We start from the raw sequence: 71763 nt of genomic DNA on the forward strand, positions 1-71763 counted from the left end.
AGGGTTTTCAAGTGTTTTCTAGGGTTATCTAAGATTTTCTAGGGTTTTCTAGAATTTTCTAGGGTAATCTAGGATTTTTTAGGATCTTTTAGGATTTTCTAGGGCTTTCTAAGGTTATCTAATGTTTTCTAGGGTTATATTGGGTTATCTAGGATTTTCTAGGGTTATCTAGGATTTTCTAGGGTTATCTAGGATTTTCTAGGGCTATCTAGGGTTATCTAGGATTTTCTAGGATTTTCTAGGGTTATCTAGGGTTTTCTAAGGTTTTCTAGGATTATCTAGAGTTATCTAGGGTTTTCTAGGGTTATCTAGGGTTTTCTCGGGTTTTTTAGATTTTCTAGGGATTTCTAGGGTTATTTAGGATTTTATAGGGTTATCTAGGGTTTTCTAGGGTTATCTAGGGTTTTTAGGGTTATCTAAGATTTTAAAGGGTTTTTATGGTTTTCAAGGATTTTCTAGGGTTATCTAGGTTTTTCTAGGGTTATCTAGGATTTTCTAGGGTTATCTAGGGTTTTTTAGGATTTTTTAGGGTTTTGTAGGGCTTTCGAGTGTTATCTTGGGTTTTCTAGGGTTATATAGGGTTATCTAGGGTTTTCTAGGGTTATCTAGGGTTATCTAGGGTTTTCTAAAATTTTTAGGTTTTCTAGGGCTTTCTAGGGTTATTTAGGGTTTTCTAGGGTTATCTAGGATTTTCTAGGGTTATCTAGGGTTTTCTTGGGTTATCTAGGGTTTTCTTGGGTTTTCAAGGGTTTTCTAGGTTTTCTAAGATTTTCTAGACTTATCTTAGGTTTTCTAGAATTTTCTAGGGCTTTCTAGAGTTATCTAGGGTTATCTAGGATTTTCTAGGGTTATCTAGGGTTTTCTAGGATTTTCAAGGATTTTTTAGGTTTTCTAGGGTTTTTTAGGGTTATCTAGGGTTTTCTACAATTTTCTAGGACTCTCTAGAGTTATCTAGGGTTATCTAGGGTTTTCTAGTGTTATCTAGAGTTTTCTAGGTTTATCTAAGGTTTTATAGGATTTTTAGGGTTTTCTAGGGTTATCTAGTATTTTCTAGGATTTTCTAGGGTTCTCTAGAGTTTTCTAGGGTTATCTAGGGTTATCTAGGGTTATCTAGGGTTTTCTAGGGTTATCTAGGGTTATCTAGGGTTTTCTAGGTTTTCTAGGGTTATCCAGGGTTTTCTAGATTTTTTAAGAATTTCTAGGGTTTTCTAGGGTTTTATAGGGTTATCTAGGGTTATCTAGGGTTTTCTAGGGTTATCTAGAATTTTCTAGGGTTATCTAGGGATTTCTACGATTTTCAAGGGTTTTCTAGGATTTTTAGGATTTTTTAGGGTTATCTAGGGTTTTCTAGGTCTTTGTAGGATTTTCTAGGGTTTTCTAGGATTATCTAGTGTTTTCAAGGGTTATCTAGGGTTAACTAGGGTTTTCTAGGATTTTCTAGGGTTAACTAGGGTTTTCTAGGGTTTTCTAGGGTTATCTAGGGTTTTCTAGGGTTATCTAGGGTTATCTAGAGTTATCTAGGGTTATCTATGATTTTCTAGGGTTATCTAGGATTTTCTAGGGTTTTTTAGGTTTTCTAGGGCTTTCTAGGGTTATTTATGATTTTTTAGTGTTATTTAGGGTTTTCTAGGTTTATCTAGGGTTTTCTAGGGTTATCTAAGATTTTTTAGGGTTTTCAAGGGTTTTCTAGGTTTTCTAGGGTTTTCTAGGGTTATCTAGGGTTTTCTAGGATTTTTTAAGGCTTTCTAGGGTTATATTGGGTTTTCTAGGTGTTTCTAGGTTTATCTAGGGTTTTCTAGGGTTTTCTAAAGTTATGTAGGATTTTCTAGGTTTTCTAGTGTTTCTAGCAGTATCTAGTGTTCTTTAGGGTTTTCTAGGATTTTTAGGAATTTCTAGGGCTTTCTATGGTTATCTAGGATTTTCTAGGGTTTTCTAGGGTTATCTAGGATTTTCTAGGGTTATCTAGGGTTTTCTTTGTTTTTCTATGACTTTCTAGGGTTTTCTAGATTTTCTAGGGTTTTAAAGGGTTTTCTAGGTTTTCTAGGATTATCTAGGGTTTTCTAGGGTTTTCTAGGGTTTTTAGGAATTTATAGGGTTTTCTAGTGTTATCTAGGATTTTCTACAGTTATGTAGAGTTTTCTAGGGTTATCTAGGGTTTTCTAGGATTATCTAGGGTTATCTAGGATTTTCTAGGGTTATCTATAGTTTTTTAGGGTTTACTAGGGTTAACTAGGGATTTCTAGAGGTATCTAGGGTTTTCTAGGGTTATCTAGGACTTTCTAGGGTTATCTAAGGTTTTCTAGAGTTATATAGGGTTTTCTAGGGTTATGTAAGGTTTTATAGGATTTTTAGTGTTTTCTAGGGTTATCTAGGGTTTTCTAGGATTTTCTAGGGTTATCTATGGTTATCTAAGGTTATCTAGGGTTTTCTAGGTTTTTTAGGATTTTCTAGGGTTAACTTGGGTTCTTTAGAATTTTCTAGGATTTTCTAGGGTTTTCTTGGGTTTTCTAGAATTTTCTAGGATTTTCTAGGGTTTTTTAGGGTTCTCTAAAATTTTTAGGAATTTCTTCGGCTTTCTAGGGTTATTTAGGATTTTCTAGGGTAATCTACGGTTTTCTAGTGTTATCTAAGATTTTCTAGGGTTATCTAGGGTTTTCTAGTGTTTTCATGTATTTTCTAGGCTTTTTAGGGATTTCTAGGGTTATCTAGGGTTTTCTAGGGCTTTCTAGGGTTTTCTAGGGTTTCCTAGGATTTTCAAGGATTTTCTAGGTTTTCTAGAATTTTCTAGAGTATTCTAGGATTATCTGGGGTTTTCTAGGATTTTCTAGTGTTATTATGGTTTTTTAGGGTTATCTAAGATTTTCTAGGGTTATCTAGGTTTTTCTAGGGTTATCTAGGGTTTTTTATGGTTATCTAAGGTTTTAAAGGGTTTTTTAGGGTTTTCAAGAGTTTTCGAGGGTTATATAGGGTTTTCTAGGGTTATCTAGGGTTTTCTAGGGTTATCTAAGGTTTTATAGGATTTTTAGGGTTTTCTAGGGTTATCTAGGATATTTTAGGATTTACTAGGGTTATCTATGGTTTTCTAGGGTTATCTATGTTTATCTAGGATTTTCTAGGTTTTCTAGGATTTTTTAGGATTATCTAGGGTTCTTTAGGGTTTTCTAAGGTTAATTAGGATTTTCTAGGGTTATCTAGGGTTTTCTATGGTTATCTAGGATTTTCTAGGGTTATCTAGGATTTTCTAGGGTTTTCAAGGTTTTCTAGGGTTTTCGAGGGTTATCTAGGGTTTTTGACATTTTTCTAGGGTTATCTAGGGTTTTCTCGGGTTTTTTAGGTTTTCTAGGGCTTTCTAGGGTTATTTATGATTTTCTAGGGTTATCTAGTATTTTCTAGGGTTATCTAGGGTTTTCTAGGATTTTCAAGGTTTTTTTAGGTTTTCTAGGGTTTTCTAGGGTTATCTAGGGTTTTCTAGGATTTTCTAGGGCTCTCTAGGGTTATCTAGGATTTTCTAGGGGTTTCTAGGGTTATTTAGGGTTATCTAGGTTTTCTAGGGTTATCTAGGGTTTTTTAGGGTTATCTGAGGTTTTAAAGGGTTTTTTAGGGTTTTCAAGGGTTTTCTAGGGTTTTGTAGGGTTATCTAGGATTTTCTAGGGTTATATAGGGTTATCTAGGGTTTTCTAGGGTTATCTAGGTTTTTCTTGGGTTGTCTAGGATTTTCTAGGGTTATGTAGGGTTATCTAGTATTTTTTAGGGTTTTCTAGTGTTATTTAGGGTTTTCTAAAGTTTTTTAGGTTTTTTAGGGCTTTCTAGGATTATTTAGGATTTTTTAGGGTAATCTAGGTAATCTAGGATTATCTAGGGAGTTGTAGGGTTATCTAGGATTTTCTAGGGTTATCTAAGGTTTTATAGGATTTTTAGGGTTTTCTAGAGTTTTTTAGGATTATCTAGAATTTTCTAGGGTTATCTAGGTTTTTCTAGGGTTTTTTAGGGTTATCTAGGATTTTCTATGGTTATCTAGGGGTTTCTAGGGTTATCTAGGGTTTTCTAGGGTTATCTTGGATTTTCTAGGTTTTCTAGGGTTTTCTAGCGGTATCTAATATTCTTTAGGGTTTTCTAGGGTTTTTAGGAATTTCTAGGGGTTTCTAGGGTTATCTACGATTTTCTAGGGTTATCTAGAGTTTTCTAGGGTTATCTAGGATTTTCTAGGGTTATCTAGAGTTTTCTAGGATTTTCTAGGATTTTCTAGGTTTTCTAGGGTTATCTAGGGTCCTATAGGGTTTTCTAGGGTTTTCTAGGGTTTTTAGAAATTTCTAGCGCTTTCTAAGGTTATCTAGAATTTTCAAGGGTTATCTAGAGTTTTCTATGGTAATCTCGGATTTTCTAGGGTTATCTAGAGTTTTCTAAGGTTTTCAAGGGTTTTCTAGGTTTTCTAGGATTTCCTAGGGTTATCTTGGGTTCTCTATGGTTTTCTAGGGCTTTACAGGATTTTCTAGGGTTTTCTAGGTTTTCTAGGGTTTTCTAGTGTTATTTAGGATTTTCTAGGGTTATGTAAGGTTTTTTAGAATTATCTAGGATTTTCTAGGGTTATCTAAGGTTTTATAGGATTTTTAAGGATTTTCTAGGGTTTTCTAGGGTTAACTAGGGTTTTCTAGGGTTATCTAGGATTTTCTAGAGTTTTTTAGGTTTTCTAGGGGTTTTTAGGGTTATCTTGGGTTCTTTAGGGTTTTCTAGGGTTTTCTAGGGTATATAGGAATTTCTAGGGTTTTCTAGGATTATCTAGAATTTTCTAGGATTATCTAGGGTTTTCTAGGGTTATCCAGGACTTTTTAGGGTTATCTAAGGTATTCTAGAGTTTTCCAGGGTTATCTAGGGTTATTATAGGATTATTAGTGTTTTCTAGGATTTTTCAGGGTTATCTAGGGTTTTATAGGATTTTTTGGGGTTATCTAGGGTTATCTTGGGTTCTTTAAGATTTTCTAGGATTTTCCTGGGTTTTTAGGAATTTCTAGGGCTTTCTAGGGTTATTTAGGATTTTCTAGGGTTATCTAGGGTTTTCTAGGGTTATCTAGGATTTTCTAGGGTTATCTAGGATTTTCAAGGGTTTTTTAGGCTTTCTAGAGTTTTCTTGGGTTATCTGGGGTTTTCTAGGATTTTCTAGGGTTATTTGGGTTTTCTAGGGTTTTCAAGGGTTATCTAGGATTTTCTAGGGTTATCTAGGTTTTTCTAGAATTTTTTAGGGTTATCTAAGGTTTTAAAGTGTTTTTTAAGGTTTTCAAGGGTTTTCTAGGGTTTTCTAGGATTTTTTAGTATTTTTTATAGGACTTTCTAGGGTTATCTAGGTTTATATAGGGTTATCTAGGGTTTTCTAGGGTTTTCTAGGGTTTTCTAGGGATTTCTAGGGTTTTCTAGGATTTAACTAGGGTTTTCAAGGATTTTCTAGCTTTTCTAGAGTTTTCTAGGGTTATTAGGACTATGGTTATTTGGATTTTCTAGGGGGTTATCTAAGGTTTTCAAGGATTTTCTAGGGTTATTAGGACTATGGTTATTTGGATTTTCTAGGGTTTTCTAGAGTTATCTAGGGTTTTCTAGTGTTATCTAGAGTTTTCTAGGGTTATCTAGGGTTTTTTTTAGGATTTTTTAGGGTTTTCTAGGGCTTTCTAGGGTAATCTAGGGCTTTCTAGGGTTATATAGGGTTATCTAAGTTTTTCTAGGGTTATCTAGGGTTATCTAGGGTTATCTAGGATTTTCTAGGGTTATCTGGGGTTATCTAGGGTTTTCTAGGATTTTTTAGGGTTATTTAGGGTTTTCTAGGGTTTTTTAGGTTTTCTAGGGCTTTCTAGGGTTATTTATGATTTTCTAGGGTTATCTAGGGTTTTCTAGGGTTATCTAGGATTTTCTAGGGTTTTCATGGGTTTTCTAAGGTTATCTAGGGTTTTCTAGGGTTATTTAGGTTTATCTAGGGTTATCTATGGTTATCTAGAGTTTTCTAGGGTTATCTAGGGTTATCTAGGGTTTTCTAGGTATTCTAGGGTTTTCTAGGATTCTTTAGGATTTTCTTCGGTTTTTAGGAATTTCTAGGGCTTTCTAGGGTTATTTAGGATTTTCTTGGGTTATTTAGGGTTTTCTAGGATTTTCTAGGGTTTTCTAGGGTTTTTAGGGTTTTCTAGGGTTATTTAGGGTTTTCTATGTTTTTTAGGGTTTCTAGGGTTTTCTAGGATTTTCTAGGGCTTTCTAGGCTTTTCTAGGATTTTCTAGGGTTTTCAAGGTTTTTTAGGTTTTCTAGGGTTTTCTAGGGTTATCTAGGGTTTTCTAGGGTTTTCTAGGGTTATTAGGGTTTTCTATCGTTTTCTAGGGTTATCTAGGATTTTTTAGGGTTTTCAAGGGTTTTCTAGGGTTATCTAGGTTTTTCTAGGGTTATCTAGGGTTTTCTAGGGTTATCTAGGGTTTTTTAGGATTTTTTAAGGTTTTGTAGGGCTTTCGAGTGTTACCTAGGATTTTCTAGGGTTATATAGGGTTATCTAGGATTTTCTAGAGTTATCTAGGGTTCTCTAGGATTATCTAGGGTTATCTAGGGTTATCTAGGGTTTTCTAGGGTTATCTAGGGTTATCTAGGGTTTTCTAGGATTTTTAGGTTTTCTAGGGCTTTCTAGGGTTATTTAGGATTTTCAAGGGTTATCTAAGATTTTCTAGGGTTATCTAGGGTTTTCTTGGGTAATCTAGGGTTTTCTAGGGTTTTCAAGTGTTTTCTAGGTTTTCTAGGATTTTCTAGGGTTATCTAAGGTTTTCTAGGATTTTCTAGGGCTTTCTAGAGTTATCTAGGGTTATCTAGGATTTTCTAGGATTTTCAAGGATTTTCTAGGTTTTCTAGGATTTTCTAGGGTTATCTAGGGTTTTCTAGGATTTTCTAGGGCTTTCTAGAGTTATCTAGGGTTATGTAGTGTTTTATAGGGTTATCTAGGGTTTTCTAGGTTTATCTAAGGTTTTATAGGATTTTTAGGGTTTTCTAGGGTTATCTAGGGTTTTCTAGGGTTATCTAGGGTTTTCTACGATTTTCAAGGGTTTTCTAGGGTTTTTAGGGTTTTCTAGGGTTATCTAGGGTTTTCTAGGGCTTTCTAGGATTTTCTAGGGTTTTCTAGGATTTACAAGGGTTTTCTAGGTTTCTAGTGTTATCTAGGATTTTTTAGGGTTTTCTAGGGTTATTAGGGTTTTCTAGGGTTTTCTAGGATTTTCTAGGTTTATCTAGGTTTTTCTCGGGTTAGCTAGGGTTATCTAGGGTTTTCTAGGGTTTTCTAGGGTTTTCAAAGGTTATCTAGGATTTTCTAGGGTTATGTAGGGTTTTCTAGGGTTATCTAGTGTTTTCAAGGGTTATCTAGGGTTAACTAGGGTTTTCTAGGATTTTCTAGGGTTAACTAGGGTTTTCTAGGGTTTTCTAGGGTTATCTAGGGTTTTCTAAGGTTATCTAGGGTTATCTAGAGTTATCTAGGGTTATCTAGGATTTTCTAGGGTTATCTAGGGTTTTCTAGGATTTTCTAGGGCTTTCTAGGATTTTCTAGGGTTTTCAAGGGTTTTCTAGGTTTTCTAGAATTTCCTAGGGTTTTCTAGGATTTTCTAGGGTTATTAGGTTTTTCTAGGGTTATTAAGATTTTCTAGGGTTTTCTTGGGCTATCTAGGGTTTTCTAGGATTATCTAGGGTTTTCTAGGATTTTCTAGGGTGATTAGGTTTTTCTAGGGTTTTTTAGATTTTCTAGGGTTTTCTAGGGTTATTTAGGATTTTCTAGGGTTATCTAGGGTTTTCTAGGGTTTTCTAGGGTTTTCTAGGTTTTCTAGGGTTTTCTAGGATTTTCAAGGGTTATCTAGGGTTTTCTAGGGTTATCTAGGATTTTCTAGGTTTTCTAGCATTTTCTAGCGGTATCTAGGGTTCCTTAGGGTTTTCTAGGGTTTTTAGGAATTTCTAGGGTTATCTAGGATTTTCTAGGGTTATCTAGGGTTTTCTAGGGTTATCTTGAGTTTTCTAGGATTTTCAAGGATTTTCTAGGATTTTCTAGGGTTTTCTAGGGTTATCTAGGGTTTTCTAGGACTCTCTAGGATTTTCTAGGGTTATCTAGGGTTTTCTTTGGTTTTCTAAGGCTTTCTAGGTTTTTCTAGATTTTCTTGGATTTTCAAGGGTTTTCTAGGGTTATCTAGGATTTTTTTGGGGTATCTAGGAATTTCTAGGGTTATCTAGGATTTTCTAGGGTTATCTAGGGTTTTCTAGGGGTATCTAGGGTTATCTAGGGTTTTCTAGGATTTTCTAGGGTTATCTAGGATTTTCTAAGGTTTTCTAGGATTATCTAGGGTTATCTAGGATTTTCTTGGGTTATCTAAGGTTTTCTAGAGTTTTTTAGGTTTTCTAGGGATTTCTAGGGTTATTTAGGATTTTATAGGGTTATCTAGGGTTTTCTAGGGTTATCTAGGATTTTCTAGGGTTTTTAAGGGTTTTCTAAGGTTATCTAGGGTTTTCTAGGTTTATTTAGGTTTATCTAGGGTTATCTATGGTTATCTAGGGTTTTCCAGTGTTATCTAGGGTTATCTAGAATTTTCTAGGTATTCTACGGTTTTCTAGGGTTCTTTAGGGTTTTCTTGTGTATTTAGGAATTTCTAGGGCTTTCTAGGGTTATTTAGGATTTTCTTGGGTTATTTATAGTTTTCTAGAATTTTCTAGGGTTATCTAGGATTTTCTAAGGTTTTCAAGGGTTTTCTATGTTTTTTATGGTTTCTAGGGTTTTCTAAAGTTTTCTAGGGCTTTCTAGGCTTTTCTAGGATTTTCTAGGGTTTTCAAGGTTTTTTAGGTTTTCTAGGGTTTTCTAGGGTTATCTAGGGTTTTCTAGGGTTTTCTAGGGTTATTAGGGTTTTCTCTCGTTTTCTAGGGTTATCTAGGATTTTCTAGGGTTATCTAGGTTTTTCTAGGGTTTTTAGGGTTATCTAAGGTTTTAAAGGGTTTTTTAGGGTTTTCAAGGGTTTTCTAGGGTTATCTAGGTTTTTCTAGGGTTATTTAGGATTTTTTAGGATTTTTTAGGGTTTTGTAGGGCTTTCAAGTGTTATCTAGGGTTTTCTAGGGTTATATAGGGTTATCTAGGGTTTTCTAGGGTTATCTAGGGTTATCTAGGGTTTTCTAGGGTTATCTAGGATTATCTAGGGTTTTCTAGGATTTTTAGATTTTTTAGGGCTTTCTAGGGTTATTTAGGATTTTCAAGGGTTATCTAAGATTTTCTAGGGTTATTTAAGGTTTTATTGGGTTATCTAGGGTTTTCTAGGGTTATCTAGGTTTTTCTAGGGTTATCTAGGGTTTTCTAAGGTTTTCAAGGATTTTCTAGGTTTTCTAGGATTTTCTAGGGTTATCTAGGATTTTCTAGGATTTTCTAGGGCTTTCTAGAGTTATCTAGGATTATCTAGGGTTTTCTAGGGTTTTCAAGGATTTTCTAGGTTTTCTAGGGTTTTCTAGGGTTATCTAGGGTTTTCTAGGATTTTCTAGGGCTTTCTAGAGTTATCTAGGGTTATGTAGTGTTTTATAGGGTTATCTAGGATTTTCTAGGTTTATCTAAGGTTTTATAGGATTTTTAGGGTTTTCTAGGGTTATCTAGGGTTTTCTAGGGTTATCTAGGGTTTTCTACGATTTTCAAGGGTTTTCTAGGGTTTTTAGGGTTTTCTAGGGTTATCTAGAGTTTTCTAGGGCTTTCTAGGATTTTCTAGGATTTTCTAGGATTTTCAAGGGTTTTCTAGGTTTCTAGTGTTATCTAGGGTTTTTTAGGGTTTTCTAGGGTTATTAGGGTTTTCTAGGGTTTTCTAGGATTTTCTCGGTTTATCTAGGTTTTTCTCAGGTTAGCTAGGGTTATCTAGGGTTTTCTAAGGTTATCTAGGGTTTTCTAGGGTTTTCAAGGGTTATCTAGGATTTTCTAGGGTTATGTAGGGTTTTTAAGGGTTATCTAGTGTTTTCAAGGGTTATCTAGGGTTAACTAGGGTTTTCTAGGATTTTCTAGGGTTAACTAGGGTTTTCTAGGGTTTTCTAGGATTATCTAGGGTTTTCTAGGGTTATCTAGAGTTATCTAGGGTTATCTAGGGTTTTCTAGGGTTATCTAGGGTTTTCTAGGGCTTTCTAGGATTTTCTAGGGTTTTCAAGGGTTTTCTAGGTTTTCTAGAGTTTTCTAGGGTTTTCTAGGATTTTCTAGGGTTATTAGGTTTTTCTAGGGTTATTAAGATTTTCTAGGGTTTTCTAGGGTTATCTAGGGTTTTCTAGGATTTTCTAGGGTGATTAGGTTTTTCTAGGGTTTTTTAGGTTTTCTAGGGTTTTCTAGGGTTATTTAGGATTTTCTAGGGTTATCTAGGGTTTTCTAGGGTTTTCTAGGGTTATCTAGGATTTTCTAGGTTTTCTAGCATTTTCTAGCGGTATCTAGGGTTCTTTAGGATTTTCTAGGGTTTTTAGGAATTTCTAGGGCTTTTTAGGGTTATCTAGGATTTTCTAGGGTTATCTTTAGTTTTCTAGGATTTTCAAGGGTTTTCTAGGATTTTCTAGGGTTTTCTAGGGTTATCTAGGGTTTTCTAGGACTCTCTAGGATTTTCTAGGGTTATCTAGGGTTTTCTTTGGTTTTCTAAGGCTTTCTAGGTTTTTATAGGTTTTCTAGGGTTTTCAAGGGTTTTCTAGGATTTTCTAGGGTTATCTAGGGTTTTTTTGGGGTACCTAGGAATTTCTAGGGTTATCTAGGATTTTCTAGGGTTATCTAGGGGTATCTAGGGTTATCTAGGGTTTTCTAGGATTTTCTAGGGTTATCTAGGATTTTCTAAGGTTTTCTAGGATTATCTAGGGTTATCTAGGATTTTCTAGGGTTATCTAGGGTTTTCTAGGGATTTCTAGGGTTATTTAGGATTTTATAGGGTTATCTAGGGTTTTCTAGGGTTATCTAGGATTTTCTAGGGTTTTCAAGGGTTTTCTAAGGTTATCTAGGGTTTTCTAGGGTTATTTAGTTTTACCTAGGGTTATCTATGGTTATCCAGGGTTTTCTAGGGTTATCTAGGGTTCTTTAGGGTTTTCTAGGTTTTTAGGAATTTCTAGGGCTTTCTAGGGTTATTTAGGATTTTCTTGGGTTATTTAGGGTTTTCTAGGATTTTCTAGGGTTATCTAGGGTTTTCTAAGGTTTTCAAGGGTTTTCTATATTTTTTTTGGATTTTCTAGGGTTTTCTAGGGCTTTCTAGGCTTTTCTAAGATCTTCTAGGGTTTTCAAAGTTTTTTAGGTTTTCTAGGGTTTTCTAGTGTTATTAGGGTTTTCTATCGTTTTCTAGGGTTATATAGGGTTTTCTATGGTTTTCAAGGGTTTTCTATGTTTTTTAGGGTTTCTAGGGTTTTCTAGGGCTTTCTAGACTTTTCTAGGATTTTCTAGGGTTTTCAAGGTTTTTTAGGTTTTCTAGGGTTTTTTAGGGTTATCTAGGGTTTTCTAGGGTTATTAGGGTTTTTTATCGTTTTCTAGGGTTATCTAGGATTTTCTAGGGTTATCTAGGTTTTTCTAGGGTTTTTAGGGTTATCTAAGGTTTTAAATGGTTTTTTAGAGTTTTCAAGGGTTTTCTAGGGTTATCTAGGGTTTTCTAGGGTTATCTAGGGTTTTTTAGGATTTTTTAAGGTTTTGTAGGGCTTTCGAGTGTTACCTAGGGTTTTCTAGGGTTATATAGGCTTATCTAGGGTTTTCTAGGGTTATCTAGGGTTCTCTAGGGTTATCTTGGGTTATTTAGGGTTATCTAGGGTTTTCTAGGGTTATCTAGGGTTATCTAGGGTTTTCTAGGATTTTTAGGTTTTCTAGGGCTTTCTAGGGTTATTTAGGATTTTCAAGGGTTATCTAAGATTTTCTAGGGTTATCTAGGGTTTTCTTGGGTTATCTAGGGTTTTCTAGTGTTTTCAAAGGTTTTCTAGGTTTTCTAGGATTTTCTAGGGTTATCTAGGATTTTCTAGGATTTTCTAGGGCTTTCTATAGTTATCTAGGGTTATCTAGGGTTTTTTAGGGTTTTCAAGGATTTTCTAGGTTTTCTAGGGTTTTCTAGGGTTATCTAGGGTTTTCTAGGATTTTCTAGGGCTTTCTAGAGTTATCTAGGGTTATGTAGTGTTTTATAGGGTTATCTAGGATTTTCTAGGTTTATATAAGGTTTTATAGGATTTTTAGGGTTTTCTAGGGTTATCTAGGGTTTTCTAGGGTTATCTAGGGTTTTCTAGGGCTTTCTAGGATTTTCTAGGGTTTTCTAGGATTTTCAAGGGTTTTCTAGGTTTCTAGTGTTATCTAGGGTTTTTTAGGGTTTTCTAGGGTTATTAGGGTTTTCTAGGGTTTTCTAGGATTTTCTAGGTTTATCTAGGTTTTTCTCGGGTTAGCTAGGGTTATCTAGGGTTTTCTAAGGTTATCTAGGGTTTTCTAGGGTTTTCAAGGGTTATCTAGGATTTTCTAGGGTTATGTAGTGTTTTTTAGGGTTATCTAGTGTTTTCAAGGGTTATCTAGGGTTAACTAGGGTTTTCTAGGGTTTTCTAGGGTTATCTAGGGTTTTCTAGGGTTATCTAGAGTTATTTAGGGTTATCTAGGGTTTTCTAGGGTTATCTAGGGTTTTCTAGGGTTTTCTAGGGCTTTCTAGGATTTTCTAGGGTTTTCAAGGATTTTCTAGGTTTTCTAAAGTTTTCTAAGGTTTTCTAGGATTTTCTAGGATTATTAGGTTTTTCTAGGGTTATTAAGATTTTCTAGGGTTTTCTAGGGTGATTAGGTTTTTCTAGGGTTTTTAGGTTTTCTAGGGCTTTCTAGGGTTATTTAGGATTTTCTAGGGTTATCTAGGGTTTTCTAGGGTTTTCTAGGGTATTCTAGGGCTTCCTAGGGTTATCTAGGGTTTTCTAGGATTTTCAAGGGTTATCTAGGGTTTTTTAGGTTTTTCTAGGGTTATCTAGGATTTTCTAGGTTTTCTAGCATTTTCTAGCGGTATCTAGGGTTCTTTAGGGTTTTCTAGGGTTTTTAGAAATTTCTAGGGCTTTCTAGGGTTATCTAGGATTTTCTAGGGTTATCTAGGGTTTTTTAGGGTTATCTAGGATTTTCTAGGGTTATCTTGAGTTTTCTAGGATTCTCAAGGGTTTTCTAGGATTTTATAGGGTTTTCTAGCGTTATCTAGGGTTTTCTAGGACTCTCTAGGATTTTCTAGGGTTATCTAGGGTTTTCTTTGGTTTTCTAAGGCTTTCTAGGTTTTTCTAGGTTTTCTAGGGTTTTCAAGGATTTTCTAGGGTTTTCTAGGGTTATCTAGGGTTTTTTGGGGTATCTAGGAATTTCTAGGGTTATCTAGGATTTTCTAGGGGTATCTAGGGTTATCTAGGGTTTTCTAGGATTTTCTAGGGTTATCTAGGATTTTCTAAGGTTTTCTAGATTTAGCTAGGGTTATCTAGGATTTTCTAGGGTTATCTAGGGTTTTCTAGGGTTTTTTAGGTTTTCTAGGGATTTCTAGGGTTATTTAGGATTTTATAGGGTTATCTAGGGTTTTCTAGGGTTATTTAGTTTTATCTAAGGTTATCTATGGTTATCTAGGGTTTTCTAGGGTTATCTAGGGTTATTTAGGGTTTTCTAGGGTTTTTAGGAATTTCTAGGGCTTTCTAGGGTTATTTAGGATTTTTTTTGGTTATTTAGGGTTTTCTAGGATTTTCTAGGGTTATCTAGGGTTTTCTAAGGTTTTCAAGGGTTTTCTAAGGTTTTCAAGGGTTTTCTAGGGTTTTCTAGGGTTTTCTAGGGCTTTCTAGGCTTTTCTAGGATTTTCAAGGTTTTTTAGGTTTTCTAGGATTTTCTAGGGTTTTCTAGGGTTATTAGGGTTTTCTATCATTTTCTAGGGTTATCTAGGATTTTCTAGGGTTATCTAGGTTTTTCTAGGGTTATCTAGGGTTTTCTAAGGTTTTCAAGGATTTTCTAAGTTTTCTAGGATTTTTTAGGGTTATCTTGGGTTTTCTAGGACTTTCTAGGACTTTCTAGAGTTATCTAGGGTTATCTAGGGTTTTCTAGGGTTACCTGATGAGGAGTTTAGCTCCTCCCACGCTCATGCTCTCCAACCACCTATTTCTATTTCTAAAATCCAATCCAAGTATCATCTTATACAACAAAATCAACCAACCCACCAGTAAAATTTTAGAGTGGTCGCTAAAATTGATATTATCCACCAAAATCGTTTTTCATATTCAAATTTCACCAATTACATTCTTGAGATTAGCAAAAGTATACCACATTAATTTTAGATTTATTTTCTATTAACAACGTGTTGACATGACTTGATAGTGCACAATATAGTTTGGCCATGTTAACATAGTCGACTGCGCCACATGTCACTATTACTTTTTCACATGTTAATAATAACTTATAATATGTTCATAAAATACTAAATTTGGATTTTTTTTTAATTCCTTCTATTCTTAGTTTGTGACAATCAAATATAAAGTTGACGATGTTATCTCATTAATATGTATGCATATTAATAAAGTGATAATTACTTGAAAATTGAAAAACTATTTGATAATAATAATAATAATAATAATAATAATAATAATAATAATAATAATAATAATAATAATAATAATAATAATAATAATAATAATAATGAGAAACATTAAGGAGCCAATGAATAATAGCTCAAATGGTATAGATTCTCCATACTCAATTAAGAGATTGCGAGTTCGAGTTTCCTAAAAAAAAAAAAATCCTAACGGTCACCCAAGTCATATTGGCCAAGCAACACCCTAATTTAAATTTAAAATTTAAATATCACAAAGTCACAAACATACTAATGTGAGTATTAAATAGGAGCACATAAGCATACTAACAAAGGAGAATCCAACTCAACTCTAATCCATAATCTTTTCTTTCACAAAAACCTATGGGTGAGAATATAAATTTTTTGTAGGCAACTATTGTAGATAACAAAATACATGAGCAACTCTATTTCATTTCACGCTATACATTAACGGAATGACATATGTCCACCGTTTGCTATTTAAAAAACTTAATTAGTACTTTTTTTTTCAAAAGCTAATTGGTCAAAAATTAAAATTCTCAAAGATTTATTTATCATTGTATTATAATTTTTTTTACAACAATTTAATACTGATAACTTTTGTAATATATTTGTATGTTTTTAATAAAAAAAATTGTATGAATAATTAAAATATACATTTTTTATTTTCGTCAAAAAAGTGTTTCATAAAAAAAACTTAAGAATTGAAATACATGTTTTGTTTATTATTTTTTTATTTCTATTAATATATGTTTTTTGGACTAAAATAAAAAATATATTTTGTAATTAATCATATAATTCTTTTATTAAATAACATAATCATACATTACAAAATTTATCAAAATATTAAATTATTGAAAAATATATTACATGATTTAAACTAAACTTCAAAATATTTATAAAAGTATTTTTATTTAAACAAAACGTAAAAAAGTAAAAAGAGAAATTAATGCATTTAAAAGATATTAAAAATTTTTAATTTATAAAAAAATGTGAAAAAAACTAGTCGGACTAATTTTATCCACTTACAATGATTAAATGGCAAATGACGCGTAAACAAATAATGTAACACGTGGCACATGCTAACAAGTAGACAAATAGTATTGTTACACGTGACATAATTATCTACACCAATATACCATGTGTCGCCGCTCGATCTATTATCATATTATTACACACGGTCAAATTATATTGCGAAAAAATTCACTAACGATCTACACTATCAAATCACATTAGCACGCTATTAATAAAAAATGGATCAGGAAATTTATTGCAGTTTTGCCGTTATAAGAGATTTAATTAGTAAAATTTACAATTTTGGTGTACGAAGGAATCTCATACACCATTTTGGAACTTTAATCACCAAACCACATACAAAACCACGAGATAAATCACCTATACTTGGTCTTCTATAATGAGAGCTGAATGAATAATGCAAGTACCTAAGCCATTTTTCCATTATGCATTTGTAGCTTCCTTTCTTCTGGGGGTACCTTTTTTGCTTTTGGGTATTACAAGAGTAATGTTACTCAGGGAACCATGTGTATGAACCACACTGAATCCAAGCCTTTAGTAACAACTCATTATACACTGCCGTTCTTTCTTGTTTATGGTCCGGAGACATTTACTTTCCAAACATGCCAACAAAATACCAGTTAAGGCTTGCTCAAAATGGCTACTGTCGGGTGACAAAATTTAGCTTACAAATATAAGAATCATGTTGACCAAAAATAAATAAACAATGAAGATAAAGGACATCATGACATGGCGGGTCATGTTACATGTATAACACTAAAATCTACAAAATTGTCATCCCTGGATTTTGGGATATATGCACATGTTTGATATTTAATGACATACTAATCAGCAATCCTTTGAAACTTCATCTTTCCTTCATCTAAGACGGCCATTTGTTTCCTTTTCTTAGATAACTTAGTGGCATTTTGAAATCCACTTTGTTCATCACTGAATTGAACAGCTGTTCGAGCACGTAGTTCTTCCAAACTCTCACCTTCTTTTGCTCGCTCTATTACCTGAAAGTAAAATGGCAATTAGCTCTCAAATATTTGATGTTTAACAGCCGACTTTCTAGTCTCTGTTCCCTTTTTCTTTCCCGCAAATCCATAATTTAGTTTCACTTACTAGATGCCTTCCATAAAGATGGGTGCTTGAAAGTGCCTTAAGTGCATTCTGTGCTTCTTGCTGAGTAACAAACTCCACAAAAGCAAATCCTCTATGATTTCCGAACTTCATTGGCAACCTTAACCTTTTAACCTGCACAGTTATCATTCATCAAACAGCAGGTAAAGCAAAACACATCTTATTTACAGAAATGAACCAACATTGTACAGAAGCAGATGGAAACCGCCCAAAAAAAGAGGTATATCAGTTAGAATATGCATAAATAATCAGAACTATATGACTTCAGAATTCAGATTTAACAAAAACAAGTTAAAATGTTACTAATGAATTAGCCCAAGAATTTGATCACTCAACAAATACTCAAAACTAATTGACGGATTATCTTGTTTTTATAGATGGTCCATGGAATAGCAGGCCCATTACTTCAAGATGTAACAGGTCAAGATTTCATCATTCATACAGATCCCACATGTAAGAAGTAATTTAAATCATTTGGATTTTTCCATGAGGCAAATGTTCAAATCACGTGAATCACTGTGCTGCTTCTGTTAAATAGAAGCATCAAACAAAAATTTGGAGCACAAAAGAGTATTTACCAGCATATGGCACCAACTACCAAGTATAATTTTTATAGTAATTACCTGTCCAAATGGACTGAACAACTGTCTCAAATCCTTCTCTGTTGCCTCAAAAGCAACATTTTTAACAAGCAATTTTGTTGAACTCTTGTCCTTCTCAACTGTCTTTTGTAATTGGCCACCATTCTTGGCATGACAAGGTTGTAAAATAAGAGCATGCCCATCCAATACTGTCCCCTAAAAACAATAAATTAAAATAAATAAATTAAAATTAAAACAAGAACTAGAATCAAGATCTCAAAATGCATATAACATGCATAATTTATACAGTAATGTATACCTGTAAATCCTTGCAGATATTTGTAGCAGTCTCCAGAGAGTCAAACTCGATAAATCCAAAACCCATAGAAACATTTTTCCCATTTTTCAAATGCTTCTTCACCTATTGGTTAATGACAGAACAAAAGTTTGAAAGAGCTAACATAACTAGGAATAAAGCAGCACTTAAACCCATAACTGGTTACCTTAACACTCAAAATTTTTCCCTCTTTCATGTGTTCATTGAAATGTTTCTTCAAACTCTCATTTGTTGTTTTGAAATTGAGATTCTTGACAAACAAGGACCGACCCTGCAACATTGTAGATTAATCAACAATAGATGAACAGGCATTATTAAACGATCTTAATCATTCTAAAGAATATTCTCTGCAGTGCATCATCATGTAAAAGACAGCACCAGAACAATTTCAAGAGGCTGCGCCACTTTCATCTTAGAGAACTTAGAGGCCTCAGGACTCAAACTAGCTAAAAATCTATAGTAACATTCACTTTCTGCTTTCTATAGTTTCTGACTCAAAGCATGCTAGCATTTTCCAAGAGGATTTATCTTCAGACACAATTTAATATCGGGTTGACTTCTTAGTGTTTTAGTGCTGCAGATGGTCTTTCCCAAAACTATTTATCAGGTACTATCTACTTGTGGAGATCAGTATGACTTGTCTCAATTTTATAGTACCAAAATAGTTTCATTTTGTTCTTGTGAGGAAACCCTGTCCTCACTCAACATATTCTCTCTTTCGAATGTGTGCATTTCTTTAATGTTGTATTAAACTGAAAAAAAAATACTAGAATATATCTCACGTTTTACTGCATGCTCATCTTTCAAAGTTGATAACCAATATCAACACTAGGTAGAAGTACTTCACTTCATCAAGTAATGAACCCACACAAAAAAAGAAATTAATTCATAAACATAAGATATTATCCCCCATATCCACAACTTAGGCTGCTAAATGTCTGAGCTTATATATTTATGCTTTTGACCTTATTTCCCTTTTCCTTTTACTATGTTCTACGTTGCAAATTTTTTTTCCCGAAAGACAAAAGGGAATCGAGGGGAATAATTTCAAAGGTCAAACCTCCACTCTGTCTGGATCAATATCCTCATCTGATATTCTTTGCACATGTTGCTCCAACATTACCCGCTTGGCATCATTTTCCCCAACTGCTGTATTCAGTTCATTATTTCTAGATGTTGTACTTTGGCTAAGAATGTCGAATGGAGCCCACTCCAAGTATAATGGAGCATCCCTGCATTGAATCGAATATGAAATTAGATAATTATCCTTCAATGAATCCAAATACTAGCATGAGAATGTGGAGGTAACATATATCGATGGAAGAGGGGAAACACTCCTTGAACCAAGATTATTCATAATATAAAAAAATGGGAAGACCAATCAAGATGCATATCCTAGAGAAGTGGAAACAGATTCATTCATTGCTGGAGAATAGCCTATAGATTTATTTTCAATTCATAGCAATAAAATCAAATATATTCTGGTGACTGGGAGTTACAGCCAATAGAAAAATAAAATCTTACTTGTAACGCTTGTAAGCTAAACCTCTAAAAGCAGATCGAGCTTCTGCTGCTTCAAGGAAAACAACCTGAAATACCATTCTAAAATTAGTTATAAAATGGCCAGCCATAGACATCACCTTTTTTTCCCGATAACTAGCCATAGACATCACTGAATCATGAGACTAAAGGTAAGAAACAATACTGCAATGAAAAAATTCAGAAAGAAAAAGGTTACATTAAGAATCCCTTTGGCATGCTGTATAAAGCCTATAGGATAATGTTATGGGGAAAAAAAGAAAAAAAAAAAACAATGACATGAGAAGAATTAAAATAGTAGATCACGATGCAAAATTAGGTTTGACTAGCTTATAATGTATATGGTCTCTCAATCTCTTTTTTCAACTAATCTATATTTTACTTGAAAAAAAAAATAATTGTTTTCAAAATTCAGAATATTAAATGAATATTATTTAATTTAATAATAAAATAATCCTATACAACAATAACTAAACCTTTCCTTGCTGGGGGTCATAACATGAATAAAAGCCATATATTCTATCTTTATTATAAATCATACTTATACTTAAACCATTAATGTCTAAACTTTTTTCTTTTTTTTTTTAGTTTTATCTATAACTTTTCTAGGTCTCGCAAAATTGCACTCTCACTATGCCTTAAGCTATTCGACTAGCTTCTATCTGATCCACTTGGTTTACATAGATGAAAGGTCTCCTCTACCTACCTAAGGTGAGATTGTACCATCTTTGTACAATAAGCACAACCCCAACATTCTCCATAATCACTTATTCCTAATCCTATATTTTCTAATTTCCCCAAACATCCAGTATTGTAATCCTCGTCTGTATAACATATTAACATTTAACTTTATTGTTGACTTTTTTATCACCCAAGATTTAGTCGCATGTAATATTACCAATCTATGTTTATTAATTTCATTTATAATAAAATATTTAAAATAGCTATAGTTAAAAATTATAAATAATTGAAAAGATAATTATATTTAAATAAAATGTAGAAAACACGAAATTTTGGATTAATAGGGCCGTGTTTGGATATTTTAGATGTAGAAAACAAGTCATTTTGCTTTCCAAACACAGCCTTATTAATAGAAAACATGTCACCTCTCACTTTCTATCTTTACAAAGATTCTCTCTTTAAAGGATTAAAAAAGATTCTTTGAATTTTCGTTTGGATATTTTAAGCCTTTTTTTTCTTTTTCTCTTTTTATTTTTCCAATTAATATAGTTAATTCCCTGAATGAACAAAAATGGAAATCAATTTACCAAAAAAAAAAAGAATGAAATAATTCAATAACAATAAGATAGATTACGCTATCAAACACCCAAAATGATATTGCAGACGTACAACTTAAAATTTGAGGAGAAGAAAGTACCAGAGCCAGTGTCTTCGTTGGAGGGAGAATTATTTTATCCAAACTACCAAATTTCCCAAACATCTTTGCAAGTTCATTTTCCGTCGAACCATATGGCAGGTTCTTCGCTAAAAGTACATGATTGCTTCTTTTTAAGCCATCAACTTTTCCGTTGGCAAGTGCCTCCAAAGACTCCACATTCACTCCAGCATTTGCAAAAGCCTTTTTTGTATCTGAAATCACTTGAGTTTCTCCCAGAGCAATACGTACAGCAAGATCATCAGCTTCTCGGTCTAATAAATCACTTTTACTGACACCATATTTCAAAGCAATGTTTTCCACGACCTATCAACATTTAAAATCAACACATCATAATTATTATTTGCAGAGACATGCAACAACTGACCATAAACCATAACTCAGATTTGCACAAAGCAAAACAACACAGTGATGTAAATCCAACAAAAAGAAAATAGAATACTCCCTGTACCCACCAAGGCAAAACTGAAAAAGGTATAAGGGAGGCATGATCACAATTTATATCTATTACATTAATAAAACATATAAGTTAGGGGTGAATGAGGAAAAAGTTTGCAGTATCTCCATATACCAATACCCCTAAAATAAGATGATAGATAACCCTTACTAATATATATATATATATATATAATAAATTTAGAAAGAAGAGAGAGAATAAGCAAATAGAAGTATGATAATGAATTTTCATAGCATGGTACAACAGGTGATGAAAAGTATTTTAAAATAAAATCAGCACATACATCTAATCTATATTCCTGTCGAATAGCACCACCATTGAAATAACATCTAGCTTAACATCACAGAAGGACACTAAAAAAAGAATCTTCAAACTAAAGAGGAAGAGATTCAATTCTTATTGACAGCATCTGTCCCTAACGGTCTAACCAACACAAACTAATTGCTAAGACTGCGCATTTACCATAATGTTTATGCCTCTTTCTGAAATCCTATAAAAATAGCCAGCGGACACTGTTCCAAAGAAGGAAAAAGCCAAGGCATAACAAAGAGTCAAAGACCCAAAACTTGTTCCATGAGGCAGTCATAACTAAACATGGAGGGCGCGAACTTTTGTTTCTGAACTAGAGCAATGTACAAATGAAAATGAATATAATAGTGGCACATAAACTGAAACAAGAACAAGTTATTTTTGTTTATTTCTTAAACAAAATGATAATGATATCAATCATTTAGGATTTCAATGGATACACCACAAAGGCTGATTATGGTTTGCAATTTATTTTGTTTCAGCTGACATACAGTATCAGGGCGCATGAACAGACTATTCCATGCTCTGGTATCTCCACTGGCTTCAGCAGCTTTCTTCTCTTCTTCTCTCTTTTGTTTCAGAGTTTTCACATTTTGGTCCTTGGACCTACAAGATATTGAAGCATAGGCTGTCAAATATTGTGAACATCATAAAAATACTGTTCGCAATGTAATACTTTTGTAGTGCATACTCTTTATTGTCTGAAGATCTCTGTATGGCTGGCATAACATGCAACAATCTTCCTTGAAATATAGAATTATCCAACTCTTCTAGTGCCCTGATGATAAACAATGATCATACAGCTAGGTAAATTATCAGCAAAGCAATGTCAAGAACACATAACAGCTGATGGTGACCAATACAAAATTCGGAAACAGACAAACAGTATTGGTATTAGATGAGACATGACTCAATAACAATGAAGCAAACAACAAAATGAGAGTGTGAAAAGTAGAGTGAGCTCACATACAACTGAATGCAGAGGATCATCTCCTCATGCAAACAGCTGTGTGCCAGCTGACATCACTGTAAGAGAATTTCCACCCTAGCTCAGATTGCATTCCTGCCCTTTGTATTACTTGCTCCGCCCCATTCCTATACTATGTGTATAGTCACATTTTCACCACTTCTCTTTCTGTCTGGAGTTATCACCATTCTCTCATTTCTGAACCTATTAAAAGGTAGCAGCCCTTTGAATATTGATACCCATTGGCATGGGGATTTACTATTTCCATCCTGCTTTTTATTACGTAAAACCCCTTATTCATATTCCAAGTGTTTCATAGATATTTTAAAACTTTTTGACCGTTAAAACCTGACACAGTATTTTCTGAATTTCCACATCGAACCCTGACAACATCTGGATTTAGAGCATTGAACTATTAAATGTCCTATATTTTTTGTTGAAGAAGTTTAATTTGAAACAAGCAGGAACAAATTACTCATTTCCTCAACAAACATGTGAAATAAAATAAAGATATGCAGCCTATTTGAATATCATCTTAGACATGATATGAATTAGTATCACAGAAAAAATAGAAGAGGAAATTATGTAGACTCTTATAGAATATAGAAGACAGTTGCTTCTTAGTATAACAGTCGAGCAAACACTAGAAATAGAGAAATGCAGAAGGGCTGAGAAGAATCCTTCAAGGAGTCAATATTTTTCTCAGGCAAAACACATGAAACGGCAGCATATATGTTTGCTTAGTAATTGGAATATTACAAACTGCGAGGGCAGACCTAATATTCAACAAAAGCACCAAAGCACCAACTCGAACGAAAAGATGGGCAAAAGATAATGCCACACTAAAAAAACGCAGAAGTTCTTTTTAAAATGAATGGAGTTAGTTTAATGCTTTGACAGGTGTAACATCCAACAACTTCAACTGGCCAATCATGAACTAAGAATCGGACATGCATCATCCACAAAAGAGCTGGCAACTAGACATAGATAAGTCATAAGTATATGAAAGGAGAACTTTTATCAAGCTAATTGCTACCTGGCTGCAAATTCGGGAAATGAATAAAGAATATATGCTATTCCTTTGGATCGTTTTGTACTTTTATCAACTACTAGATGAACTTGTGAAACACTACCAATCTTGCTGAAATGCTCTTCCAGTTCCTCCTCACTGTCACAGAACAATACAATGATTAATATGTTTAACTCCTACAGACTGACAATAAAAGTAATTGTACACTCTCGTCCAACAGGAAAACAAGAATGTACAATTTAAATTCAAATACATGAAACTATAAATGTACAAATTTAACTTCAAATCCATGCAACTATCTATGATGAATGACATTCAATACTGTATAACTGCTTTACCTAACCAAATGCAGAAGAATTAAATGCTTATAGTAAGTTCAAATGAAACAACAAATGCACCAATTAATGTTTGGTAATTCATCTCAAGAAGATAGTTGTTAAAACAATGTCAAGGGGTGAAGTTGGTGAAAACAACACCACACATGCATCTTAAGTGTTTCAAGGAAAAACAGATATCCGTACGTGGTGGTATATGGCAAATTCCTGACAAATAGTCGGCATGACTCATAAACTTCTTTCTTATCTTCTGAATTCAATGATTGGCCGCCTAACACATCTGAATTCACCTGAGACTTTTGCTGGGCACTATCCTCTCCACTAGCATCCGGTTGACCCTTTAGGTCTAACTCTTTGGCACCATATGTTTGGGTTACTTTTGAAGATTTCTTATCAACATTTTCTTCACCTTCACTAGGATTAGTATCATTCTCTTTGTCATTATCATCAGTAGATACTGAATCATTGTCACTGTCATCACTTTCAGAATCAGACCAATCTTTTGTCACTCTACTCTTGAAATAATCCATGTCAGAAATGACTTCATGTTCAGTTTCACATGACTTGTCAGCTTCAAGATTATTGAGCTGATCTGATGATGAACCACTGTGATCTGAATCGGCAGGGATTGCAATTGATGTGTCTTTGCTTCCCTTCTTTGATACGTTTTGCTTCTCATCAACAGTAGATACAATTGATGTATCATTTGCCCACAGTTTTGAGTTGGCACGAGGCTGCATTACTTGAAGAAACTCTTGAAGCTGCTGATCATCAATGTCCTCAGAGCTATGTCCTTGTCCTTGCCCGTTTGATCCAACATGTTCGTTGACATCTGAGGTCACTTTACTCTCTTTACTAGCTGAATGCCGACTCCATGGACGAGGAAGATCTGCATCACCACGTTTTCGAGCTACCTGCTTGGATTGACGAGCATACAGGAAAAATCACAATGCCTATTTTTCAGTTTCAACAATAAAAACATCTATGATATAAAATAATATTAGGATAAGTGTATAACCTCGCAAGTAACTCTACATGTATCAAGGTATGATCTATTGAAATATTGAATAGCTTCTTGAGCTTCGTGTTCTGAACGAAATCCAACAAAAGCAAATTGGCGACTCTTACCATCTCTGAGTTAATAACAACCAAAGAAACACACAACAAACGGTTATAGTTTTTAAATTACAATGTACTTGAAGAGTGGTGCACGGAGATAGAATAGGGACATACTCTCTCTACTGTATCCAAATATGTTTCAAAAGTACCAAAATCCAAAAGTGAAAGATATTTTGTAACAGAGAGAGAGAGCCTCTATGTAATTATTATTTGAGGAATGTCTAGTAAAGTGTACTTTGTACGCATAAGCTTGACATCGGTGATTTCTCCTTTCTCAGAAAAGAATTCTCTTAATCGATCCTCTGTAACATACTTTGGAATATTCTTCACACATATCCTAGACCTGCACAAAACAATAGACAAAAGTCATTTCACTTTTTTATTGGTTATGAACTTATGATTGTGTATTTATTTTTAAGATAAATGAAATGATGAATGCCCAAAGTTTGCACTTACATTTCTTGATATCGCTATGGGTAATGGACAGTTGAACGAAGTTAACAAATTGACAATGGTGCAATTAATCGGTCGGGGATAGAGGTTGCTGGCAAGGGATCTTCGCTGGAAAAGTGCTACTAGAGTTGCCAAAGCCTGGAACAGATGGAGCTTGAGAGAGGAGAGTTGTGCATGTGTCTGGGAAAGTAGTAGGGTGTTAGGGTTCCCATATAGACTTGTAGTGAATAAACTTAAATTCCTAAAGTGTCCCTTAAAAAGATGAAAAAATATAAATTTCCCCTCAATGGGATGTGTTTGGAAAGAATCTATCTTCCATTTTCTATTTTCTCATATTATTATATATTATACACATATATACATAGTTATCAAAACCGAACCGGTATCTAACCCGACCATACTACTGGGTCACCGGGTCACTGGTTCGCCCGGTTGACCTAGTCATAATTAAATAAAAATGTAAAATTTTAAAAATCAAAAGTTAAAATGCATGTCTTCACAAACATTAATTACAATCAAGTATCAATTCTTAGACATAACTAATGATGCAAAAGGGATAATAAACTAGTCCCTAGTACAAAATTCTTTCTCAATTTAAATGAACACGAGAGAGCAAAAGACAACACAATCGGTAAATCAAATCCAAGGGGTGAATTCAAATCTATTCAGCTATGATAATTTTCAATACTGCCTATGTAAGAATACATCAATCAATACTAAAAATCAAATCTATTCTTATGACAACAAATTCATCAAATGAATAATTTTCTAACAACAAATTCAACTATGATAATTTTCAAAACATGGGAACAACAATTTAACTGAACAATTTTATTCTGAGTTGTAGAGAGCATGAACCTCATTTGTTGTAGAAGAATCTAGTTACAACATAGTAATCAAATCTATTCTTACAGCAACAAATTCATCAAATGGATAATTTTTAACAACAAAATCAACTATGATAATTTTCAGCAACAAAAAATTTAGCTCAAAAGATGATTTACAGCAACAAAAAAATTTAGCTAAGTGATTATTTCAGCAAGACAGCAACAAATTTAAGGTTCAACAAACTCAAGGTTCAGTGATGATAATCAGTAACAAATTCAACTCGGTGATGATTTTCAGCAACAACAAAAATAGTTCAATGATATTTTCAGCAACAAATTCAACGTTCAGCAACAAATTCAAGGTGCAGTGATGAATTACAACAACAAAATTTTGAAAAAGGAAGAACAGGGGAATTTGTTGGAAGTTGGAACTCACCAAATCGGGGACCAGCTGCTGGTTGCGCGAAGGAAGCTGACGGCGACGCTCGAAGCAAGAAGATGACAACGATGACCAGCCCCGAGACCTGCTGCTTATGCCGCCGGCGACGACGAGCGCAGGGAAGGCGTGCGACTGAGTGCGAGACGGTGACGAGACAGAGACCAACAACGAGCTTGAGTGCGAGACCCGAGACAGTGAGAGAGACCGTAGACAGTGAGAGAGCGACCGTTAGAGAGATAAGAGACTTGAGCTTGTGTGACAGAGTGACGAGACTGAGTGGTGAGGGCTTCAGGCTGATCACTGAGCACTAGCAGATTAGGGTTTTGGGCTGCTTTCAATCACTTGAAACCGACGTCGTTTTGGAATTTTTAAACAAAAAATTTAGCCGGTTTTGGGTTATGTAAACCGGCGTGGTCACCCTTTTTGATGAACTTCGGGTCAGGTTGAACTGGTTTTTTCGGATCTGATGCTTAGACAGTTCATGGCTCGCCCAACCAGGTTTCCAGTCGAACTGGCCGAGTCAATTCGAATCTGATATATAAATAATTTTCGTTCATTCTTTTATAAAGGGTTAAAACTATAACTAATTTAATAAAAAAGATAAATAAAAACAAATAAAAAATTCAACTAATCCATATTCTTAATCTGTCAAGGCATCGATATTCAATAATCAATAATAAATTAATCAAAAATCAAGATATTAGAAAGAATAAAAAATTAAAAGAAGAAATATGTCATTAATATTCATTTCATTAGAAATATTTTAAAGGATAAAAACCGAATAGATCAGTGAATCGATTAATAATTGGTTCAATAATTCAACTGTAGTTAAATCATTGTCAAATCGATTTAATTAAACATAAAATAAAATTATTAAAATAATAATTTAATATTTAAATTTAAAAATTTATATAACAATAAAATTCAAAATCTCATTATTTCACGTAATAATTTATCTATATTTTATCGTTAACTATTCACAAATTTAAATTCAATGACTAATTATAAAATGAACAAATTTGATGCACAATCGGTCTAAAGAATAAAAATAAAAATAATCCAAGAAAATAATATAAATAATCTTTAAGTAATAAATGTAGATATTTGTCTTTTTTAAAAATATATTTAATATTGTAAAAACGTTATTATCTTATATTCTTAATAGTCTCTGTATTTTTTTTTTATCTCATGTGGTTTATGCTTTTGGATTATTCTATCAATAAAATATATTTTTATTTTATCCAAAATAAAAAAATAATAACATAAATTACAAATAGTATTTATAAATCTTCGTATTGATTTTTTTACATGTAACAATGTAATGATTTTTAATCATGCTTTATTTATTTTAAATTCATTAATTTAATATATTTTATATATTAAATAACTGATAAATTTTATTTTTATTTTAAATAACTTATTATTTAAAAATGTTTAAGTTGTTGATATCAAACTAATAAATAATAATAATAATAAAAATATAAATTTAAAAATTAATTTCATAAAAATAATTAAAAAACAGCTCAATAGTTGAGCTGTTACAATATATAATATAAATATTTAATAAATATTTATTTTTATTTTTATTTTTATTTTTATAGTAATAAATTAATAATAATAGTAATAGTAATAATAATAATAATGTGAATTTTTTATACTGAGGTGTTGCTCATACATTAAGTTAAATGAGTTAACTCATATAAATTTATATACGGAACAAAAGATGACTTATGAGTAAATGAGTAAATTTACATACTTTGGTAGTTTTTACTTCGTTTATGGACATGGTAAGTGTGATAAGACATTTATTTAGAATGGACTTTTTTCTGCTATTCGGTCTAAAGGAAATATTGTTTTAAACGTCGCATCCTGTAAAATTGCATCTTTACTCCTACATGGTGGTGGAACAACTCATTTTAGATTTTCAATACCCATTACAATTACTGATGAATCTATTTGCAACATCAAACATGGTAGTTTGAAGGTTGAGCTGCTTACTCAAAGTAGCTTAATAATTTGAGATGAAACTCCAATGCTCAATAAAATATGTTTTGAAGCACTTGATCTCAGTTACCGATTAACATAAGTGTTGGGAATAAATAGTATGACCACAATCCAATCAATCACGTGTCAAATAATTTGTTATTGTTATTATATTAAAATGTTAATATAATAATGTCCTTGATTAAATTTATAGATTTATCATTGTGATAGTGATCATAATATTGAGATATAAATCTTTTATAATTTAATCTAAATTGTTCTTGGTCATAGGATTATTAAAAAGGACATTAATAATCTAAAAAGATCAATATATATATATATATATATATATATATATACATATATATATATATATATATAATGGTCTTCATTGGATGAAGATTAATAGATCTCATTTATTAAATTATATATATAGATGGTGCATATAGAGATATGACCATTGAACTGACTCACTTTGAGAATTCCTAATGGTTATAATTACCGTATATTTGTCAATAGAATATTCTCAAGATGAACATAGTAATAGAGTTTCCTTTGACCTGCGACTGTCATAGTAATTAACAATGTATTTATTATACTTTGATTCCGGACACCTAATACCCTAGGGTGCTAGTTGAATGGATATTGGGTATGATTTAAATACTTTTAGAATTAATGGTTAGTCAATAAGGAATCCGTCAACTCTCGGTAAAGACTTTGAGCTCTATGATTATAATGACTGAGATGAATAAAACATTGGCCAAGGGGATTGAATGAATGAATAAATGAGTTCCTTAAGTCATTCATAGTTCATTATAATAATGGTAACAAGTTAGAGTTTGACAAGTAAACCATACTCTAAGGGTTAACTAAGAGTTGGAAAGATGGAGGGAATTATACTTTGTTTTTTTAAGATTCTTAGTAAAAATATATTACTTCATACTATCGGGTCGTTGAGGAGTGTTGCTAGACGCCAACCTTGATTAGTAAATTTAGTATGACTAATCTACTACCTGCTTAGTATTGAACCTATAGGGTCACACACTAACGAGTGTTCTAATCTTTGCTGTAGAATTATTTAATTATTATTTTGATTTGATCAAATAAATAATTATATTAATTCAAATGGAATATTATTGTATTCTTTGTTAGCACCAAGAATATAATAATAATATGATAATTGAGAATATTAAATGAAATTTGAGAATAATTAGTTATTCAATTTCTTGAATTTGAATTATAAATTTGGATGAGATCCAAATCGATTATGTTTTAAATTGTTATGATATGATTCATAAAATTTAAAGGATTCAGATTTGGAATTTAAAGATATGATTTAAATTTGAATTGAGAATCAAATTTAAAATCGGTAACAAATCTCATATTATATATATGTATGCCAAGAGTAAAGGAATGTGACGGAGATGAGAATAAAACACAAGGGTTTTATTCCTTTACCTCTACACACATAAATGTATGTGAGCCGATTCTTGGAGAAGAATTTTATGGCATGCAAAGAGTTGCAAGAGGTTTCTCAATTTAGATCAGATGTCCATTGGTCAAGGAGTTGACAGCAAATGTTGGTCTCGGTGTGGATACGCATAGCGCATTTGTACCATCGAAGGAGAAAAAGATTTTTACTAGCGTACTCAGGTATTTAGATCTGATCTACTATATATTCATTATTGGAATAAAGTTGAAGTACAAAATAGATCTTTATGATTACTTTCTTTTCTTCCGCTGCGTGTTATGAACACATTGTAATCCTTCAATAAGACACATGGGTCAGAAGTTGAAATTTCAAATGATCTGCTGATTACAACTATTGATGATCTTCTCTCTCATTTGGTAGATTTTACATATCTAAATTTGTTGCAAAACATATCACATTACAGTTATTTTTAAAGTAGGACAATTCTTGCATCCACGTTTAAGAGTGTTGAGAAGGCAAACGATTTCATCTTGACAATCTTCCCAAGAATAAAAAATGAGTATCTAAATTCTAACACAACATGTTAAGCTGATGAGAATGGCATAACAAGAATGGTTTACACCAGAGTTTCTAAATGACATCAAATGTTTGGGACTACCCAACCACAAGTTGACTTTCAAGTTAGGAGTTGCGGTAATACTACTACAAAACATAGACCAGACTTCAGGTTTATGCAATGAGACAAGGTTAATAGTTAATGAACTTGACAACAACAAAATTAGAGTTTGGTAGAAATATTGACGATAATGTGTACATTCAAAAAATGAACTTGATCCCTTCAGATTTAAGATTGCCATTTAACTTTCAACGGAGACAATTTTTATTAAAGTGTGCTTTGCAATGACCATCAACAAGAGTTAGGATCAATCACCATCATATGTAGGGTTTCACTTGTCAAAATCAGTGTTTACCGCTGGACAACTTTACGTTGTTGTGTCAAGAGTTAAGAGTCGTAGTGGCCTCAAACTCAAAGTTCTAATTCCGGACGAAGACGGCAATTCAAAGTCATCAATATCAAATGTCACATTTAAAGAAGTTTTTAATAATATTTAGGTAAGAAAAGTTGTATTTCACTTTAATAACATGTTATGATTTACACTTTTGTATAAACATTTACGATAGATATAACTAATTTATCTATAACTCTACTTTTAGATTTGAAATGAAATGTGTAACGAGGTTAACTGCTTTTCTAACGAGGTTAATAAAATACTAGGTTGTTGATAAATTTTCATTAGTTTTTTGATATAAAGTTCAGTGTAAAATTTACATGTTATTATTATAATTATATATGTTCTTATTTTCTTAGGACTCTTTTTGTATGGTTCAAGAATATTATAGATTTCAAATTGTTCAATTTACATTTTACTTTGAATAAAGATAAAATAGTATATTCAGTACGTTTATATTATATAATGACAATAATAATATTATACTAAATTCAAAAAATTTATGATTATAAAATATTATTTTCGATTTATCATATTAAATTAAAATATAAATTTATGTATCAGTACGAATTTAACACTAATAATATTATATATTCAATTTTTTTGTTAATTAAATTCAATTAAATTGGTCTAACATGACAAAACAAAAATAACTCTTATTTAATTGAGTAGACTGACCGGTCTAATATCGAGACTCCGGTCCCATTTTAAGAACCTTCCTGAGATAAAATTGGACACCCAATTTCACACAACCGCTAAATTCAAAATCTGGAATTTCCGCGCTTCACTCTCATTGGATCCCCGATTCCGACTGTCTTCGTTTACATACTCGGCTACTCGCAATTCGCAAAAGTATTGCATTTCTCTCCCAGTCTCCAAATTCAAACTCAATGGTCACATTTTTTAACTCCCTCACCTCCGCCACGGCCTCCGCCACGGACGATCCTCTCTTGCCATTCCTCTGGTATCTTTCTGCTTTTCACAAACTTGTCCCAGGAAAAAAAAATCTCATAAGATTGACAAAATTCTCTCGATTTTGTGAATTTTAGGAGTGTCAAGAAAGCTCTAGAAGGTTCCGGCAGTTCCAGCCAGAACCTGTTGAACTTACTAGGAGATTGCATTAGAAGCTTCAAGGATAGCGAACAGTACCGAAACGACGTCAGATTTCTCAAGATTTGGCTCCTCTATGTAATCTACTCGTTCTATCTCATGTTTCAAATCTCGTGGTTAGGGCTTTTTGACGAATAAAATTATTTAATTGAATAGTGATTTTCCATGGTAGCTATAGTAGCTATGAAAACCTAGCTACATGAGTGAGTGCACAACAGAGTACGGTTACATTACTTGAATTTATGCTTGCTAAGGATTCTCGCAGTTGTATATCAAATGTTAAAATGATTTGAATATGATTTTGGATAAGGTGAACTAAGGTCTTAAAGAAAGAGGACCCGGGTTTGTGGGCTGGGTCAAGGGGGACTAGTCTGTAACCTTCCAAGAGAAGCTGTGATATCTTCTGTTGGTTGAAAGAAAAGGAAAAGAAAGAAAAGTTTAAATATGGTTTTAATATGGCACCTTTACCCTTTTTTTTTTCTTTTAAAAAGTTTTGAATTTTATATATATATTTTTTGTTTTTGTTATAATATGAATCAATTAGGAAAGTTGATGTTACATCAATCATGTAATAGTAGAACTCTGCTTTACATTTTTTTGTTAGTAGAACAAACTAGCCAGTAGAAAGAATATAGATCAGATGGAAGGTAGCTCAATGACTAGAGAGATAGGGGGAGATTAATTTAAAAAAAAAAAAGGAAAAGAAACTATATGCAAAATTATCAAGAAACTATATGCTTAGCAGAACATAGTCTAGTTGCAACAAATCTGTAAGTTTTTTGTAATGGTGCTGTTTTGAAGCACTTTTTGTTGAGCAGACAACTCAACATGCTTCCGTTGGTTTGATTTTGCAGATGGGTGTTAGTTCAGATTTTGAAAGTGTTTTCATGGAAATGCTGAACTGCAATGTGTGTACCAAAAATGCTTCACTCTATGTGTGGTCTGCATGTTTCTTTGAGTTGAAAGGGATGCTCCATGATGCCCTCACAATCTATCACCTTGGTATTTCCAGGTCAGTGCTGTGTTAAGTCGAATCTTCAATACTTGCTTGTTTTGATATTTCAAGTTGGGGTGCCTTGACTGTAATTTTAGTTATTTGGGTCAATGTTCAATAGGAATGCAGAGCCAATTGAGTGGTTGAAGAAGGCACAGGCATTATGTCACCAGAGAATATCTGAAACTTGGAAGGCTGCTGAAAGGCAGAAGGTATGCCTATTCACAAAGAAGTTAGTCCTTTAGGCAAAATGAGCCAAACTAGTAGGAAAGGAAAGATAAATAAAAATAGAGAAAACACCAACTCCCTTGTACTCTTTTATTGAATAGGCTTTGTGCTTTGTGATCGTTGGTAGGTAATTTATTGCTTCCCAATTAGCCAAAGGTTTGTTCAAGTAGTAGATGAATCAAACACTGCCTTTGCAAAACACATTATTTATTTATTTTATTTCTCACATTGACATATTTCCTCAAGATTGACATATTTCCTCAATGTTGTGTCTCCTGAATTGAGATTTACTAACACTGACTGCATTTACAGTTTAAGAATTCTTTTGTATATATTTCATTTTATTTTTAATTTCAGATTGATTATAAGGGATCCACAGAGTTGGGAAACATTGGCATTAATCCATGGGATTCCTCCATTTTGGAAGACCTGATGAAGAAGATAAATCCTACAATTAAAAAATTTTATGTGAGATATTTATATGCTTTGTTATATACATGTTTCATTTACTGCATCTGACAAGGATTCAGGTGCTTTATGCTTGTATAAATGCATTTCAGGGGTATCACTTGAGCACTAAATCGTATACAGGAAAAGTGGCCTTATCTACTTTGAAGAATGCATCAAGGAACAAAGTTATAGAGATAGGTAATATTCATATCCTTACTCTTGTCTTCATCATTGGGACGTAATTGTCTGACTGCTCCTAGCTTTATGATCAATCTGAAGAATTCATTTATATATGAATTTACTTGCTTTATCTTCTTGTATTTCTGACGGCATAGGAACAGTTGTATCATATATAAATTAATACCATAAATTTCATAGGAGATGCTAAAAAATTGTGAGTTCATGATATGTGCTAAAAATTGACCCTGCAACGAAATTTCCATTGAATCTGAGTTTATGATGTCTCCCCAGAGTTGTTAGCTTGTCTTCCAAAGACAATGTTGTTGCAGATAGTTTCTACAAAACTAGGTTTATCTATTGTTAGAAATAAAGAGTGTATATCTTTTTGGTATCTCAATAAAAAATCTTAGGAGTAGTTTTGGTTCTTTCTATTATTACGTCATCGTTTCCTTATTTCTCTAGGATAAGGGTTTTTCCTATTATCAACAGCAGTTAGTGTTCATCTCTTGTAAGACACCACAACATGATCATATCAGTGTATTTCATATAGTTTCATAGTCTTTATTCTTTTCCTTTACTGGCTTCATTCATTCTCTTGATGGTCCTTATCATGATATCCAAAGGCGGGAGGAAGTACCATATCAAAGGTTGCGCTGGACAAGGTGGTTTTGCTCAAGTATACAAGGCTTGTGTCAACAGTGATCCAAATGATGTTGTTGCGCTAAAGGTGCTGATGGTCTTTCAGAATCATTTCCTCTTAAAATGTGATATTTGTCTCATTTGATTGTACTTTGAACCTTAAATGTTAGATACAAAAGCCAGCTTTCCCTTGGGAATTTTACATGTATCGTCAGCTTGATATGCGGATCACTGGCAGAGAAGTATGTGATATTAATATCAATATCAAATTCAAATATTTATACCATCAACCTGCCTTTTCTATAAACATCCACATATACTGAATTGCCTGATATCTAACTATATCAGAGGTCAAGCTATGGTTTGGCTCAGAGAATTCATCTGTATGCAGACTGTAGCATACTCATCTGTGACTATTTAGCTCATGGAACGCTACAGGTCAGTTATTTCTACTGATTTCCCTTATTATCTTGTTCAATGTTATATAGTGTTAATTCAAGATGAACATACTATGCAGGATGTCATAAACACATATGCGGTCCAAGGGAAACCCATGGAAGAAGTTTTATGTATTTATTACACGATAGAAATGTTACACATGGTTGAAACTTTGCATGATGTTGGCTTGATTCATGGTGATTTCAAGCCTGATAATCTGCTTATTCGCTATGCTAGGTAAAATTAAGCTTCTCATTCGTTACCATTAGTTGGTTCACTTGCACCTTATTACTTGCAGAATGTCATTGTAAAGCTGGTTTCTCATTCTTAATTAATGATTATGATGACATGACTAAGTACATCGTCTTGTTATTATATACTTCTATATCTAAGGAGGACTTTGGGTGTAGAATTGCCCTTTATCTCTGGCAAAGCATCAACTTATGTAGTATAAATAAAACAACAATCAACTCTTTTCCTACTAAGTGGACGAGTTATACAAACAAAAAAATGACATTTTATTGGAACTATGTGTATATATAAATAATTTTAATCTATATTCTTTTTTATGGCTTCAGCAGTAGTTTTGTTTTAGTTTACCTGAAGGAGTTCATGACTTTTACATACTTTTTTTTTTTTTTTTAATGCATGGCCAAACCACCTGAGATGATGTTTTTCCATTCTAATTTTATATTGTCTAGTGTAACACTTTTCCAGTGCTATATTCTGTTTTACGGCAGCGTTGAAGTTATTGTTACTGCGATTTTCAGTCTCAAAAAACCACAAGTCCTACAAATATATAGTAAAATTAAAACTACCACTTAGATAAAACAACCTTGTTATGTTTACCACTGAAGATCCAGACCATGACGTTTTTACTTTTTAGATATTGATTGAGATAAAACTGACATGCAAATGCGAGCAAATACGAGCTGAGAGAGTTTCTTGTTGTTTAGTGTTTATATTATGCATGTTCCAAATAAGTACTTTGTAAATGCTTTGCTTTTGTAGACAGTGCTCATTCCTGGTTTTGCTACTTTGCAGGGATGACCTTACTGAAGAAGGGTTCTTGGACCGAAGTGGTCCTTGGTGTGATCAGGTCAGTTTTTCTCCAGATGATGATACAACTAAACCGTTTCTGGTTTTAGTACTTTCTGTTGTTGAAAGTTGTTCTATCCATAGGGTCTTTGCCTTGTAGACTGGGGAAGAGGGATTGTTCTGGATCTCTTTCCAGATGACATAGTATTTAAGGGTGATTGCGGAACTTCTGGCTTTCGCTGCATTGAGATGCAAGAGGATAAGCCATGGAAATTTCAGGCAAACCACTTCTTAAAACTACACTACAAATGTAATTAACTTCATGATTTACTGTCTTTGAAGTTGTTCTTCTCCATCACTTACCAACAGGTAGACGCATACGGCCTTTGCGTTGTTGTCCATATGATGTTGCATAATTGCTATATGGAGATTGCCAAAGAAGAATCATCTGATGGAGGCTACATGTATCTTCCCAAACAACGCTTTAAACGGTATATGTCCATTTACTTTTTGTTTATCTTTAGTCATGTGATTCACTGTAATGTTGGTGAAGTCAATTCGGAAACTTGATTCTACATTTGAAGCACCCTTAATTTGCTTGTTGAATCAAATAGTTACTGGAACGTTGCGCTCTGGAAGAATTTCTTCACCAAGATGTTAAATCAATACCCTGGCAATGATGATAGAAGGTTGCTGCAGGAGTTGAAGAAGTCCTTCCAGGACTATATAAGTTCCGATCCAAAGATGATAAAGACACTAAGGGAGTTACTTGCAAAGCAAAGGACTTCTATGTGTTGTGCTTAGAGTTTCAAAATTCCTTTCTGAACCTGTTTCGTTTTACTTAACTGTCTTCAGCTGCAGGAGGCTATATATATATGTGTATGTATATTTGAAGGAATATAGAAACAAATGCCAAATGCAAGCAATCCCAGACAGGTTCGGAAGGTGAACATCGATTCATTTTTCTTCTGATTCTGATTTTGCATGCTAACAACTGCTCTTTAATGCACTTATCCACTTACATTTGCCTCTTTAATGCTAATATTTATATTTATTGTCCTTTGTAGTTTGAGTTGTCTGAATTTGACTTTTCAAGTACTCATGTAGATACATGGATGAACTGAGTGCTGTTAGCACTTAGCAGGTCTAATGTTGTATATGATAATTGTTTGTTGTAATTGGGTGTGAACTTTGTAATATCTAAATAGTTTTCCTTGTTTAGATAGTGGATTTTAGCTCTGAAGAGGAATAGAGAAAAAAAAAATAGATGAATATTATTTTGTTTTTTTGGTTTAGAAAATAGATGAATATTAAAATATATTAAGAGAGACATAGGCTTCACGTAAAAGCCCAAATATACTTAGTTTCGTTGATGAGCACCACCAAGCTCTGGATAGGGCTGGACCGCCAGAGTCGGCTCACATGTCGATTCAAGTTTAACTCATTAATAGTTTAGTAAACCGGATTTATGAACTTGTAAGTCGAATTTGAGTATTAATTTGAATTTATATATTAAATGATAAGGGTTGAACTCGAGTAAGTTCAGGTTATTAACTTATAAGTTGGAGTGATTATATACAAAGAATTATTTTCATACTCAATATAAAAAAGCTTGCAAAATAAGTTAAATGCTTAAAGACATGTTACTTTATATTTTTAATTTATATCAGATACATATTTGTTAAATATACGAAAGTAAGATATCTCATCAAGTCACATCAAAACAGAAACAATTTTGGTTGTTTTTATTTTGTTTTTAATTGTACGTGAAATAATTGGTGAATTAGAATATGATGATGTGTTTAAGTAATTTTTTTATAGAGTAAAAGTATTGTTTTTGTCCTTAACGTTTGGGGTAAGTTTTAAAATTATCCCTAACATTTCAATCGTTCTATTTAAGTCTCTAACATTTTAAAATTGACTTAATGTTGTCTTACCATTAAGAGATTTGTTAATAGAATTGACAACAGGTCAAAATTGAGATAATTTTAAAACGTTAGGGATTTAAATAGGACGAAAACGTTGGGGACAAAATCGATACATAGAAATAAATTTTAATTTTATCCTTTAATAATATCAATTTTTTACTGTACATAGTATTCAATTATTTTTTAATCACATCTAAGTAAATTATAGTTAATCACATTACTTTCATTCTAAATAAATTAATTTTTTTATAATTTTACACTTTCATTCTAAATAATGTAATTTTACTTTCATTACTTAATTACATTACTTATAATTTTTTTTTATAATTTTACACTTTCATTCTAAATAAATTAATTTTTTAATAATTTTACACTTAAAGTAATGTAATTTTTTATAAATAAATAACTTTTACACTTTCAATCTAAATAATGTAATTTTACTTTCATTACTTAATCACATTGCTTATATATTTTTTTTATAATTTTACACTTTTATTCTAAATAAATTAATTTTTTATAATTTTATTCTTAAAGTAATGTAATTTTTTATAAATAAATAAATTTTACACTTTCATTCTAAATAATGTAATTTTACTTTCATTACTTAATCACATTACTTATAATTTTTTTTTTATAATTTTACACTTTCATTCTAAATAAATTAATTTTTTTATAATTTTACACTTAAAGTAATGTAATTTTTTTATAAATAAATAAATTTTATACTTTCATTCTAAATAATGTAATTTTACTTTCATTACTTAATCACATTACTTATAATTTTTTTATATAATTTTACACTTTTATTCTAAATAAATTAATTTTTTTATAATTTTACTCTTAAAGTAATGTAATTTTTTTATAAATAAATAATTTTACACTTTTATTGTAAATAATGTAATTTTACTTTCATTACTTAATCACATTACTTATAATTTTTTTCATAATTTTACATTTTCAATCTAATCACATTACATTCAGTACCGGAGCTTCATTAAGACAATGGGGCCATGGCCCCCAAATATTTTATAAAACTAAAACTTTGACTATTTATTTTGTTTGGTACAAGTTGTTCAATTAGTTATTATTTTTGTTGTAAGTTTTCCACAAACTCTTGGTCTTGGGTTCAAAACTTACTATAAGCACATTCTCCTTTTTGTGTTTATATATATATTCTTTTCTTTTTACTTTTAAGGTCAACAATTTTCATTTTTTCATTTTTGTTTGTTATGTTTATAATAAAAAGATAGTCTTATTATTTTAAAGTATAATGAACTAAATAAAATTCAACTATCAAATAATAAATAATACAAATAAATGATTTCATACTATTTATTAATTTTAATGTTTTATAAAACAAAATTATTTTTTAGCTAAATTATAAAATAGATAAACTATATATATAAGTATTTATTAAAATAAGTCTAATATTTTAATTTTTTTTATATCACTACTCTCTTTAATATGTTGCACAATATAGTAATTGGTATCATAATATCAAATAAAAAAAAGTCTTATTATATTTTAAGTTTGTCATTTTATATTTTTTATTGATCTTCAATATTTTTTTAAAAAAATTATATATTTAGTGTAGGTTTAGATGCTATTATGTTAATTATAGTTTTTTAATAATTTATTTCTATAATTATAAATTTATAATAATTTAAAAAATAAAAATTAATACATTTAAATTGAATATACATATATATATAATTATATATACACCTGTCAAAACTAAAAATATCCGAGACATTCAAGTTAAAAGAAAGAAATGGTGAAAAACACAATTATGAGAGAGAGAAAAAGTATGAATGTCTCTCATCTGTTGGGTTATCTATTTTATATAAAAAAAAATATATTTTTACTATAAAATAGTCAACTTTAATTACAAATAATATTATATTATTACTATTTCACATACAACTAGAAACTAAAATTGTCAAATTAATCTGCTAAAGAGTTTCTCTTTCTTTGGGAATCGTTGTGCATAGTCACTTTTGCGAAAAATACTTTCTTTTAACTTTTTGCAACTAAAAAGTTGCGTTTTTAATTAAAAGAAACACCTAAAAAGCATCTTGTTATTAGAAAAAAAATTTACAATTAAAAAAAAAAGAAAAAACACTAAAAATTATCTTGTAATTAGCTAAAAAAGGATTTTACAATTTAAAAAATAAAACATCTCACTCTATGCCAGATAAGTTGAATTCAAACAAAAAATTATATTGGCGATGAATGAGAAGACCAAGACCACCACACCTAGACATAACACCCTCCGGCCCTATCTCTGGGTATAACTCCAAAAGTATTTTCATATCAAAATTTTTTGGCCAAAAAATCCCAAATAATCTGAGACAAGGTATTAGTATGAGAAAATATATATATGGATAAAATATTATTTTAGTCCCAATATGAGTCAGATTTTTATTTAGTCCACAATATTATAAATGTCTTATTTCAATCTAAAAAAGTTTAAAACGGATTCAATATTATTCCACAATTAAGCTTAACATAAAAAAAAATTAACATTTAAAAACTAATATAATATTTGTTTTCAATATAGAAATAAAATTAACCCATCAATAATTACTAATGTAAACTTTTTTGTTAATTATTCGAATCAAATTTAACGATAGAATAACATTAAATCCGTTTGAAACATTCTGAAATTGAAATAGAACGTTTGAAACATTAGATATCGACCTCAACATTAGAGACCAAAATAGTACTTAATCCTATATATCTTACATTTCCAAAAAGCAGTTTGTACTCCACATGATCAGTCTCATTCTTGTTGAGTTCTTGGAATTTATCCCAAATTGATCCAATAAAAGAATACATTTCATCACCTTTCAAACTTTCCTACAATACTATGAGTTGAATTACATAATTACCGTATTTTATATAGTACAAGTTAAATGATACACAACGGAAGTACCAAGCATCAAGCATATAAAGCTTTGTTCAGCTCATGTCGACAACAGAACAGTGCCCCAATGGAGGAAGGACTCTTTACGATACTTTATCTCGGATCACTTGGTGTCAGCTTTGTATCGAATCCTATGGCTTTAGGGGATAATGATCCAAATTCGCATGACACAGTATGTCGGTATCCATCCATAGTTGTCATTTTCATTATCATTTGCTTCATCAAAACTGCATCATCAGCCATTGTCATGGTTTGCATTAAGTCACTCTAGCAACTTTTCTCTTTTTCGATAGCCCACTTTTCTTCTCAAATCTCTTTCTCTTCTTATTTTGCTTTTGGAAGGATTGTCCAACTAAGGACGGTTGTTGTTTCAACGCAAAGCTTTTGGCCACGTGCCCCAAGTGAAGTTTCTTGATCATAAATATTGTTTTCAGCTCACCACGATGTGCTGTGTAAGCACGGACCCAAGAGCAAAATCCCTTCCTAGCAAGTTCATCCATCTTGGGCTGAAAAAATGACAACACAACAGTTAGCTTATGATACACAGAAACTAAGATCCCTATATAGAATCTTATTTATGGACAAAAATTGTCAGTGAAATCATGAGGAATAAGGATGATTGCGCTTTGGAAATCATCATCCCTCTTCGTTATTAGATGTAACATGATTTCACACTAATGTAATGGCTCAATTTCGAGAGAAATAATATTTGTATACTTGACAAGTTGACATATCAAGAGTACAACTTCTTTATTGATGTTTACTGTTACAAGTCATAAGATCAACTTTAACCTCTGTCAATACATTAGATGTATAACCGCCCAGGTAAACGAGGCATAGTGAATGATCAAACATCCTACCTAGAGCAGCTCACCTCACATGAACAACAAAGATGCAGCACAAAGGCCCTTTTTGGTGGCATTCAGCACAAATGATGATCAAAGGGAAACAAAGCCAATGCAGAGATTTGGGAGGAGACATAAATATGGGGAAATAGATGAAGAGTGGTTTATAGTTACCGTTATCCAAGTCTAATCATTTTGGTGTAGGTTGGATTTTTCTCCAGATTCTGCCACCATAAACAATGACTCAACTACAACAGGGATCATCCAATCCCACCACTTCAAAAAGTTCCCTTATCAATTCCACCAACCCAAGTTGGTGGCTGTGATTAGGATTGAAGAGCCTAGCAGAAATCATAGAACATTATGAGTTGACATGTGATTTTGACAACCATGACCCATTTCCCTGTCAGACCCTCCATTTCCTTTCACTCAAACCTATCTAGCATTAATTTAGATTGTCAGCGGTTCATAAGTCCTCTTGCTTAGCATATGCATAAAACCAACAGTGGCAACTCCAAATGTTTCATTGTTGTAAAAGCTCTAAGCCAAACAACAATAATGGCTCTAGAGTTAAATTTGGGCACATTTTTCCAAATCAAAATAGGATTAACATGTTAAAATACAGGTTTCTCATGTATCATTCAGTCAGATGGAAATGGAGTATCTATATTAAACAAGAATTCAGAAAGATCAGTAGTGTATCACCTTGGAAATGATGAATGATTCAAGTGCCTTCTGGAGACAAAGGACCCAAGGATGCAAGTCGATGAAAACAGACTTCTTTACTTGTTTGTTCTGTCCGTGTAATGTAAAATTATCCAACACTTTGAGAAGAGGATACTCTGCTAGTGAAACACCATGTTTCTCCAAGTCCTGTAAATAATCTATTTCAACTGGTTGCAGAAATAACAAGGACTCTCCCCTTTCACCCAGACGAGCAGTTCTACCAACTCTGCATCATGAATTCATCAAGGATCAGAAATCATAGTCTTAACATCATGCTTAAGACTTTAACATTACATAAAAGACAGCATGGGAGGATCCTTTTGAATCTAGAAGAGATATCAATGAAACAAATTCCACTTCCTGATAGATATTACATCATGTATGTTTTCTTTTTCAAAGTGGGTCCTTCTGGGGCTATTTATTGCAGCAAATTTGGATACAATGATATGACAATCATTTAGTTATTCATAATATTAATTGATTTTAAAATCCCTCATGGAATGGATAAGACATTCTTAAGATGCTAAAGTGGCATAGCTGTTAGCCCCTGAATATTTACGAGTGACAAAGTTCTCCATTAACAGCATTGATCTAACTAATTGAAGCTCGGAGATCACTTGTTTTATTAATAAAAGATCAAATAAAATAAAGTTATACAATCGATATAAAATGGTCCGGGGAGGTTTGTTTGGACTGCAATTAGCATAAAAAACTAGAAATAAAATCAGAAAAAAATGCCTTCCACATAACAACCCCTAAAAACATGGGAAAAGAAGCCAAAACAAAAAATAGGTATACATACCTGTGCACATATTCAGTAGCTTCCCCAGGAGAATCATACTGTATGATGCATCGAACCTTAGGAAAATCCAAGCCTCTAGCAGAAACATCAGTGGACAAAAGCAAAGCAGATTTCTCAGTTTTAAAAGCCTGAAAAGTAGATCTCCGGTCTTCATGTTCCATATTACCATGCAATCGAAAAGTTTGGCATCCAAGAAACATCTGTATGACCCTTTCTTTTGTTTGAGGATCAGTCGAGAAATGGAACTCACTTAGTAGCGAATAGTGAAAGTCTACCGCATCACATGTCGAAAAAAATACCACAACCTGTAAAATCACTAGGTCAATTATGTGAATCTTAAAGCATAATATTTGAATAACAGCATGTTCAATTGGCCAGGGGAAAATAAAGTTAAGGATCAATGCATGCCAAATATAAGTACACCAGAAATATTAAATTGTTCACGAACATGTCAATATTTGCCAATGATAAGAAATACAGTTATTAAAAGCAAGAGAGAATGCGGAGAGTTAAAAATCTTCTAACTCCAACAACCTACATATAATATAGATAAGGAAAGTATCTTTAGTGACGCCTAACCTTTTGTGAAGTGTCTCTTTCAAAAAGATGCTTTAGAATTGAAAGAAGAACAGCAAGCCGAGAACCACAAGGCACTGCTTAGCAAAATTCCATTCCAATTAAGTACTCAGCATATTGAGAATATTAACCGCGAAATGCAGTGAAGGAAAGATAAAAAAGAAACTAATTATCACATACCTTTCACGTATCTCTGAATTAACTGTGTGGGGATTTTATAATCTACAGCTGTTGCTATTTTACTGGAATACTTGACTTCGTCTTCTTCATCAGACTCTGAAGGATCAATGCTTTCAATTGTTGATACTGGTTTTCTTGTTTTACCCTCAAGACCAATCATCACTGGATTGTGTAAACTTATTTTAGCAAGATGGTTCACTTTCTCATTTAAGGTGGCAGAAAAAAGCAAATTCTGCCTTTGAAATTCAGAGTTTCTTGGAACTGTACTCTCCTTGTTATCATTTGCTGCTTTCCTTGAACCCAAAAGATGTAGTATTTCCTGTATATCTTGTCCAAATCCTAATTCCAAAATCCTGCAGAAAACCATACATCCAGCTAACCCTTTTAAAAAAAATTACTTGGCAAAAATAAAAAAACTATATGCAGAATCATTATCACATTTACTATGCCAACACATGATAATTTCTATAACATCAATAGATGCAAGCCATACCTATCAGCTTCATCAAAAATTATCCAGCGCAATTTTGTGTACAAGAATGATGATGTATTCTTCAAATGATCTAAAAGGCGCCCAGGTGTTGCTATAAGAATTGATATGCCTAAAACAATAACCACAGGTTACAAATTTGACCAGGTACAGTGAATGTCCAACCTTGTTCCTCCGACAAGCTAAAGCATATTTTAAATAATGTTATCATGAAACAGCTTTATTTCATAATGTTGCTATCAGTTTGATAATTCCATCGCATGAACAAAAGAAAAAGATTAAAAAAGGACAAAACCTTAAATATGAAAAGATAATAGGAATGCTGTTCTTTTTTTCCCTATTAAAAATGTTATGAGTGAATACCCCATCCGGCCCCTGACAATTATCTCGAAAGGACAACGAGGCCCCCAAGAAAAAAAAACACCCAATCCGGCCCCTGATAAATTTTTTTTGGGACAAATTAGCCCCTGTGCCAAAAAAAATAACATTGATTTTTTTTTTGCACAGGGGCCTCGTTGTCCTTTCGAAGTAATTGTCAGGGGACCGGGTTGGGTTTATTTTTTTTGTCAGGGGCCGGGTTGGGGTTTTTTTTTTGTCAGGGGCCTCGTTGTCTTTCGAGGTAATTGTCAGGGGCTGATTTGGGTTTTTCTCAAATGTGTTATTGATAAATATACTTGATTTCTACCTTTGCGTAGCCTAGCTTTCTCCTTTGATCTATTTTCACCACCCATAACATACCCGGGAACAATCCAATGGAATCGATGCAATAGCTTTTGAAGAATTTCATAAACCTGCAGACAAAGCTCACGCGTCGGTACAAGAACCAACGCTATTTCCAGCAAATCAATTAAATCTGTAACTGATTCAGACTAAATTAAAGAAAGAAATGCAATACTATTTTGTGTTACAAAAAGGGGAAAACAAACGGTCAGTACAATGTTCCCATAAAAAAAAATTAACACAAAACTTTCAGATGATGCATTATCATTAAACTTCACATATGTGCTCCTCAATAGTAGTAACAAACAACACATTATTGGGGAGGAAAAGGCAGGGGGGTAAAAACTCTATATTCAGTGAAGTATCAAAAACTTATGAGCAAGATATATATCACGAAGAATATCATTGAGACAGAGAGAAGAATATTTACAAGATGGAGGGTAAGAGATCCTCCATATAAGAGCAAAAACAATCCAAAGGAGACCTATCAATGTAGTGTAGCTTTAAAATCTCTCAACATGTCTGGGAGGGAAAGACTTATATTATGAGCTTTATACAAAATAGATGCTAGAAGGTCTAATCTTATCCCATAAAACTTGCTTGTCTGAATTTAAGGTGCGACAATTGTGCTCCAACCAAAAGAGAAACTTTCTATGTTCACCTTTTCCCATTTGAAAGCATTATTTCAAGCTATAGCAGTATACTCAAATCCAGGGCAATATGACATGATACACAGTAACAAGCATGCATAATTGTTATCTATCTGTGACAAATAAATGGAGAGAAATTGAACAAATAGGTATTAAAAAAAGACTTACCAAATGTTCCATCAGAGCGTTGTGTGCGAGTATCATAATTCTGCAAGTGATGAATAAGTGGAGCTAAGTAGGCAACTGTCTTCCCTGTGCCTGTGGCAGCATTAATAAGTCTAAAATTTTATCATTAAGGAACCCGTAAATAAGAAGATATAGCATGTGCTAAAGAAAAGAAGATGAAGGAAGATTTCTAAATCCAGAGAGAAGGAAAAAAGGATACGCATGACGGCCAGCGAGAATAACAGGAATGGCTTGAGCTTGCACCAGAGTTGGAACCTCGAATCCCAATTTTTCTATCAACAAAAAACATATAAACTCTTTTCCCATTTGGAACAAAAAAAATGGGTAAATTGTAGGTTACTCTTAAGCTCAATTCTAACCAGGCATGGTTCTGTGACGATAGGAATGAAAATTTATGAAAGAAATAAAAATCAAAGAAAGCGGGAGAGCAAGAGAGGAAATACCACGCAGTTCATCGCACAAGGAAGGGTGAAGACCAAGGCTAGAGAAGGAGCAAGAAGCAAAAACGCTGTCATTTCCTATGGTTGCATTGCTGGCAGCACTGCCAACATCTTTCTTCTCATTCTTCTTATTTTCCATCACTTTCTTGCTGCCTTTTTCGCTCTTCTTTATCCCCATTTCTTTTCTTTCAAATTCTCAACTCTATAGCACCATTACACCAAGGGTTTAACAAAAATTAGAGATGGCAGATATTGCAATAGATTATTTGACTTTAATAATGATAATGATAATGATAATAATAATAATCGTAACGTCCCGTCCAGCAAAATACTTGCTTAAGTCAGGGTATTTCTACTAGAAAGAACATTACATAACCTTTTCTAGTATTAACTACTTAATTATCGAGCCTTTGTATCGAGTTCGCGTTTCAGGTTTAAGAAAATGCCAGAAAATTTTGTTTTTATTCATTAAAGTCATGTTTCAAAGATTTCCAACAAATAATAATCACATAAATATTATTAATAATAGTTCTTATACAGAAGAAACCAAATGAAACTCAAATACAATATACCAAACCTACCCCTCTATGTAAAATAAAATCTCAAGAGACAACAGCGAAGGGACTCTATGAAAGCAATTAAAACCATAAAGAAAACCTACAAATCACTCGCAGCTTCATATTGCATCTTCAAACCTATGTCACTGAAATGGTGGAAAATTTGGGAGTGAGAACCAAACCACATGTTCTCAGTAGAGGTAGAGAATGCCGTGAGGCGTGAAAGTAGAGAATAAAACGCAAATAGTTAATTCCGTTCAGAGATATTTAAAAGAAAATTGACTTCATTGCCTTATGAATCCTCTTGAAAACCAACGGTTTAACATTTAAAATCCATAACCTTCTTTAAAAGCATCAGTTAGTTATCCAAAATCCTAAATCCATATTTTCCTTTATTAAAATCTTAAAAGTTTTCCTAAACTGTATGAATGACCAATCTGTTCCAAGCATAGGTTCATTAAGTCTATGCTGAACCAGTTTGATCTTTCATACTCTACTGAGCCTCAAACACAAACCAGTCACGGCCTCAGGGCCAAGCAATTCAATCATCACGCAGTTCACAGTCCAGTCAACCAGTTACAAACATAAGTAATGAGGTTCAAACACAATCAAGAGCAATTACATCAAGTATAACAATTAGCAGTTAAACAGAATTATTCACATAAGCAAACCAATTACAATATGCACACCCAAATAATGTCACATAGATGCATATGATAAATGTCTAGTCCTAGTACAAGCCATGAGCTCATGTGTCGGTTGGCACCCGCATTCCCGACATCTATCCGGTCACGAGCTCACGATTTCCCAGATACGATTTTCCGTTCAAATAAATGCACATATAATTATTAGCAGCTCTATTGAGACAACCTCTACTTTCCACTCGCAGGAAATATATACTCTTGGGAACGGAAAATTGCTGTAGGTATCCTAGTTTCCCTACAGAAGCTCTTGGGTTGCCTCAGGACAACAAACAAATAAACAAACATCTCTTGGGTTGCTTCAAGCAACAAATAAATAAACAAATATCTCTTGGGTTGCTTCAAGCAACAGATAAACATACGATAAGTACTCTACTCTTTCCTTTTTCTTTCATAACTGCAAATCCGCAAGCGGGAACAAGACCCACGCCCTTGCCAACAACCTCATAAACCAAATAATCTTTTCTCAAAAGAATCATTGAAGTTATTATCATTAAATAATACTTAAGTATTCATTTTAATTACCACCTTATATTTTTTATAAAAATTCGGACATAACCTCCCCTAAAAATAAAACTTAGCCACCCTTACAGGTTCCCTCTTTCTCAACATTTCACCAACCTCTTATCGGCAATTGCCACAACATTATATTCTCAAAAACATTTGGAAATAATATAGAAATCTTTTCTTAAAATATATATCCAAGGTTGTCACCAAAACCACATCGGCAGCCCAATCTCAATTTTGTTTTTAAAATACCAAATGAATTCGAAATTGCACAAACTTTATATCCATGCGACCATCTCGGATTAAGCTTTCTAGTAAACCAAAAATCATAATTTTCTGATCAATCTAGCCTCAGGAAAAGTAGGAAAACCGTGACTGCTATATAATGTTTAAAAAACCAGAAAAACAGCAGCAGTGTGTAATATTTAATATTCCGTATAAAATCCAAATTAAATCCAACCACCTTCAAAATTAACATGGTTAAACTTAAATTATCCAAGTTTCTTTCTCAATTGGTTCCAGGTCAATATCATTTTTAATGAAGAATTTACATAAGTTGAAAGTTAAGTTAAAGTAAGTCAAAATCTGTTTTAGAAACCATAAAAACTTAGTATCTTTCAACTTGTATAACTTTTACTACAAAACTTCAATTAGGCTACAGTTTGGCTTGGAAACTCCTAACTTATCTAGCAACATGTGTGTCTTGGTTGCAACCCAATTGCTATTCAATTCTAAGAGTTACAAGCATTGAAAGTTGATGCATAACTTGCTGAAAATTGGTTCTTTCTAGCTTAAGTCATTAACTTTCAAAAATTCACAACTCCCAATCCTCAACTCCTAAAATTCTGAAGTTTTAGAGAAATAAACCAAATTAATCAAATTTTAAAACAAAATTGGTTTCGCCCCAAAACTCAGCTTGGAAGAATCGCAGCAAGACAAACAAGTTGCTGCCCTGTTTGAACTTTTCTGCTGCAGGACAGATTTATCGACCAAACTTTAAAAATTTGCCATAAATTGTGTATTTAACGAAAAGACCTCAAATTTTTCAGTCCAGCTCTATATATTCCCAAGTTTAATCCAGACTTGGTCCCATGCAATTCTAATCATCGCGGAATTAGTTATAGCTTTTCAAAGTTTCTGACTTCATTTAAAAGTAATGCAGAAAAATCATATTTTCATAATTTATCTTTGAAAAATCATAACTAATTCTCTAGTTAATACGAAATCTTCAAAATTAAATCTTAGCAATCATACTCATTATAGTTCACTTAGCTCTTAATTTCTTATCGTTTCAAACACTATTGAGTTACTGGTTCACTTTCAAAGTTGCCATTTAACTTCAAAACTCAGATTTTCAGCAAGCAGTTCAACATTTTAAGATTCAATCCTTCAAATATTCTCTAAACTCAATTCCAATCAATCACCAAGTCCACCACCATTACAATAAAGAAATAACCAGGTCAACAGTAACAAATTCAATATAATCCATCAAACCCAGAGTTCTGAGCAATCACTCATCAACAATTCACAATTTACACAATCAATCAACTTCACAAAATCCACAAATTCAATCAATCCACAGCCACAATTCAACATCCATATAGCCAATCAACTAATCACAACAATTAAAACTATTTGCAATTACTCAATAAACTTTATGGGCATTCTTAAATTAAAATCGTTTAAGTTAAACCCCCTACCTCGATTAGCTGGCACGAATTAACCACGATAAGCCCGCTTATTCTGAATTCACAGCATCAGCGACAATTTCAATGTAATCCTGCAGCAACAACATTCAGTAGTTCTAACTAAGGGCAGCCGAGCAATGACAATAATGACTCTGGTAAATTAAACTGATCAACACTAGCTGCCTAAATAAAATGGCACAGAGAAGAATCAAGGCAGTCTTACCCATGAACTTACCAAAATGAAAAGTGGTGGCTACAACGTCTCTCACTACAATCAATCAGCAGCGGAGGTCTCCATCGCCACCTTCTTCCTTTCCTTGCTCGGATTCCTCCCTGCGACAAACCCAACAGCAGCAGCAACGTGCCCTAGGAACAGCAGTGGTAACAACCCCCTTCGGCTTCAGGCTCCACAGCGGTTTGGCTTCGCGAGCGGCGGCTTCGATTAACGGCAGTGGTGGCGTCTTGCGTGACAACGACAAGGCTCGACGGTGGCAGCGATGGTGCGGGAAGACAGCACGGTTCAACTTGCGCGAGCTCCCTAGCGACGTCCCTGGCAGTGATGAGGACGAACAATGGCGACGCGGTTGGCGGGTTCGACGGTGACAACCTGGGTCCCTCGCTCTCCTCTTCTCCCTCGTTCCTCTCCTTTCTTCCCCTGTCTTCCTTCTTAGCTCTTCTCCCTTCCGTTTCTGAACGTGGTGCACGTTGTGTTTTAATTGAAATTGGGAATTAGGGTTTTATACGGGGATTTTAGGATTAGGATAAAATATTTAAAAAAAATTATTCTAAAGAACAGTTAAAAAGATTTAATTATTTAAAAAAAATTTTAATATTAAAATTATTAAGAAACACCAAATTTTATTATAAAGAGATAAATATATTTTTAATTATTTTTTATAATTTTTAATATATGCTGTTTGATTTTTAATGTTATATAAATATATATAAATATTTATTTGGGATTAATTAGTTAATTAATTTAAAAAAAATTATTCTAAAAAATTGTTAAGAAGATTTAATTATTAAAATATTAATTCTTAACTATTTATTTATTTATTTATTTATTTATTATAATTTTTATATTAACAATTTTTATTTTTTCTAAAATTTTAGTAATTTTTGTTATTTATTTATTTTTTATTTTTATGATTTTTTGTCTTTTTTTTCTCGTTAGCTAAAGATCACAAAAATAAAAAAAATTAATAAATAATTACTAAAATTTCTAAAATTTTAAGAAAAATAAAATTTATCAACATAAAGATTATAAAAAATAAAATATTTATGATAGAATAATAATTTAGAATTCAAATAAAATACTATAAAGATTACTTTTAAAATGCATAAGATTTTATTTATCAATCTATTAACGAGCTCAAATAATTATTTCTAATTTAAATTATAAAGTAAACATACTAATCACATTTTATAAAATACGGTTAAATTCGAAATATCAATTACCTCAATTAAATTATATGACCTTTCATTATTTTTCTATCATCGAGACTTTAATTTTAATTTATATAAAATAACTTATTATAATAAAAATTTTACATAAAAATTAATTAACTTAAACTCTAAATATTTATAAAAATCAATGTAATCATTCCTAATAAATTAATCTCTAAGAACTCAAACTAATAAAATAAATTATAATTTATTCATAATAGAAATTTCTTAAATCAAATTATATAATACTTCCATTACTAAATTTTAATTTCGAATTATACGAAATATCAATTATAAAATTACACAAGAGTATTAATTAACTTAACTCCAAATGTTAATAAAACTAATTTGATTACTCTTACTAGATTAGTTTACAAAATAATGAGTTCAAATTAATAATAAGTCATAGCTTATTCGTAATAGAAATCACTTAAATTAAACTATACAATTCTTTTTTATTTTTTTAATTACTAAAATTATGCAAAATATTCTATTATAATAAAATTACCTAACAATATTAATTGGTTCAAAATGAATTTATCTCTGAATCTATTTAATTATTTCTAACAGAATAATGTAAAGGTTAAATATAATAAAATAATATCACAATTTATTCATATTTAGATTTTTAAAAATGTGAGATGTTATAATAATAATAATAATAAGAAGGATTCCTACAGTTATCATTGTTCAGAATCCAATAATACACTCCCCTCTTAGATTCTTTAATTGTGCTGGAGAAGTTGTGCATTATTGACTAGAGAATAATAAAAGAACAAAGAATATTTGATTCAAGAGCCACACAATCTGACTCAATAAACAATTCTACAAACTCTAAAACCCTAAACCCTTATTCAATGCCATACCAACTCGGATGACAAAACAGCATAAAGCTTGGTAGAGACCTAATACAACTCATGAATTTATTCTCAATTATAGTTTACAATCGAAGCTGCAACAAACACAAGTATTAGTATAATTTTCTGATTATGCCTCATTCATTATCATATTGACAGTTTTATTTTTTTTAATTATAAAAAAAAAAAGCTTTCATTTTAATAAAAATATGCTATATATATCAGCCATATGACAAAGACAAATATCAATAACAAACTCTCTGTTTTTCTTTTTTTTTTTTTGTTGAAAAACGAACATGAAAAGGACTTCGATGCTCAGTCACAAAGGTAGCATTTGATGGAGAGACAGAGACGGAAAGAATAAGACTAAGAGACAGAGACTAAGAGATAGAGATTGAAATAAATCTCAGTATTTTGTTTGGTGCAAAATGGGAGACAGAAATTGAAACAAGAATGAAACTCTAATTTAATTTGCACAGAGGATAAAATTAGAATTAATTAATTGAAATGAGGGTATTTTAGGTTTAAAATGTTATTAAAGTTTCAGTCTCTATCTCTAAAAATTTTAGCCCCCCTTGTGTCCTTACTTTTTGAAGATACTGAAATACTAAAATTTTAGAGACAGAGACAGAAATTTTAGTACCGATCTCTAAACCAACAAACATGATACTAAGTTTCAGTATCTCAGTCTCTGTCTCAGTACCTCAAAACAAACGCTACCAAAAGGTGTTGCATGAAACATATTGGCAAAAGAGAATTCAACACAAAGATCAATTACTATTGTAGATATTGATTCAAGAAGAATAAGCTAATAACATTAACTGCTATGGTACCATAAGTAAGAATGTAATGTAATAGCCAATTCAAGAGAACCATGAAATCAGAAATCACAAGCAAATAGCACCATAAAGAGCACAAATATAAAAGATCACAAAACTTGCCTCTTGGGAGAAGTCACGCACGAAAGAAGGGGCGGTTGATGCACCGAAGCAGTGGTGCATTCACTAGTGGCGGCAACGGCGAGGGAGCACTGACGCGGCGGCAGTTTGGCTGGCTTCACCGCTTCACAGCTCGAAACACCTCACCTGGTCTCTCTCCTCAGTTGCAGTTTACGTTAGAAGAAATGTGTGATTTTTTTCAAGATCCGCCACTAATTACATTATTTATTTAGAATGAAAGTAATGTGATTAAATGTAACTTACTTAGATGTGATTAAAAAATAATTGAATACTATGTACAGTAAAAAGTTGGTATTATTAAAAGATAAAATTAAAATTTATTTTTATGTATCGCTTTTGTCCCCAACATTTTCGTCCTATTTAAGTCCCTAACGTTTCAAAATCGTCTTAATTTTATCCCGCCGTCAATTCTGTTAATGGATCCCTAACGGCTGGACAATATTGAGTCAATTTTGAAACGTTAGGGACTAAAATAGGACAATTGAAATGTTAGGGACAACTTTGGGACTTATCCCAAACGTTGGGGACAAAAACGATACTTTACTCTTCTGTATACTTTTTCCGTTTAACCCTGCAATTCTAGACATGGCTCATAAAGAGAAACAATCTGTTGAAGGTGAAGTTGTCCATATCAAACCAGAGGATGACGAGAGCTTTATTGAAGAAAATTTGCTTATGGTGGGAAAGATTCTCTCGGACTAAGAGGTTAGCTTCAAGACTTGCAAAGCGGTACTTTTGGAAATATGGGAGAATCTGAAAGGAGTAGCGATCTCGGATGTCGGCAGAAACAAAGTGCTTATCAGCTTCAGGGATATTAGGAAGGGTATCCAGATACGCAAGGGAGGACCTTAGAGCATTAGAGAAAATCTTGTTAACCTACAGATATGGAATGGAAGACAGTCAGTATACGATGTGGACCACCAATATATAGAATTATGGGTACAAATATATGGGCTTCCACTTAATTATATAACAAGGAAAACGGTTGAGACTATCGGTAAGAAAATAGGAGTCGAGATAGAAACGGAGAATTCACGATTGAATAACATACTACAGAGAACTTTTTTCAGGGTGAAGGTAACGTTGAACATCACTAAACCTTTACCTACTGGCTTCTGGCTAGCAATAGAAAATCATCAAACTTTTTGGGTTTATTTCAAATATGAAAGGATTCAGGATAGCTACTATCTAAACTGTGGAATCCTTGGTCATAGTAAGAAGGAATGCAAAAATCCAATGGCTACAGCAAGCTGGGACTCGACGAAACCAAGATATGGACTGAGATTAGGGGTTAATAGAGCTAAGCCCCTTTTAGCCAGGGGAACAAAGCAGCAAGAGAAAGACGAAAATAGGGAGTGGGTAGACGATAAACAAGCGTGTGAGGGAGAGCATGCAACAATGGACACTATGAAGGGAGAAATGGGCAGAAGAGAGTAGCACGGGCAAGAGAGTAAGAGGAGGGATTCAGAGAACTTTTGAAGCTGACTCAGAGCAACAAAAGGTTCGGGGTAGGGAGAGCCAAGGATCAAGAGAGCAAATCGAGGAGGTTTCAGAAAGTCTATTAAACATGCGTGTTATTTCAGAAAGGAAAGAATTAAGAATGGGTGAGAAAACATCAGACTTTATAAATAGGATGAGAAAAGGAATGGATAGGATTCAAGAGTTAGAAGAGGAGAATTGAGCTTCCAGGCCCAATGTAATTTTCTCTTTGAATCAAAAAGTATTTGGACTGTGCAAAATTTAGGATGACAAGGAGGGGCAAGAGGACTATATATAAGTTATGGATAATAACGATGCCCAACCTTTCGCTACGAAATCAACGTTGAATGAGTTATAGCTAGTTGGGCTGAAGGAAACTAAGGGCCAAACAAAAAACCAGCAAGTAGAGGAAGGTGACAGGGAGAGTGACATGTGTCTAACAATAAGGGAAGAGCTAGAAAAGCTTTTTGGCAAGAAGGATACCCAACAAATTCAACATGACAACAAGGAAATGCTGAAATAAGCAGAGAAGGAGACAGAAATCATAAGGCATAATGCAGGATAGCTGTGGAGTTATAGGAGAAAACCAAAAATGAAAATAATTGTTACTACAGGTGGCAGAGCAGAACCATGATTCAGAGAATGGAGAATGGGGATGAGTATTACGTTGAACTAGCTGAGGATCAGCTAGAAGTGGAAGAGGATAACATTACAATGCCACAACAGAGGAATGATCATCAGTGGGCTTTGGAGCTGGCTTATAACATAGGGATGACTCTGAACCTTAAATGAAAAAGAGATATAAGCAACAAGGTAGATTATGAAGCAAATATGAAAGAAGCAAAAGACCTTTGTATGCAAGAACCAGGTAAGAAGTTCAAAAAGAAGCTGGAACAATCACGGCCGAGGAGGCGGGCCTTAACATGCCCCACCAACAGCCATGATTGTCGTCAGCTGGAACTGTCGAGGGATGGCGGCCCCCTCGATAGTGTATGAATTAAAAAGTGTCTGTAAATCTTTCAGGCCATCCCTTTTGTTCCTTATGGGGACCAAAGCTAGCAAACTAAGTTGTGATATAATTAGGAGAAAGTTAAGTTTTGACAACATATTTTGTGTGGAATCCTGGGGGCTGTCCGAGGAATTGTGTTTATTTTGAAAGAATAATATAAATATTTATGTTTATACTTGGTGTGACAACTTTATAAAAACTAAAATCAGCAGTGGCAATAATAAGGATTGGGAAGCAACTTTTGTTTATGGCCATCTAAATCACAAGAGAAGAAAGGAGTTAACTTGTGCTAATCAAAATTTGGAAGAGCCAAAAATATTTATTGGGAACTTTAATGATGTAATTTCGCAAGAGGAGAAAAGTAGGATTGCACCCAAAATCGACTAGTCAGATTGAAACTTTTAGGACTTTTGTAGATGAAAATGCACTCATGGACTTGGAACTACAAGGGATGAAATACACGTGGTTTGTTAACCCAAAGAATGATTTTGTTACTAAAGAGAGGATAGATAGAGTACTTGTCAATTGGAAATGGATAAGAGATTTCCAACATGCCACGCTTTCAGCCTTACCAGCTATAAGCTCGGATCATACTCCTCTAGCTCTCAATGTTGAACCGCAAGGAAAGAGGAGTAGAAGTTTTAAATTTGAGGCTTATTGGGCTGACCATGCCGACTGTGACACTATTATAATAAGGGGATGGAGTAGTTCTTATTGTAATAGTGGAGTTAATCATTGGACGAATTGGTATCGAAGGATACAAAACTGTAAAAAGGAAATGATCAAATGGAGTAGGAGAATTTTAAGAAGGCAGATGTTGAAATAGAAAAACTGAAGCACAGCCTCAAGCAAGCGCAGGAAGGAGAATGTACAGAGACACAGCAATAGGAGATCAACAGACTAAAAATGGAGATTACTAGATTATGGAGACAAGAGGAAAAATATTGGGGTCAAAGGTCGAGGGTGAAATGGTTGAAATTTGGGGACAAGAATACATCTTTTTTTCATGCCTCTACCATCCAAAGAAGGGATAGAAATAGGATAGACAGATTAAAGGATTCTAGAGGAGAATGGGTGTGTAGGGAGAATAATATTCTTAAGTTGGCAGCAGATCTTTTTCAGAATCTTTTTAAGGCTTCAGAGAATTTAAATATGACTGGATGCATAAGTAATATTCCTATTAGAGTGACTGAAGATATGAATGCGGAGCTCATGAAGAAGGTTACTGATCAGGAGATCAAAGAGGCTACTTTTAGCCTTGGAAGTCTCAAGGCACCAGGACCAAATGGATTAAATGGTCTATTCTTTCAAAAGCATTAGACAGTTGTTGAGAAAGAGGTTTGTAAAGTTGTTAATAGCTTTTTTCATGATGGAAATTTACCAAAGCAATATTAGAGAAACCTTTTTGGTATTGGTCCCTAAGATTAACTACTCGGAAACCCTTAATCAGCCTAGCTGTTACAACTTCATTTACAAGATTATCTCTAGGGTGATGGTTATTAGGCTTAGAAGAATAATAGATAAGATTATATCACCCATCAAACATACTTTTGTGGGGGGGGACGCCTGATTCAAGATAACATGGTAATTGTGTAGGAAATATTCCATGCTTTAAATAAAAAAAGGAATGAATGTTTCCAGGAATTTAACCATTAAGGTTGACATGAATAAAGCTTATGATAGGTTGGAATGGTCATTCCTAGAAGCAACTCTAAAGGCCTTTGGGTTCAACCCGCATTGGGTCAAGATAATGATGAAGTGTGTGAGACAAGTCAGTTATAAGATTAAAATTAATATACTTTTGTCTTGGAACGTTGTGCTGCAGAGGGGACTTGGGCAGGGGGATTCCCTATCGCCATACCTTTTTATCATAGCGGCTGAGGTTTTCCCCATCCTTATGGACAAGGCTAGAGAAGAGGGCAGAATTTCTAGAGTTAAAATTGCCCCTACTGCACTAGCTATCTCAGACCTCCTCTTTGTGGATGATTGTATAATTTTCTCCAAAGATAGTGAGGAAGAAGTTTATCAGCTCAAAACTATTTTGAATATGTATACGAAAGTCGTGTTGCTGTTTTTTATGTTGTTTTCGCATTCTTATGCTTTGTGTAGCTTAATTTGTTGCATTCTCTGTATTGTGCTTTGACTATTTAATTAAAGAATTATTCTTAACAAAGTTAAAAGAGATGTTTGAGAAAAATGAATAAATCACCATTTGAGAGTGTGTACTCCAATAAATAGTTGAAGGTTTTGAATATAGTTCTTCTCTTTTGATTTTGATGATTAATAACAAATTTTAATATTTATCTTTAATATTTGGATATTTATTTAGTTTGTATTTAAATGAGATTAATTATAACACTTTGGGTGATGTAATATTTTTAATTTGGATAACATTTTAAGATTTATATTAGAATATGTAGTATATTTATTTATATTTTATTTATTATTTTATTATAAAATAATTATTTCAATTAAATTACAGTTAAGTCAACTAAATCAATAAATTAGTAAATTAATAGCTAAAACGGTTTAATGGCCCATTTGATTTTCAAAACCTTAATTATGAAAACCAAACATAATAAAGAGGATATATAATTGTCCGGGCCTGCTACACATACAAGTATACAAGCATCCAAGTTGGCCCAGCCCAAATCGAAGACACGCGCATAAGGAAGCATAACATGGCGCGTCAAAATCACGCGCTCAACACAAACGGTTACGTATGGCAGACTCTTCCACTTCCTCCACTTCTTCCACTTCTCAAAACGCTTCGAAAACAAGGAAACGCTCCCATTTTCGAGCAAAAATCAAAGTTCAAAATATACAAATCGTTGTTCGAAACCTCCATCAAAACAACATCAAACTCTCCGTGAAGAATCTGAAGAGAAAACGAAGCAACAACACTCAACGTAAGTTCATTAAGATTACTGTATATTTTAGTTTTCTTCTACGTCGTTCTTCTAGGGTTTACTGTGCTATTATTCTTGCTTCTTTGTTACACTGTTCTAAGTTCTACGTCGTTCTTCTAAGTTCTACGTCGTTCTACATTCTTGTTCTAAGTTCTCTTGCTACTGTTGTTGATTTTTGGGGGTTTATTCCGTAGATTGGGGGTTGTATACTGCTTGAACTTGTAATGTGGCTTGATATTGATGCATGTTTGACTGATATCTGACTGATATATATGAATGTATCTGAATAATATCAATGGGTGTATCTCACTGTTATCAATGGGTGTATCTGATTCTTACATATGGGTGTATCTTACTGTTACTAATGGGTGTATATTTGTGTGTATTTTTTGTTTCAGACAAAATGGCAGCAAGAAACCAAACAAAGGATCTTAAGTGTGCCACACATCTCCTGAGTGATAAGTTCAGAAACATGACTGAGGAGAAGAAGGCAATTGTCAGGGATCTCGGATTTGGTGGGTTGATACACGTCCCACCTCTAAGGGTGGATCACCAACTCTTAAGGGAACTGGCAAACAACTTCAAACTTGGGGAGAACAGACTGAAGACAGGATATGGTTCTTTCCAAATAACACCAAAGACAATAGGTGATGCGCTTGGCATCAATGCAACAGGTAACTAGCTCAAAATTATAAGTGTATATTAAGTTCATGCATGGGTGTATTTAAGGTTGATGCTTGGGTGTTTTTGAACCGATTTTGATACTTTGTTGTTTTCTTTTTTGTAGGAAATCTGTTTCCTGAGAGAGTTGAGTATAAGAAACTTTCTGATGATGACAAAATAATTTTTAGAAGATTCCAGGGTAAGACCCTCAAAAGTCTTACCGATGAAATGATGGAAATCGGCGTTGACAGCGAAGAGGAACGCCTAATGTTCAAGAGGATATTCATCCTCTACATACAGATGGCGTTCCTTTTGCCAACGACGATAAACAAAATATCACCCGTGCACCTGGCCACAATTTTTAAGATGGACGGCATATCGGAGAGAAACTGGGGGGGGGGCATGTTTTGACCTTCTTGATCAAAGGCATCACAGACTACCAGGAGAAGAAGAAGAAGGCAATTGATGGCTGCCTCTTTGCCCTCATGATAATATACTTTCATCTTTCTGAAAATAAAGGCAAGAAGAGGGCTGAAAGACCACTAAAGCCTTGGATTGCCAACTGGACTAAGGAGCAGTTGGTGGAAAGAATGACTACAGAAAGAGAAGAAATTTTGGTAAGTAAACATAATATGTTGCTTGTATTTTATTTACCTGAATGCTGCTAGCTAAAATATCTCATGTTTCAGGGGATTGTGAAGATGGCGGAGACAAGAGCAAGAGAAAAAATGAAAAAAAAAAAGAAAAAAAAGAAAAAAAACAAGAAATAAAAAAACAAAAAAAAGGAAGGCGAGTCCAACATCGTCTTCGGAGACAGAAACAGCTACTGACAGTGACACTTCTACCTCTGAGTCTGAGACTCAACAAGACTCAGAGGATTCAACAAGAAACCACCCCATCAAAAAGGGGAAAAAGTAAGTACCATACTTGGGTGTAATTTCTTTTTCAAGTTGGGTGTATTTTGTTGATCACGTTGGGTGTATTTTTAGTATGTTCTAAATAATCACTGTTTGCCTTCCAGAATGGACTCCAGAAAAAGAAAGCAGAGGCAAGAGGAGGCAGATTCTGATTCAGAATCTGAATCTGAACAAAGTGATGAGTAATGTCCTGAAATTATTACTCCTTTCTTTTGGCTTCATTATAAAGATTTCGTGTATTAACTGAAGTGTCTATTATTAACTTATAGGAGCGAAGAATCATCACCTGCAGAGAAGGAGAAGGAGAAGAAAAAAACAAAAACAACACCAAAAAAGTAAGCACTTCTTTGCATAATATTCTGTGATAAAATTAATTTTTTATTTCTGATTGGTACTCTTTTTTTTCCACCCAGAACACAACCAAAAAAGAAAAAAGTTCTCGTGGAGGATTCACCTCCTAAAGAAGACCAATACTTTGACGGGTACAGTACCTCGTAAGCTATATTACCGTCTATCGTCGTAATTATTTTTGTTAACATCTTCTTTTATGAATGTAGTGAGACATATGAAATATCAAGTGACGAACTGGATGAATGGCTAGGGCAAAACGTTGATAAATCTGCTGCAGAGGGGTATGTCTTGCTGGGCTGTCTATTTCATATTTTGTTGTGTTTTGTATGCTAATAATTGTTTCTTGTTTCGCAGCGAGAACCAACCTGACCTGCGATCGACAGAAGGTCGCTATGTGTCGTCTGAAACGTAAGAAGCTTTATTATTTAATAAAATCTTGTTATCATGATTTGGGTGTGTCTTGTGGAACCATTTGGGTGTATTGTGTGGATCAAGTTGGGTGTATGTTGTTTAATAAGTTGGAATATTAACTTTGTTGTGTTGGGTGTATATTGTCCATTCGGTTGGTTGTATCTTGTGCATTCATTTGGGTGTATTTTATACCTGTATCTTATTTTGTCTGAATAACATGAAATCTGTTTTAGAATACCGGCTGTGAACTTGGGAAGTGATGGTCCTTCCTCTCAAGGACACACAGAACAGAGTAGTGTAAACCAGCCGTCACAGAGCATGTAATTTCTCTTTTAAATAACCATTACTTTTGTTCTTCTATTACCCTTCTACTTCTAATTCTGTATATATTTTTTTTAGAAAAAAAAGCCCTTTATTATTTTATTCAAGAAAAAAAAGGCAGGAAAAAAAAGCAAAAACTGCAAGTATGTAAGTTCTCAAAAAAACAAAGCCTGTCTTCTTTTTGAATTGTTCGGGTGTATTTCTTGAATTTCTTTGGGTGTATTTTAGGTTGAGTCCGTCTGATTCGAATATGATGGTTGTGAGGGAATAGACACCGTCCGAAGCGCTTGCAATGTGAGTTTTACAATAATATTTCAACCTTATAACCTTATTATTTTCAAAGGCGTTGTTAACCTTTCATTTTTCTTCTTGTTTAGAGTCCCGATTCAGGTTTTTGTGCCGGCATCCCAAACAACCACTGAGACAGATTTTGAACCAACCCCTATGCTATAGATTGAAGGGACTACAGAAACGTAAGAAATAGTATTGAGTGTATATTTGTTTGGAGTTTGGGTGTATATTAGCTAACAGTTTGGGTGTATATTGTTCCTGATTAGTTTCTTTTACGCCGTGATTAATTTTTTGTAACTGTGCAGCACTCCTGAAACCCCCAAACAACTTCAAGAGACCACACCCACGGTTCCCCCAGCTCCAACTAAAATGTAAGTTCATCAGACTAAAATCAATCTTTGCTATGACTGCGCTATGTACGTTATGAAGTGGATGGAGATAATTGAGCCGGAAAACATCAAAAAGGGGAAGTATCAATGGGATAATTGGCCACATGTAACTGTCTTTTGAACCATATAACTCTGTATTACTTTACTGAATTAATATTGCTGTTTAAACAGAATATACTTTTTTATTGTAGGAGGAGGTGGACCACTATAGAGTGGAGTACGCTTCCCGGATACTATTCAGTGAGATGAATACACAGAGAGATCGGGCAATTAGAGAGAGTAGTGCTATAAGGCTGTCGAAGCCATCCTCTGTATTATTTAGTCCGTTTTGTCAGATTAATTCTGCTGATATAGAAACTGGGTAATCCATCTGCTTGGTAGTTTGTAAATTGAACAAATGATGTAAATATTTGCCATTTAACAACAACTTCTATTCCATGTATATTTTTTTCCATAGTTAAAATATCTTTGCTGGTAAACTGTCAGTGATGTATTCAAAAGCTGTATTACAGGTGGTAAAATATGAAGGAAAAAATCAAGGCATATATAAACACAAATTATAAACTGTTCACCCAACGCAAGTCTAATAATACACCCAAGATTGTATAAAATATACACCCAAACTGTCTGCGCTGTATTCAAAATGTATGAATTACATGTACTAAAATATGAAGAAAAACATCAAATCAAATATAAACCCATAACCTGAGAATTTTTACAGCTTTTGTTTTATATATATCTATATATGTGTCTATATCTAAATTGTGAATTAACGAAAATACACCCAAAATAACAGTGCTTTTACACCCAAGGAGTTATCCCCTACTGCTGGTACCCTAAACTGATAACTCATAACGTGTCCTTGATATTGGCTGCAATTTGAATGCGCCGCTGATGCAGCATCAAACAGGTTTATCTGAAATATAACACACACACATTACCTAAACTATTAACGAGAAAAATAAACTCAATCGCCACAAATTTAAAGAACATTACTTTTACCTCGCTTAAAACTTTCGTCTTCTTCTTCTTTGTGGCATTTGCGATCTGTTTCTCCAGCTTTGAACCTAGCCTGTTTTTTGGACGTCCTCTTGTTCGAATCCTTGGCGGGCTTTGAAGCTCGTTAACGGATTCCAAGTTGGCGTCTTCGTGGGATAAAGAAGATGTCCCCTTCCTTTTGGCTTTTAATGCTTCCATCTCGGCGATGACGTTATCGTACGCACGGTGCAGAATTGCAATCAGCTCCTCCGATTCGGAGGCAAATTCGCATATATTTTGCGAACGAAAAACCAATTGGTCGAACCTCTTGCTTCTTGGCTCCATTAGTGGCTCGTCGTGGCTGCTCTTGATGTGTGTGTGTTGCCTCTTTACCTTCTTGCTCCATCGTTCCAGTATGTATCTCGGTGACACTTGGCTTACTTGTTCGAAGCTTAACACGCTTAGTGCGTGACGGCACAGTATCCCTCTCGACTCGAATAATAAGCAATGGCATTTTACCTCGGCTGCAACCGAGTCGTAAGTAACCACGAACTTGTTGAATATTGAGCTGGAAACTTATTCTCCGACTTCGTATACTGAATAGCCTAGAGCGGAATTCTTTAGTCTGGTGATGCAATTCGCCTTTCCTCTGAATTGCGCTTGGACTTCCCTAAACTTTGCGTGAGTGTACGCATCTTGAAACTGAGCTTCAATGCAGGATTTGGTTGCACACGGTATGACCGTATGAAAATCTGCAGCATCTGATTCTCTCTCTGCTTGCTCCCTGTTTCCGAGGCAATTATCGTATTGTTTGACGAACTGAATAAGCGAGCTGTTCCGGGTGATATACTTGTTAAAAAATGAATGCATGCTCTCGCTCCTTTGTGTGCTTCTCATCCCTGCCCAGAAATGGTGATCCAGATAGATAGGAACCCATATGTGACGGTCTTCGTACAGATCTGCATAATACACCCAAACACAGTCTATAAATACACCCGAGAAAACATGCAATTTACACCTCTGATGCAGATTTTAAAAAGACATTACCTGAAAGCCACTTGTTGTCCACAAGACCAAAATTCAGCAGAAAATCGTTCCAATTCCTATCGAATGAGTCTTTGCTTTGAGAGTTCCAAACAACTTGGCTCATTTCTTGTTCGATATCGGCATGTCCCTTGTACCCGTTTAATTTGCTTGGAATCTTCTTCATGATGTGCCAAATGCACCAACGGTGAACTGTTGTTGGCATACAGGCCTCTAAAGCCCTTTTCATGGATGCGCACTGATCGGTGAGAAACCCTTTCGGAGCGTTTCCTCCCATGCAACGAAGCCAGCTTTGAAATAACCATTTGAATGATTCAATTTCTTCGTTCTTCATCAAAGAGCATCCGAGAAGTGTTGATTGACCGTGGTGATTCACCCCGACAAAAGAACCACAGACCAAATTATACCCGAAACAAATTACCATGGTCCAGAATGCAAAATCATTAGCTACACCCTAACAAATGCTTCGCATACACCCAATGAAACAGCCAATATACACCTCTACTGCGGATTCGTAAAAATAAATTAATTTGGCATCATAAACAGGGACAGTTTGTTACCTGTTTGTATTGTAGGTGGTGTCGAATGAAATGACGTCTCCGAAATACTCAAAGGCGGCTCTGCTTCTTGCATCGGCCCAAAAAGCCAGCTTATTCGATTGATCCTCTTCGAGTTGGAGCTCAAAAAAGAAATTCGGATTCTTCTCTTTCATTCTTAACAAATATTTTCCGAATTTCTTTGCATCTTCTTGTTCGGAAACATTCCGCACTTCCCTGGTAATGTAATTCCTCACGTCCTTTTCGATAAAATTTAACTTGCGGTGACCCCCGGCAGCCGCAACAAATGATTGGTAGGTTTTGCTTGGTCTGATACCGGCCTCCTCGTTATTCTCTATCGTACGACGAATGGACATGCTTAGTTCCCTGTGCTGTTTGAGCATCTCTGCTTTGCTTGGACAGCAGGGGTGTGAATGATCCAGCACAACCTTCGAAATGATCCAAGCACCGACATCCTTCAATGTGTGTATATAAATTCTTGCAGGACAATTTAGACCAGCTGTCGGATTGGTCTTCTCGGTCGGAGATATTTTAGATTTCCATTTTCCCTCTCTGCTACATGTAATCAGTTGGTTCTTAATCTCGTTTCCCTTCCTATTTGTGCACCGAACTCTTGTAGAGAAACCTGCAGCCTTGGCGTAGTTCCTGTAAAATTTTCCAGCATCTTCAAGGGTGGTAAAGGTCATTCTGACCTTTGGAACAAGCTCGTCATCAACAACTGAGAGAGGCTGCAAAATACACCGTGTCAAAACTGTAAATACACCCATAGATATGATTCAAATACACCCAATCATGTCTAATACGATACACCCGAACCGCAACAACTCAACTACAGAATGACTTTTAAAGCCATAAACTGTAAATACACATCCTGCAGATATACATCATCTCAAAAACTAAAAACACACCTAATCATGTCTGTTATAATACACCTGAACAACAACAAGTCAATTAAAATAACAAAAAACCAGTAAAGTGTAGATACACCCACACTTCTAGCTAAAATACACCCAAACAAGAATTGATCTACACCCGAGCGTCTGCTACAAATTCCAGGTAATTAATCACAACTAATACATTGAATCGACAGATTCAGGTAAACGTGTTACTTTCACAGTCAATGTTCAGCAATTTTTCAACTACACAATGCTATACAAATTACTGAAAGAAAATTCATACTAATCCTATGTAAATCAAACCTCAGGGACTTCGTTAGATTCTGACTCATAATCCACTTCGCCTGCATTCAGCTGACAATCTGAGGTTGAATGATCCATTATCTTCAAAACGAGATCAAACTTTGATTTTGGAAAACAACAAATCAAAAATAGAAAACGAAGCTGTTGCAGAGAGAGACAAAGGTAACCTAAACGAAGAAGATGCTAGTGAGAAAAGGAGAAGAAAAGAACAATGGAGAAGAAGGAGGGAAAACGTGGGAGAAGAAGAACAACGAAATCTCAAAATAACGAAAACGAAAAAGGAAAGAAATATTTTAAATCTGGTAGTTAGATATACGCGCGATGTTATATAGCGCGTGTAATCAACGTACCTGAAGCAGCGCATATTTTGATTTTATTGTTTAATGAACTTGTAAAGCATCCCACAGGTTTATTTATTTCAGATTTATTAGAAAAATAGGGAAAAAGACACACATACATATACATATTGTTTTTCTTCCACAATGATTCGAGAACAACATTTTCACTTTTCTATTTTGTAGATATTTGAATTCCCATCTTAGATATTTCACATTTGTACAAGACCTACGATTTGTACAAGGAAGCCAATGCAATTAGCTTGGTCCTCTTGTTTTTTTTCTCTTCTCTTTTTTCTGTACAAATTTGGTGTTGCTATTGCAGTATCAATTTTTTTTATTATTATTTTCACAACTAATAGAATTGCAATATTAGCGTTGGTAACGAGGGATCAAATTGGTGTTGGGACTTGAGAGAGATCGTTTGTAAGCAAGAGGCAACATCAGAAACTTCTTGGTTCGTCCAACGTAAGCTCGTTTCGTCAGATTGTCGTAATCGTTGTCTTCAATTGCATCCAAGATCTTACGGTATAATATTAATGAGGACCAAACCTGAAAATAATAATACATGAAGCAAAATATTATTGGCCAAAAAATATAGTATTGAATTGCTGGGCTCAAAGTGTTGGATTACTGCTCAAAAGTACTTGCCAATATCAATTAAAATTGCTAACCCAGGTTTCAATTTTATTGATGTGCCACCAGCACCTTTGAGACAAATTTTGTTTGATGATTATAGAGGGACTTTTTTATTCCGGTTGATTAGTGTCTTGTAATTTTGGGCTTTATTTCCGTTTAAATACCAAAAAAAAAATTGCTCACCCTCAATTTTTCTCTTTTACCAAATATTATGTTGTTGCTTGTGCACTATCGGATTTATTGTCTTTGTAGGATGATATATATATATATATATATATGGGGATACTAGCCGTTATGATTAGTTACAACCATAAGATTAGTCCGTTATGTTAGTTACTCTAAATATCTCAGTCAAAGTGAGCATACTATATATAGCTATGTAATGCAATAATATTTACAAAACAATACAATTAGATATTTTTTAAAAATTGTCTATTATTCGATCTTTAGAAGAAAAAAACTAAAAAATAAATATTTTTTTATAAAAAAATAAATAACTTTCTATAAAAGTGGATATTTAAATTAATTAAATAATATTATTTAAATAAAAAAGTTGACTAAAGACTGAAAATTTAAAGGACAAGTAACATTTTTCTTTACTAAAATGTTGTTTGTATACTAAAATCAGTCGCTAAAATCAGTTATCAATATATTTATATATAATACATATATGATTTAATTTATTTTTAATGCGTATTTATATTTCAACATATATTTTATACTGATAACTAATTTTAGTGTATACGTAACATAGTTGTAATATTTAGGATAAGTATTATTTTGGTCCATAATGTTTAGGATTAGAATCGAAACCGTCCTTGATGTAATTTTTTATTTAGAATCATCCTTAATGTTGTATTTGATTTTAAAATCGTTCTTTTGACTTTTTATGGAAAAAAAAAAATATCCTCCACCACCATCACTTTTATCACCACCATCACTTTTATCACCACCACCACTACCTCCCTTGCTCCTACCAAATACCAAATCAGATTCAAGAACACCAACAATAACATATTATTCAAATTCAGAAACAACATCAAATTCAACAACAAAATCAACCTACAATAACAATAAAATCAGAAAATAACAAATCAAAATCAGAATTAGAAGCAGAAGCAGAAGCAGACATAAAAAACAAAATCGGAAGCAGAAATTCAAACAAAAGCAGAAGCAGCAGCTGAAGTAGAAGCAGAAGCAGAAGGCAAAGCAAGAAGCAGAAGCCGAAACAGAAGCAGAAGTGGGGAGGTGCAGCAGCGAGAACGCGAAGTGGCGGCGAGCTCTCTCTCTAACTCGCGTCTCCTCTCTCCCTAGCGAGCTCTGCGACGGCAGTTCCAAGCTTCGCCGATGTCATCCCCCCTCCCCCTTCCCCCTTCCCCTTTCCCCTTTCCCCTTTCCCTCCCCCATCCTTTCCCCTTTCCTTCCCCACCCCCGCGCGCGCGCTGTTTTCTTTTTCTTTATTTTATAATTTTTTTATTAAAATAAGGGTAATTTAATAATAAAATTAAAAATTTTATTAAAAATGACGATTTTAATACGAAATAAAACGTTTGGAGCGATTCTAAATAAAAAATTACGTTAGGAATAATTTCGATTCTGACCCTAAACATTAGGAACTAAAACAATCCTTACCCCTAATATTTATCACTACTTCTATAATGTAATGCATGGAATAATATATCTCTCTCTTCTTCTTATAGTCTTTAGATAGATTTATCACCCATAAACATTGTAATTTTTAAAAAACTATATTTTAAGAAGTCAATTGTAATAAGTTACTTCGAAAATTTTACTAAATCAAGTTTAACTTTATCTCAAAACATTTGAAAATGGTTTGAATTTATAAAATAAAAAAGAAGTATAATTGGTATACGTACCGGCCAACGGCTAGCCTTATGAAGCTGAGAAGCTCCTTGTTCGGACAAATTGAAGTAGAATCTTGCTCTCATAATCTGCTCTTTCATGAACTCTCTCCAACTTTCACTTACCTTTCTTGCGAATATATCTTCTTCACACAATCCAAACTGCGCCAATTCATCTTGTGGAAGGTACACTCTACCTCTTGTTGCACTAAAACAAGTTCTCAACTCGTTAAATTAAGAAAATGTTGATTTAACAATCAAAAGAGACGAAATACAGAAACTTACTCTTCACCCACATCCCTAAGAATGTTTGTTAATTGATTTCCAATCCCAAGAGAGAGTGCTGAATCATATACACTTTGAGGAGGGATGATAGATTCGGGTGCAATACCCATTATTGGAACACTCATTAATCCAACAGTTCCAGCCACATAGTAGCAGTACAGATATAATTCTTGGAAGTTTTTGTATCTTGTTTTCTTTGTATCCATTCTCATACCTTCTATCATGTCCCTGAAAGGCTGTCATACCAAAAAATAAAAAGTTTAATTTAATTAAGGCTCCATCATTAGGTTAATTTTTTTTGTTATGTTTTTGGAGAATGTGTTATCCATAAATATAGATGATGGGTGTGTTTTTAAATAATATAAAAATGATTTTTTTTTTTAATTTGAAAATACAAATTGTTTCTCGGAGGTATGGAAAATGGAAACTCTGATTTGTAGAATGACAAATTCAAATTTAGAAGGTTGCAAATTGGAGGCTCCAATTTGAGGTTTTTTTTTAAAGATAGAGAAATTGGTGGGTCAATTTTGAAATTTTAAAAAATAAAAAAAATTAGAAGCTCAATATCTACTTTTCAATTTGTGGCATCCCTAAATCGAATGATCTGATTTGTTTCTAACTGTTTTTTAAATTTCACACCCTAAAATAACACACAATGAACCAATAACAATGTATAACACCAACATTTTTTCAATATGTAAATTAAAAAGTGGCATAATTATATTATTAATTAGCCATTATTTAGTAATGAAAGATTTTCACATAAGTTAGTTATGTGTAATCTCTTATCATCGATTAGAAAGGTCTAATAAAAATATGATATTTTATATAAAAGAGAGTGAATGTTAAAAGATGAAACATACATGATATAAATGTTTTACATAAAATTAAAAGGATTTATTTCGTGAATGATTGGTTTATGTTTAATTTATTTATACCACTTTTTTAATTGCTTCAACATAAAATTTTAGTTTAAAAGAAAAATAAAAATAAAAACCAAATCAAAATTTAAATGTTTTTTCTCTACTACTTTTAGAATTACTTATTGAGTTCAATGAAAAATACTTACTTTTTAATGTTCAAACAAACTATATTGTATTCATATACTATACTTACGTTGACATATGCTAGCGAGAAATATAAGAATACAATTTAAAATACAATATAATCAATACTTTTAGTTATATTTTCATATTATTAGAAGTTATAGTTATTAAAATTTTTTATTTAAGGTACAGATTATTGACTAAATATTAACTAGACATAAAAAATGTACGTAAATTATTTTGACATTGACAAAAATATTTTTGAATTTTACTGTTGACAAAAATATTTTTAAATTATTTAAAAATACGGCAAAAATTCAAAAACATTTTTGTCGATAACAAAATTTAGGAGCATTTTTATCGATACCAAATAAGTCGAGTGTATTTTTTTCAGTTACGCATATTTTACTACCATAAATCTTTGTGATTGCAATTTAAAATCATGATATAGGTAAAGAAAGAATTAGATTCTGATGTAGTGAAGTAATATTATTACTAATAATGATTTAGGTACCTTAATATCCAAGGGAAAGTTGGAGATTGTATCAGTGAGAGCAGCATCAAGCAAATCATAGGGTCTTCCATTGAAAATATCATGCAATCTCTCTTCCCACCTATCAAGAACACCACAGCTCTTCATGTAATCTGCATTCGGTCCATCAACCAATTCATCCGTCCTCCTGCACCAAACTGATACATACTCATGCATTCAATCATTATACTTCCAAGTTCCAATAGAAGATTTTTATTTGATTTGATACACTAATGTTAACTACTTCAATAAAGATGTTAAAAATATCTTTTATGATCATTTTTATTTTGCTACACTATAACAAAAGTAACACTTTTATAGTATATAAAAATCAAATTCTAAAATCTAGGGATGAGTACGGGTCGGTTTGGTTCGGGTTTAAGATAAAATTAGAATCGAACCGATCAAAATATAATTGGTTCGGTTTGGTTCGAATTTATGTTTTTTTGTACATGTACCGGAACCAAACCAAATCGATTAAGAACGGATTGGTTCGGTTCGGGTAATTGGATATCCGATGACTTTGAAATTCGTTAAAAAAAAACCAAATTTTTATCTTAAAAATTCAACAAGTACAATAAACATGTAACATCAATAGAAATAATCCAAACATGTTAAACACCAAATACATTAAAAACTAAACTCATTAAAATCCAAATATATTAATAGTGAATAATCTTTGTCTAATGGAAATACAAAAGTGCAATAGAAATATTAGAAGTTAAATACAAAAGTCTAGTGAATAATCTTTTAAAGAAGCTAAAATCAAAACACATTAAAATCTAAACATTAGAAGCTAAATACAAAAGGGTAACGAAAATATTTGTCTAGTTTTCAAAGTGTTAGGGTTACGAATTGCAAAACTCACTAAAAGCCATATTTTTATTTTTTTTATTTAATTAATATATGATTGGGTTCACGGGTTGGTTCGGGTTCCGCACCCCTAGAATCGATACCCGAACCAATCAGTAACAAAGGTCATCGGTTGGGTTCAAGTTGAACTCGATTACCCGTTGGTTCCAGAACCAATTTAAATGGTTCGGTTCGGATTTAGACGGGTAATCGGGTACCCGCTACCCGTGCTCACTCCTACTAAAATCTATCATCCAATGATCAAAATAAAATATTTTTATATAAACACAATTATAAAATCTTCATTAGAGTATCTACCATTAAAAAAATACACTTTCTTTTATTCATTCAAGAACTTTAACGATACATATGTTTATTTGTCTCGCAAATAACATTAATACTCATAAATTATGGGCTAGAAAATTATATTCATCATCATCTTTAATTTCTTCTGGGTTTGGTTACGTACTTACCATAAATCGCCCATATAGCTTTTTGTCTTTCTTGTGTCATAAGCAAAGTTC

At 33.2% G+C, this 71763-nt stretch overlaps 4 protein-coding genes and 1 long non-coding RNA gene across 7 annotated transcripts in view; 2 read left to right on the plus strand and 3 right to left on the minus strand.

Annotated features, from left to right (window-relative positions):
• Positions 1-15778: 15778 nt before the first annotated feature.
• On the minus strand, positions 15779-26998 carry LOC112741007 (uncharacterized). The gene is made up of 16 exons (XM_025789787.3): positions 26482-26998; positions 25222-25398; positions 25001-25108; positions 24665-24779; positions 23833-24560; positions 23318-23449; positions 22006-22092; positions 21806-21920; positions 20531-20854; positions 19138-19202; positions 18674-18845; positions 17780-17884; positions 17596-17697; positions 17319-17492; positions 16678-16809; positions 15779-16568 (listed from the first exon to the last, which is right to left on the minus strand). Coding segments are annotated over exons 2-16 (2535 nt in total). The 5' UTR covers positions 25224-25398; positions 26482-26998; the 3' UTR covers positions 15779-16394.
• A 4610-nt stretch (positions 26999-31608) lies between these two features.
• Positions 31609-37164, plus strand: LOC112741008 (mitotic checkpoint serine/threonine-protein kinase BUB1). The gene is made up of 14 exons (XM_025789790.3): positions 31609-31873; positions 31959-32097; positions 32874-33031; positions 33135-33225; positions 33599-33709; positions 33802-33889; positions 34495-34598; positions 34681-34752; positions 34859-34948; positions 35028-35185; positions 35993-36047; positions 36131-36265; positions 36356-36477; positions 36601-37164. Exons 1-14 carry the CDS (start codon positions 31800-31802, stop codon positions 36788-36790), a joined length of 1587 nt encoding a protein of 528 aa, XP_025645575.1. The 5' UTR covers positions 31609-31799; the 3' UTR covers positions 36791-37164.
• A 3416-nt stretch (positions 37165-40580) lies between these two features.
• Positions 40581-50649, minus strand: LOC112741009 (DEAD-box ATP-dependent RNA helicase 17). Of its 3 annotated transcripts, none has more exons than XR_003171357.3 (13): positions 50144-50622; positions 49921-50000; positions 46459-46657; positions 46215-46287; positions 45998-46107; positions 45145-45288; positions 44463-44571; positions 43970-44322; positions 43793-43866; positions 43214-43518; positions 42391-42637; positions 41860-42026; positions 40581-41346 (listed from the first exon to the last, which is right to left on the minus strand). XR_003171357.3 is itself a non-coding variant. In XM_025789793.3 (13 exons), exons 4-13 carry the CDS (start codon positions 46631-46633, stop codon positions 41098-41100), a joined length of 1839 nt encoding a protein of 612 aa, XP_025645578.1. In that variant the 5' UTR covers positions 46634-46657; positions 47117-47158; positions 49921-50000; positions 50144-50649; the 3' UTR covers positions 40581-41097. The 3 variants fall into 3 exon arrangements, 2 of the variants coding, with proteins under 2 accessions (XP_025645578.1, XP_025645577.1); XM_025789793.3 differs by lacking the exon at positions 41860-42026 and adding an exon at positions 47117-47158 and having other exon boundaries at positions 50144-50649; XM_025789792.3 differs by lacking the exon at positions 41860-42026.
• Positions 50650-60424: 9775 nt separating this feature from the next.
• Positions 60425-60799, plus strand: LOC112740232 (uncharacterized). Its single transcript, XR_003813853.2, has 3 exons — positions 60425-60482; positions 60561-60629; positions 60705-60799. It is a non-coding gene; the product is annotated as an uncharacterized lncRNA (long non-coding RNA).
• Positions 60800-66395: 5596 nt separating this feature from the next.
• Positions 66396-71763, minus strand: part of LOC112740231 (phytoene synthase 2, chloroplastic) — a 6899-nt gene continuing 1531 nt past the window's right edge. The window contains exons 2-6 of the mRNA XM_029292421.2: positions 71713-71763; positions 70370-70545; positions 68810-69045; positions 68540-68732; positions 66396-66575 (exon numbers count right to left, since the gene is read on the minus strand). Of these exons, the coding sequence (XP_029148254.2) occupies positions 66396-66575; positions 68540-68732; positions 68810-69045; positions 70370-70545; positions 71713-71763 (836 nt within the window). The remainder of the gene's footprint in view (positions 66576-68539; positions 68733-68809; positions 69046-70369; positions 70546-71712) is intronic.

Source organism: Arachis hypogaea, chromosome 14 (assembly GCF_003086295.3).
Source record: "Arachis hypogaea cultivar Tifrunner chromosome 14, arahy.Tifrunner.gnm2.J5K5, whole genome shotgun sequence".
Lineage (NCBI taxonomy): Eukaryota > Viridiplantae > Streptophyta > Magnoliopsida > Fabales > Fabaceae > Arachis > Arachis hypogaea.

Coding starts and splice junctions, on each gene's coding strand:
- LOC112741007 (XM_025789787.3), bottom strand. Junction 24,561..24,664: donor CATGTAGAGTTACTTGCGAG/GTTATACACTTA, acceptor CAATCCAAGCAG/GTAGCTCGAAAACGTGGTGA. Junction 18,846..19,137: donor TTAGCTTACAAGCGTTACAA/GTAAGATTTTAT, acceptor GATTCAATGCAG/GGATGCTCCATTATACTTGG.
- LOC112741009 (XM_025789793.3), bottom strand. CDS start 46,633: ATGGGGATAAAGAAGAGCGAAAAAGGCAGCAAGAAAGTGATGGAAAAT. Junction 45,289..45,997: donor ACGCTCTGATGGAACATTTG/GTAAGTCTTTTT, acceptor TGCTGGAAATAG/CGTTGGTTCTTGTACCGACG. Junction 43,867..43,969: donor AATTCAGAGATACGTGAAAG/GTATGTGATAAT, acceptor TTTGCTAAGCAG/TGCCTTGTGGTTCTCGGCTT.
- LOC112741008 (XM_025789790.3), top strand. CDS start 31,800: ATGGTCACATTTTTTAACTCCCTCACCTCCGCCACGGCCTCCGCCACG. Junction 32,098..32,873: donor TCAAGATTTGGCTCCTCTAT/GTAATCTACTCG, acceptor TTGATTTTGCAG/ATGGGTGTTAGTTCAGATTT. Junction 33,710..33,801: donor CTACAATTAAAAAATTTTAT/GTGAGATATTTA, acceptor AATGCATTTCAG/GGGTATCACTTGAGCACTAA.